The 66395-nt window shown below is 46.5% G+C and overlaps 1 protein-coding gene across 3 annotated transcripts; it reads right to left on the minus strand.

Annotated features, from left to right (window-relative positions):
* Positions 1-24016: 24016 nt before the first annotated feature.
* RFT1 (RFT1 glycolipid translocator homolog) lies at positions 24017-60181 on the minus strand. 3 transcript variants are annotated; one of them, XM_012771585.3, is made up of 13 exons: positions 60083-60181; positions 56324-56409; positions 53743-53859; positions 52235-52424; positions 51248-51349; positions 49108-49245; positions 42183-42261; positions 38207-38257; positions 37193-37323; positions 36030-36174; positions 31424-31529; positions 25585-25834; positions 24017-25265 (listed from the first exon to the last, which is right to left on the minus strand). In XM_012771585.3, exons 1-13 carry the CDS (start codon positions 60143-60145, stop codon positions 25098-25100), a joined length of 1626 nt encoding a protein of 541 aa, XP_012627039.2. In that variant the 5' UTR covers positions 60146-60181; the 3' UTR covers positions 24017-25097. The 3 variants fall into 3 exon arrangements, with proteins under 3 accessions (XP_012627039.2, XP_012627038.2, XP_075864641.1); XM_012771584.3 differs by having other exon boundaries at positions 36030-36252; XM_076008526.1 differs by lacking the exon at positions 53743-53859 and having other exon boundaries at positions 36030-36252.
* Between the last annotated feature and the right edge of the window lie 6214 nt (positions 60182-66395).

Genomic DNA, 66395 nt, shown 5'->3' on the forward strand with positions numbered 1-66395 from the left:
ATTCCCTTCTTGGTAAGCACTTGAGTTGTTTCCAGTTGGAGGCTGTGGACATTCATGTGCAAGTCTTTCTATGGACATATGTTTCCATTCCTCTTGGTTAGCAGCATATATAGTATATATTACATTATTTATTAAATATAATATATGGATGATATTAGTTATTAGTATATAATATGATTATTATATAATGATATATTTTATATGAATATATGTTAAATGCCTCATCAAAAGTCATACACATTAAAAAGTATGTATGTACACATATAAACACACATGCAGACATACCTTTTACTGTGTATGCTTTTTTGTGTGTATGTGTGTATGAGACAGGGTCTGGCTCTATTGCCCAAGGTAGAGTCCAGTGGCGTCATCATAGCTCACTGCAACCTCAAATTCCCGGGCTCAAAGTGATACTCACGCCTCAGCCTGCCAAGTAGCTGGGAGTACAGACTCAAACCACCACAGCCAGCTACTTTTTCTATTTTTGTAGTGACAGTGTCTTGCTCTTGCTCAGGCTGATCTTGAACTTTTTTTTTTTTTTTTAATTTTTTTTTCTTTTTTCTTTTTCTTTTTTTTCCATGCAAGCTTGGAAGTGGAAGATCTTGAACTTTTGACTTCAAGCAATCTTCCTTCCTTGACCTTATGTATGCATTTTGACGGGCATTTAGTTCCCATTCCTTATGGTCCTCTACCTGCTTGCTCCAGACACCTTGTTGAAAATAAGCAGGCATGCAGTTTTCACCCCAGCAAGGCCAATTCCAAGACCTGGGGAGTGGGATGAAGCCCAGGGGACCAGGACACCAAGGCCCTGGTCAAAGCTTCCTCCCTCTGCCTGCCTGCAGCCCGGCAGCCAGGAGGGAGTAGGGAGCAGAGCCAGCTCAGGCAAGAGCATTCTCCAAGCCCATCATGGCCCCTTTGGAGAGGCCACTATGGGAGGTTTGTGAAGAAGGCTGGCCATCAGGCCCTCAGAAGGGACTTGGCAGGGCAGGCCTATGCAGGTGTGGAGAGGAAAATGGGAGATACACCCTGGACCCTGCCACTTTTTCTCTACAGCTACCTGCTGGGCTTAGGCAAGCCTGCTTGGATCCCTCTGTTGCCCAGGGTCTTCTCTTCACATCCTGCCTGTTGCCATCAGTGGACACCACAGTCCCTGCCTGTCCCGGCCCTCTTCCCCACTTTGCCATTCTTTCTTTTATATTAGGGTATAGCTCACATATGATAACTGTTAGGATATTGGTGTGAAGCTATAAAATGTTAACAAAGACATTTAATAAGTTTGTTTGACCCCTGTTATAGCAATAGGTCAGTTTAATCTCCCTAACTACCAAGAGCCTTATGGCTACCTGGCTGGACTTACTAGCCAAATTCATGGCGTCACCTCTAGGGCTCCAACTTGGTCCCCACATGTCAGCACTGGGTGGATTTGGGAGGAAAGAAATTTCTGCATAGTACAGACAAGATCAGGGAAAATGCCAACAGACCTTGCTTTACCCAGTAGATTTGTACAAAGTGAAGTGTGGTCAACTGAATCCTAATTTTCTCATTACTTATTTGATAATTCCTTGGATATGTGATCTTCTTTCCTGATATATCTTGCTCCTAAGGCCTCCAGTTTTCATCTTCCACTGTCTTTATCTAGTCATTCTGCCAGGTCTAGAGTGAAAAACCTGAGCAGTCACTTCACTTCCTGACACTAATTATTTTATCCCTAAAATGGAGTTAGTAACATGTGGTCTGTTGAAAGTGGAGCACTGTACTCACCGATGTCTGGAGGTTCTTTCGGCCGTAGATTTTGGCTTGAGCTGTGAACAAACTTGTGAATATTTCAGAGGAGTTTTCGAGCATTATTGCAAACAGCAGAGCCAGGCTAAATCACTCGTCCATCCTTCCTGTCACTGGTGCCTGCTGTGTGCCTGCACCGCGGGGCTGCTGCTAAAGACAGGACTGTGGCCATCCCCCCACGCCCCAGCGGTGCTCCCAGCTGAGTGAAGCCCTCCCTAGGGTGGGTTTCATGAGAAAGGAGCTTAGAAAGGCCTCTCTTCTAGAGAGGAGGCATGGTTTTCTCTCCTGAGCTGGGAGCAGAAAAGGTGAGGCATTACCCAGCTCAGTTTATAACCACGGGGGCAAAGTGCCTTCTCTCCTTGGGCCTTGCTCTGTGTAGTGGGGTTGGGGGGATGGACAGAGGCTCCACAGACCTTCTCAGTGCCCTTGTGCTGGGTCATGTGATTAATATGGTGGTCAAAGAGGGGCTACTAGGGACAGGCAGTCTTGGGAGGTGGAGGCAGAGCTCTCTATGAGCAGCAAATGTTGTGTCTACCATTCCTGGAAGAACCTCAGCATCCAGAGGATTAAAAAAGAGCCTTTAGCATGTTGCCTGACTTGTAATTGGTGCACACCAAGTGTGAGTTCCCTTCTCCCCTATTGGCTACCTGAAGATACAACTTGCACTTGTCCACATCAGTCAGACCCCTCCCTACAGCCAGCCTCTGGGGTCCTGGAGGATGCCCCAGCCCTAGCAGCCAGGCCCACTTCCAGATGGGGTGATGGGTGGGCTCTTTGAGGCAACTGAGGATCTGGGACAGAGGAATCTCCAAGGATGAGGAGCAACTGGAATTCTCACACATTGCTGTTAACAGTTTCTTTTAAAAGCACACACAAGGCTGGGTGTAGTGGCAGGTGCCTATAGTCCCAGCTACTCTGGAGGCTGAGGCAGGAGGATTGCTAGAGCGCAGAAGTTTGAGGTTGCAGTGAGCTATGATTGAGCCACTGCACTCTAGCCTAGGCATGAGAGTGAGACCCTGTCTCAACAAAAACATCATACACACACTTACTTTGTGATGTAGCTACTTCACTCTGAAATATTTACCCAAAAGAAATAAAAACATGTTCACATACAAACTTACACAAGAATATTCATAGCAGCTTTATTCATAATAGCCCAAAACTGGAAACAACCCAAATAGCCATCAATAGGAGAATAAATAAACAAGTGTGTGGCTGGGCACAGTGGTTTATGCCTGTAATCCTGGCACTTTGGGAGGGGGAGGTTGGAGGATTGCTTGAGACCAGGACTTGGAGACCAGCCTGAACAACATAGTGAGACCCCATCTCTACAAAAAGTAAAAAAATTTGGTGGGTGTACTATTGTGTGCCTGTAGTCCCAGCTACTTGGGAGGCTGAGGCAGGAGGATCACTTGAGCCCAGGAGTTGGAGACTGCAGTGAGTTATGATTGTGCCACTGCACTCCAGCCTGGGCAACAGAGTAAGACCCTGTGTCAGACAAACAAACAAACAATGAGTGTGGTCTATCCATCCATACAATGGATAAAACTATTTGATGTGATAAAAAGGAATGAAGAACTGTTACAGAGGGTAGTATGGATGAATCTAAAAACCATTATATTGATCAAAGGAGGCCAGACACAAAAGAGAACATACATGTGACTACATTTAGATGAAATTCTAGGACAGCAAAACTGATCCCTGATGATAGAGCTCAGAGTAGAGGTTAGTTCTGGGGTAGAGACATTGACTGGGAAGAGGCACAAGGGAATTTCCTAGAGTGATGAACCTTGCTCAGGGTCATGGTTAAATGGGTGTCCATCTATATAAAAGCCATCAAGTTGCACGTTCATGATTAGTATACTTTAGTGAATGTAAGTTATTCCTCAATAAGAAAATAAGCCTCCAGGCTGTGCTCTGAAGTGAGGAGCCTCTTGGAAAGGGGCAGCTGCAGGGAGAAGCGGGCAGTGGCCCTGGGCCTGCACACCAGTGCTCCCTTCATTCAATCCACCCTGCAGGACCCTGGCTGGGAATGGAGCCTCTTGGTTCTGGAATCAGTGACAACCAAATATCCAACCCACTGGCTGGTGAACGAGGTCATAAACATGTAAATAGCGGTTTACAGCAGGGTGATTTTGGAGGCTTTTATTGCCAGTATGCCAATGCCTTTTATGGCAACTCATAAATACACCTCCTATTAGAGTTTCAGCAGATTACAGCCAGACGGGCCAAGTCACACCCTCAAGTGATCTGGACCACATGTCACTGCTGTATCTGGGCTTTCTGAGGCCCCAGGACTGCCTGGCAGGGGTGGGACATGTGGATCAGCTGCAGTCAAACTTGCTCAGGGGAGCTCAGCTCGACACTTTTCTGCAGCAGGGCACCCTAGTTCAGGAAATGATAGGGCTTGGCCTTAGTAGACCTTAACAACTGCACCCAATAGCAACTAATCAGGCCCATTTTTCCCTGCCCTATCTTCTTCCCAAGCTCAGCCCATCCACTTTCTCCCTCCCTCCAAGCACCAGCCCTACCTCAGACTGACCCCTCCGCTACTTTCTGCACACTGGCTCTGCGGGAGAAACTGCCCCAAGGGACCTCTACGCACGCCTGTGCCAAGAAACACACACACACACCCCTCCAGGAGGACCCCCTGCAGCAGGCATAGACTTACAGATATACACAAGTGCCCACAGAGACAGGCAAACAAAACAAAACAAAACAGTCACTATGATAACACTCACAATTATTGGGCATCTACTAAACGATGCGTGTTTTTCAATCAACAAATGCTTATCATCCACTTCATATGTGTGTGGCATTGCCTTAGATGGTCTGTCCATGTACGGATTCATTTAATCCTCACTACAACCCTATGTAGGATGCACATGCTTCCCACTTTACAGATGATAGAACAGAGGCTCACAGAAAAGTCACTTGTCCATGATCTGTCCACTAAGCCAGCATTAGACATTCTCCAACATAACCCCCAAGAGCTGCAGCCAGGCAGAAAGCCTGGTCCCTGCACCTGTCCCCTGCACTCCCTCTATGGCCACCCTGGCCACGTGGGGCCGCTCTTTGGTCAAAGGAAAGTGAGTTACTGCACATGTAACAAAGTATTAAAATTCAGAATATACAGATGTTCCCCAACGTATAATTGTTTGACTTAAAATTTTCAACTTTACAATGGTGTAAAAGCCATACACATTTGGTAGAAACTGTACTTTAAGTACCCAAACAACTATTCTGTTTTCCACTTTAAGTACAGTTCAACACTTAACTGTAAAATAGGCTTTGTGTTAGATGATTTTGCCCACCTGTCAGTGTCCCAAGCACATTTAAGGTAGGCTTGGCTAAGCTATGATGTTTGGTAGGTTAGATGTATTAAATGCTTTTTCAACTTAACAATATTTTCAACTTACAATGGGTTTATCTGAATGTAACCCCATTGTAAGTTGAGGAGCATCTGTATAAAGATCTACAAATCAATAAGGAAAAGACAAAAAAAAAAAAACAGTGGGAAATGAGCAAAGGATATAAATAGATTCTTCATAAAGAAGGAAATAAAAATGATCACTAAATAAGAAAAGACAGGCAAACTCATCGGTTGTGAGGGCCATTTCCATTGAGGGGAGATGTTCTGACAAAGCATTAGTGCAACAAGTCCCCTCTCCTGGGGTGAGCACAGGCCTTTGGAGGGTGATTTAGCACCTGCCCCTCAGCTCAGCAATCCCACTTCCCAGCATCTGCTGCAGAGAGCCGGGACACCTGCGCTGTGGTGGCCACCGTGGCACAGGCTGCGACAGCACCCCACTGGAAACAGCTGGGTGTCCCGGGGTAGGGGTCGTGTGGCAATTACAAGGACTGAGCAGGAGGGAAGAGGAAATGGTTGACTTGGGGGCGCTGTGTGTCTATAGAAACTACTCCCCACCGTCCCCCACAGGAGAGCGGGGTCTGCCAGAGCACCCTAGACGTACAGTCTGGAAGACGGGGCTGGCTAGATGCCCCTGCCCTGCTGGCTGCCCAGCTCCCCCCGCCCCAGCCCAGCCCAAATCTAACTGCAGGGGCGGAGGAGAAAGGAGAAAATAGGCTCTGGAAACGGTCTGATATTTAAGTCTTTAAAGGAGCAGGATTGAGTCTTGAATGGCAAAATGAGAAGACAAAGGCAGGAAGTCGGGGCGTGGGGCCTCGGTGTCATCGCAGGACGGGCTGCCTAGAGGGACACGGCATTCGGCACAGCCACGCACATCACCGTAGACAAGCGGCTCTTCCATGTCCGTACGGTGTCAGATAAAACAGTTATGTGTGTTAAACGCACATACCACTGATGCTTTCTCTTTTTTTAATATAATAAACCTGTTGTCTGAATAGTGCAAGTATTGTCATTCTGGCTTTATAGGGAAATACCAAACTGCTAATCTTTGTGAATCCTGAGCTTGTGGGGGAATAGGCCAAGGGGGTCTTTTGATTTAATTTTATTGTATTACATTCTTAAAGTGAGAATGTATTAATGAATGTCTTATGTAATTAAAAACTAAACATTAATAATGAATTTTTAATGTTTTAAAAGATGTTTAAATTTTAAAAAATTGTGAAAGCTGAGAAAACAAGGAAGGAAAAGAAAAAACTGAAGCCAAGGAGGCTAGTGAAGAAGGTGTTGGCAGAGGGGCAGTGAGGCCTGAGCCTCGGTGTCCCCATCTGTAAAATGGGTACACTGATCCCTGTGGTCACTGGGGCTGTTGGGAGGATGCCTGAACTAATGGAGTACACTCCATAGTCTGAGGGCTTGGCTCCCCAGGGACTTGGCTGGAGGGCAGGACCCTGCCACACCCCTCACTTGGGCCACTCCATCCCAGGCATGTCTCATGCTCACAGACCTCAGCACACCAGGGGCCAGTCCGGGCAGAGAGAAAGACTGGCCATGGGGCTGCCATCCCTACCAGACCATAGCCTTTGACAGGCCCCCCACTCCAAGCTGGGGTCTCTGTGCAAATCTGTCTTAGGAACCAGCTCAGCTTAGACTCAGGTCCAGGAACAGGTCCCTAAGACACCCTAATTCTCCAGTGGTCCCTAGCAGTATTGAGACAGCTGAGATCAGCCTCAAACTGCACAGGCCCTCACCAGGGATATGACACCCAGCAGCTCCAGGGACTGATGGGGCTGCCTGGGCTGGGAACTACCCATCCCTGGTAGTGGGCAGACAGGCCCCCGCCTGGTTGAAGGAGAAAGGCCAAGCCAAGGTCTTGGCTCCGGTGGCTACAGCCACAGCCTGACAAGGAGGCCTGGCAAGCTGCCACTGATCCCCTTAATTGGCATCCACTTCCTGGGCTTAGTGCCACTGTGGCCCCAAATAGTCCTCAGTGAGGATTGTCACCTGCTGGACCGTGGGCCCCTCGCACAGCTCCTCCTGCCCAGGGAGCATGTGTCCCAGAGGCGGCCGCTCAGGTCCAGATGAGGGAGAGGCCTCTGCCCGGGAGAGCCAGGAGGCAGAGGCAGCCTCTTCCTCCCCCTGCCGCAGGCAGGTCCCCGGGGAGACACTCACATGCTCTGTCAGTGGCCACAGGAGGCGCCTCTGCGTGAGTGATGGCGCTGTGTGGGGCCACACACAGGCATGGCTGTCATCCTGCCTAGGCTAGGGTCCCGGTCCACCCTTGCTGTGGGACTCAGCCAAATGACAGCCTGAGTCTCAGTTCTCTCATTTGCAAAAGGAAGGTGATCCCAGCAGCACTGCACCCATGGTGGTGCTGTGGGTACCCGGCTCGTGATCAGCTCTCAGGAAATGTCTGCCCGGCTCACCTCACAGGTACAGTCAGGTGAGTTCCTCCCTGCCTCAGTTTCCTTACTGCACCCAGAGGCGGCTGGACGACTTACTCTCCTGCTTGCTCCTCTATCCCTGATGTCTGAGGAGGGAAGAATGCAGGAGCCAGGCTCAGGGTTGGGCTCCCAGACGTGACAGCCTGAAGGCTGGGGGAGGGTTTGGTGCCGAGGGTCCAGGTGGACTTAGGCTAGCACCCAGCCTCCGTGGGGCCCTGCTTGCAGCCTTGCGGGGCCTGGACCCAGGGACTCACCACTCCGTTGTCCTCTGTCTGCCCAGCTCCTCGGCTCACCACACCTTTGGAGGAAACACGCGGGAGGGTCCTGCCCTCTAGCGGCCGGCGGCAGCCAGGCCCCTCCTGTCGACTCCCACTGCCCCTTCTGCCTGCTGCAGTGCCTGCTGCACAGCAATGGGCCCATTTCACAGGGGCTAGAGCTGAGGCAGGTCCCAGGAGCTGGCTCCCAGGGATCTAACTCTCTGAGTGCCTTTGAGTCCTGAGGGCCTGCCTCCAGATGTGAGCCCCCAGCCTGAGGCTCTGGGTGGTCCTGGGCTGGGTCACAGGGTCTCAGTCTACTAAGAAAGAGGCCTGATAGTGCCCAGGATGAGGCACCCACGGGCGATGATCCATGCAAGCAGTAGAGAGCGAGCCAGGGTGGGGAGGGGGCCGCTGCCCAGGCTGAGGTGGGGCCCGCCCTGTTCCAGCCTCTGTCGTCAGACATGACTGGTCCGTGGGTGGGGAGAGTGCCACAGGGTCGAGGACTTAGCCAGCTTGACATAGAGGTGCTTTGCCTCTGGACACACCCATCTCTGCCCAGAGAGGAAAGAGGCAGGGGACTTGGGGAGGAGGGGAAACTAAGGGGAAGCCCCACTTGCCTAGGCAGAGCCTCTGGTCCCCTTGTCCCCCACGGGAAGCACAGTGTGTACCCAGTGAGACAAAGCAAGCCTTTTCTTGCCTCCATTGAGCCGTGGGCTGAGGCTGGGACCGAGGGCCAGTGCAGGGCTCAGGAGGCCCCTCTGTGCCTCTCTCACCCTGAGCTCCTCCTCCCTTCATTCCTCGAGTGAAGCTGTGAAGAGCTGCAGGTCTGTGCCAGGTGAGGAGGATTCACTGTGAAAAAGGTGGGGTTGGCCTGCCCTGGGGGCAACTGGCACTGGGGAAGGAGGTGGCAGTGACAGCCTGAGCCCTATGGAGAGCAGAGGCCCAACTGTGCATGGACCCAGCACACTCGACATTCAGGGGTGCCCTTGAGCAACCCATCCAGCCCTTCTGGGACCCCACAGTTCTGGGCAAGGGCCTGTCCCAGGAAGCTTGGGGCCTCGAAGTTCCAACAAGGACATCAGGGCACCAGGCCTACCCCACACATGCACACGCTTCCTGCTTCCAATTAGCACTAATTGGACAGGTGGGAGAGCAAAAGCAGTCAGATCTGCAGGGCCCCAGTGAGGGGGCCCCATCAGGGCCAGGTGAGCCAGGAGGATGGGCCCTGGGGTCCCTGTCTCTCTGAGGGGAGATCAGGCGATAGGGCCACATCTGGCAAATGGCCCCTCTGGAAGATGGGAGTTGTCCCAGAGCCAGGCAGAAGCTGGGAGGGGGTGAAGCCTGGCTTTTAAGGCCCTGTAAACCTGACCCTATAGTCCCGTGCAACCTGGCTTCTTTCATTTCTTCTGCTCCCAGTCCACATGGCCCAAGTTACTCATTCATTCATTCATTATTTCACTCATTCATTCATGTTTTAGGTATCTGTGGAACCCCACCTGTGGTCAGGACTTGGAACCACAGAGATGGACATGCCAGGGTTGGCTGATCAGGAGGGCCTTGAAGGAGGAGCCAGGACATTTTCCAGGGGGCTCAAGAGCATTGGATGCTCAGAGGAAGAACAGGAATAAGGCAAGGAAGGTTCCTGATGCCTACCTCCTTACCCATTGGGGAGCCCTCCTGCCTACCACCCCCCCCCCAGGGCTGGACCCAGGTTGGCACAGACTATGTGGGCAACCCCTCCAGCTGGCTCCATTTCATTCTTGGTAGGGAGGACGAGGAGAAGCTGGCATACTGTGTGCTTATGAATGGAAGCATCAGCTTTGGTTGGCATTCTCTGGGTGAGACTGTGTGTCTCTTGATCCTTTAGACTGGACCCAGGGAACATGCCAGGCTGTGCCTTCATTCATGGCCAGCTGAAGGCAGCAGCTCTGGCAAGAATGCCTGGGGTGTGAGGGCAGGAGGCGAAGCAGGCTTCAACCTGAGCTGCTCTGGAGTGGGGCCAGCCTTTCGGGAGAAGGGGGAACTGGCCCTCAGCAAGGGCCTGGCTCTGAAGCTTGCATGCTTCAGCAATCTGGGCCCCAGAGCAAGGGCCCTGAGCCAACCAGCCCTTTATATGACACCACATAACTCAGGCCCTCAGCCCTAAGCAGAGGTAGTGGGAAGAACACCCCCCACCCCACACAGGTGTGTCCAGCCTGCCTCCCATTTTCCAGAACATCCCTACCAGGGATATAGAGGCTCCGCTCTACTCCTTTCCCTCCCCCGCCTTAGAGACCAACCTGGTCCTGGGCAATTTAGTGTTGCCATGACAACCACATACTTTCTTCTTCCCTACTTAGCCGATTGAATCTGAGTTGCAGATGAAATCCTGGTGAGTTGTCCATTTAGAAAGCATGCTGCCTTTTGGAGAGATCTATGCATCTTCCGTCTCCCAAGTGCCTCTGACTCCCATCCCTTGTCTCTTGCTGGCTGAGGCAGGGAATATGTGCCCTGCACCCTCTCCCTGTGCCTCTGGGGTAGTCCTGGCCCTGTGGCAGAGCCCCCTTGAGGCATGGCCTCCCGCTTGTAGGAACACATGGAAGATACTCTCGCGTGCGGCCTCTGAGATGAGTGGGCCCTGGGAGCCAGGTGGTATTCGTCAGAGACTCAGTGCACAGACCTCTCTAGCGTGAGGCATAGGGCGTCTGGGCAAGAGCTCTTGACTCAGGAGCCTCCCTCTGTCCCCTTCCGGAATGTGCTGCCCTTAAGGACTTGGGCCCCCAAGACTGGGAGTTGCCTCCAGCATCGTCTTAACCTTCCAGCACTCCCCAGTGCTGACCTGAGCCTCCTCTGACCAGCACCGTAAAAGAGTCAGCTGTGGTGCAGAGCTCACTGGGAGCAGCCGGGCTCGCTGCGGGGGGGCGAGACAGGAACGCAACGTGAGGCAGTGGTAACGAGCAGCCCCTCCGTGACGGCGGGATGCCGGTGGGCAGGGCTGCTTTGGCACGTTTAAGGAGAGGTAGGCTCGGGGCAGCCAAAGAAAAGTGTGGACCTGGCTGTCCAACCAGACTTGTGGCCAGCCTGTTTTCAGCTCTGCCTGGGATGGGGACAGAAATGGGCACGGGGGGATCTTACCAGGAAGGCTCACTCAGGATGGAGTGAGTGGTCCCGTCTATGTGGCTGCTAGCCCACAGGGCTGCAGCACCCTTGCGCAGGGCTTGGCCCGTGACCATACTGCGCCTCCTGATCCAGGCCTACATTTCCGCCAGAAGCTTACTACCTCTCTGAGCCTCAGTTTCTTCACCCTGGGGAAGGAAGGGAGGGGGCCACAGACAGGCCAGTGAGAGTGGAGCAGGGGTTGAGGGTCCCCAGAGCAATAGCTCCAGGAAAACACAGGATCCATGATGTCTGCTGGGCTTAGTCAGGTTTAGAAGAGCTTTATGGTGTTTGCTTGGAGTTTTATGATTTGTAGGGGAGAGCATAAAGTGCTAATTAAAAAAGCAAATAAAAATGAGATAATTATTTATAGCTTGAGGAAAAACAAAGGATTTTAGCAGAAAGGAAGTAGAATACTACTTGGTTCAGTAGAAAACTATGGTTATATAGTTTTAAACATGTAGATAGTAAACTTCCATTTACCCAAAATCATGCTATTAGAAGGATGGCGAGGGAGTGTGTGGAGAGGTGGCTCTCGGAGCTCATTAGAAATATGGAGGGAAATAGAAGAAACAGCCAAAAGAACTGAAAACAATGGGTCAAGAAGAGGGGAACTGTTGTTTCTGTGTTACCAGCCTTGCAATATTGTTGGACTTTCTAAACTATGTACTGTACATGTATTATTTTGATCAAAAGAAAAATTAAAAGCAAGTAGGATTTAGATGGAGAGCATTCCAAGGCTTGAGTAAATTGCCCAAGTCACAGGAGACAGTGGGGCTGGAACCCACACTCTGTCTGTGCCAGAGCTCACAGCAGGAGCCAGTTGGAGTGACCTTGTTAAGACCTTGGACTCTACCCATGAGTTCAAAAAGCCTCCTCGAGCACCCACAAAGACTATAAAATGGCCGTGCGCGGTGGCTCACGCCTGTAATCCTAGCACCCTGGGAGGCCGTGGCGGGAGGATCACTCAAGGTCAGGAGTTTGAAACCAGCCTGAGCAAGAGTGAGACCCTGTCTCTACTATAAATAGAAAGAAATTAATTGGCCAACTAATATATATAGAAAAAATTAGCCAGGCATGGTGGCGCATGCCTGTAGTCCCAGCTACTTGGGAGGCTGAGGCAGTAGGATCGCTTGAGCCCAGGAGATTAAGGTTGCTGTGAGCTAGGCTGACGCCACGGCACTCACACTAGCCTGGGCAACAAAGCGAGACTCTGTCTCAAAAAAAAAAAAAACAGACTATAAAATGCGACTTCAGCCTAAGGGGCTGCACCCCATGCCCATAGGCAGGGAAACAAGAACCTTCAGAAAGCACCTTCCAAAGCCACTTGCAAGCAGAGGCCATGTCACCCTAAGTAAGGAGCAAGGGCAGCCAGCATAGACCCACTTCTGTTTATTCAGTGGCTTTTGTTCCCTAGTTCCCATCCAGCCTGGCTGTTTAATCAGATTCCGTGAGGGGAAGGCTGGGGCATCAGTGACTTTACTGACACCCAGAGGAATTCCTTCTTGGGAAGTAATTATTTGTGATAGCCACACACTCTCAGTGGCTGAGCCTGGTGCACCCATCTGTCAGGGGCTGAGGAGGCCGTGGAGCCTGGAGGGCCAGGTCCTCGTTACTGCCTTTGCTTAGCAGGGACACTAAGGTCCACTGCTCCTCCAGGGTTTTCCTGTCCTCTGCACTGGGAAACACTATCAGTTGAATGAACAAGCGAGACGCTGCCATGATGTCACAGTTAATACTGATTGTTGGCTGGGTGCCTGGCATTGGGCAAAGCCTTTTTCAGACATGGAACCCAAGCTACAGGAGTGGTCTGGCCCACTGGCTCTAGACTGGCTGGCCATTAGCTCAGTGTGGCCTAGGTAGGTTCCCTTCCTCCCTGGGCTCCCCTGGGGATAAGGTCGGGGCTGAGGCATTGAAGGTCCCTCCCAGCAGTCATCAGCAGGCAAAATGCAGAAGTAGTCCAGGCTCCCGGAGGTATGTGTGTCAGGAGACTCGCTACAACACAGTTCACAGTACAGCAAATACCGGGAACAACCTTGCATGGCACACCATGTGGTGAAGAAGGGTGCCGTGCAGGGCAGTGTGAGCAAGGCAGAGGCATGCACTGCGTGTGTAGTGGAGGAGTGGCCATGGGGCACGGGGCCCTGTGTTTCTGTGACTATCTGCAGGGCACTGGCTACCCTCGGGATAATTGGTAATTTAATAGCAAGAAATATGAAAATATATAATATCAGCAGATAAGATCACTTGTTATCAGGAAAAAACAAGACATGGATTGCAGTATTTTAAACTTCATGGTGACTTCTGTGCTAGTCTAGCCCCCTTGCCTGAATGTGGGGTCAGGGCCCAGGCTCCAGCCTTGGCATGCCCAGGGTCACCGGCACCCCAACCCTCCATCCACCCAGAGAACTGCTGACACTGACTTTGCCTTGCCCCCCCCCCAGGCCCTGGAGCAACAGTGGGCAGGGATAAGAACGTGTTGTAGGTGGAGAAAGGGGGAAGCCACCCCTAGGATCTCACGAAGAGAAAAAGGCAGGGTTGGGATTGGAAATCGAGTCCCAGCTTTCCAGCTCTGTCGTTTGTCTGGATCACCAGCAGGTCCCCAGACCCAGCAGATAGCAGGACTGCGGTAAGATGTAGTTCCCCACTGCAAAGGGACCAGGGCCCCTGCAGAGTTGAGGAGAGTGTCCTGCAGAGGCTGACAAGTGAGGGAGGTGTGTGGGCGCAGACTGTTGGATCAGAACCAGGTACGCCCAGGCCATGGCTCTTTGAGGAGGAGCAGAAGGAGGAAGAGGATGGCCTGATGGCCCCACTACAGACAGGACCACACACCATGTCAATGGCCTTATACCTTCCCCAAGGATCAGTGCTGGGCTGAGACACATCCGAGGTCTCTCTGCCGTCCCTGAGTCCTAACTGTGGGCAGAACACAATTTCCTTCCCAGGAAAATGCCACCTTAGTGGTAGCACTCGAGACAGCACCTTCTTGGCACCCTGAGTTCTTCTTCCCAGGGCTTCTGGGAGGAGAAAGCCATTGGACCTGGACCTGGCATCCTTAATCCCAGTGCTGCGAAGGAAGAATGATGATCAAACACGACACTTGCCTGCTCAAGTTAAGCCTGAGAGGCTGACTAGGGGACAATGTGGTTTTTGTTGTCTTTTTTTTTTTTTTAACAGTGAGAAGGAAAATTTCAGCAAGTTTCTGGATCAGCCTGTGATGAGTGGGTTCAGGGTAAGGACATGGGCAATTGGTGAGCGAGGCCATGTGGGGTGCAGGAGTGTCCTCGTGGGCCACCGTGGCAGGCCTGGGAAGGCCGAGGCCAGGAGAGCGGGTGCCTGTGGCCACCCACACACATGGTCGGGCCCACTCAGGCCTTTCCATTTTCTTCAGAAGCCACCCTCGGCAGCTGGCCCTCCCTGGACAAAGCCACATTCTCTCCTGTCACCTTTTTTCTTTCTGCTGTAATCTTAGGCTGGAGGGAAATCTAAACAACCAGCTGAGGCAATTTCTGAAATTTCTGAAAATCATTTAACAAGCTTCTGAAGCATCCCTCTCGTCCTGGGGAGAATCTCAAAATGTGCCTGGAAGGGGACATTTGCTGGCAGCCGTGGCTTGCTTCTCTGGGCCTGGTCCCTGGGGTTCCCGGATTACGGAGGCCTTGGACCCACCTCCAGATGCCTGGTTCTGTGCATGTCATCCTTCAGAGCTCCTCCTGGGCCATCGCGGCTAAAAAGACTTTTCATTTCTTCTTTGCCTGCAGCTTTGTTTTCAAGGAAAGGGGAAAGAAACGTTTCCGCTGCAAGAAGAAAGGCTCTCAACCACATGCACCCAGCTTCTGTGCACTGGGGCTGGTGGGGAGGAGGAAGCAGAGGGGCGAAACCAGCATCTCTGTGTTGCGCGGATTTCTAATCCCACTCCCAGACTCCACCAGGCTGGAGCTAGGTGGCCCTGCTCAGTGTGTCACTAACCCTCTCACTCCTTGCCACACCCTGTGAGGCAAGTGCCATTGTCCCGGTTTTCAGATGACTGAGCCGAGGCTTGGGGGGATTAGCACTTTGCTCAAAGATTCACAGCCTCAAGAGAGGGCTCCACATGTACTTGCCATCAAATTGGTACTGACTGATTAAAACTATGGTGCTTGAATGGTGGTGGTGTTCACCAGGGATTGGGGGGGGAGACCCACATCTTAGGGTTGTGGCAAACATTATGGGGGGGAAGGGACCACCTCTAATCCTTCTTAGGGAGAGGCAAAGATATACAATGTAACCCAAAGGTCAAAAAAGGAAAAAAAACAAAAAACAAAAAGCTTTTATTGGGTGGTGGGCAGGTGGGAGGGGGAGGAGGGGAAGGGTGTATACTTACATAATGCGTGCGGTGCGCACCACCTGGGGGTTGGACACGCTTGATGCTCTGGCACGGTGGGGGGGAGGGGTGGCAGGGGCAACATATGCAACCCTAACAATATTTGTACCCCCATAATATGATAAAATAAAAGGAAAATCTGGCTCCCAGATCTGCCTCAATCCCCTCTCTGTACCCTCCACCCACACCTGCCTTCTTAATTCTCAAAGAAAATGGGGCCAATGGAAGAAAGGAGGAGGAGCATGGTGAGGACAGAGCAGCCCGGGCTGGGCAGTGGCTGGCTCCAAGGCTCAGGGAAAGGGCTGGGCCCTGGTTTGCCAACGCGACGTGCTCTGCCTTAGGTGCCATCTGTGGGTAATGGAGCTAAAGGAAGAGCTGTTCAGTCGTATTTGCAAAGCCCTCGCTTCCCCTCCTTTGCTAACTCAGCCATAGTGGGCCTTCGAATTGGATTGATGGGGGTGGGGCGGGGTGCAGGAGAGCAGAGCCTGGGACGTGCGCGGAGGTGAGGTGAGGTGCGGAGTGCCAGAGAGAACTGCCCGGGCAGGGGGCCCAGAAGAGGAAAGAAGGGCAGATGCACAGGGAGCTGGCAAAGAGGATAGTAGGGAGCCTTGCTACGGCTTGTGGTTCCCTCGGCTTTTGGAGTGGAATCTGCTTTTTCCACCTTTTGCCCTTTTGCCCTCCCTGGACCATGCAAAGCCCGTTAGTGACAGATGAGGAAACTGAGGAACAGAGAGGCAACATCTCCCGCCCATGGTTCCAAAATGAGGAAGAAGCCCAGAGAGGCCTAAAGTGAGATGCCTCCCCACTCCTTGGTGGCATTGCCCAGGGTCAAGGACACCAACAGCCAGGGTCCTGGGGCACAAAGAACTTTCTTTGCAATGCAACATTTTTTAGCCGGATTTATTTCTCCCAAATATTTCTTATTTATGATAATGCAAAACATGTAAAACAGTTAAACCTTAAATTCTTTAGGATGAGATGAAGAGTGAGACAGGGGAGGAACTGTGTAGAAAAATGACCCAGGAAAGGTGAGGGATGGATTTAAAACAGTGAAATCCTGTGGGTTCTAAACTTTTTCTTTTTAAAATAATAATAACAAGCTGGGCATGGTGGCTCACTCCTATAATCCCAATGACTTGGAAGGCTGAGGCAAGAGGATCACTTGAGGCCAGGGTTCGAAACCCCGCTGGACAACATAGTGAGGCCCCTGTCTCTACAAAAAATAAATAAGAACAAACCCTTCTTTCAAGCAAACTCTTAAACTAACCCCTAAATCTCAAAACTGATAAAAACGGTGCTGCTCTAGTTGCAGCAGGAGGATAGTCCTTCAGTCCCCTCAGGATCAGTGTTAACACCACGGATCAGGCCAGCCCCCTTGCTTAATAGAGGGAGGAACTGAGCCCAGGGCTAAAGAGTATCTGGAATCAGACAGTCCTGGGTCAACCCCAGGTCTGCCATTTTCCTCCTAGCTGTGTGGCCCAGAGAAAATCAAGCCACTTCTCTGTGCCTCGGTTTCCTCGTCTGTAACACGTAGACGATAGATGAGGTCTATTGTGAGTATTTCACAGCGAACGTGTAAAGCAGGTCCTCACACACACTTGGCACATAGTCAGTGCTTCGTAACTGGTGGAGTGAGGGAGATTTGTTCAAGGTCACCAGTGAGTTAGAGAAGGGCAGCGAGGTGGGGTATAACTGAAGGCATGTATGCAACGTGATGTGCCATTTAGAGAACTAAAAACACAGGAAACGAATCCCTGCTTGTGTATTTCAAAAGACAGACATTCACCCTGTGTTGAGAAGGAAGAAATAAAAAAAAAAAGGACGGACATGGGCAGGAGTGGATTTCTGATGGTGCAAACAGAAGAAACAAAGGCAGGACACTTCTGGGGCCCTTCCACACAGAGCCTGGCCCCCAGCCCTGTGTTTGCAGGTTGACTGCAGGCAGAGCAGGGAGGAGGTGAAGACCAGTTGCCAGCGTGCTTGGCCATCACCCCCATCAGCCCTGCTGGGCAGCCAGAGCGCTACATGATTTCACTCGGCGCTACAAAAGAAATAAATGCAAGTGGCTCTGTCCCTTCTATTGCCCCCTGCAGCCTGACATCTGCACACCTGCAAGAACATTCTCTTGTCATTAGAGAGACACCACTTAGGGATCTCAGAAGCCATGCAGGGAAGAGGAGGATCTTCAGCTCTAGTTCAGGGACCTAAAAATGTACTATGCTAACCTGGCACATTCATAAAATTGTGTGCTAAGGCCCTAGGGGAGACAGAAAGGAAAGCTATTTTGGCAACATTCTCTAATTTGGTTGGGATGACATGTGGAGGAAAACATCTGTTTTTCTTCTGGCTACGACGTCTTGATGTGCTGGGTCTGCCGAGGCTGGGGAGGCCAGAGTTTCCACTGCTCCTCTGGACGGGACCAGGGCTCCCATGTCACCAGCCCCCCTCTGAGTTGCCTCACCACTCTCCTGGGAACAGTGGTGGAAAACAAAAGCCTTCTGAAAGGGTTCCTCTGGCGCCCCTCAGCCACCCTCTGATGTCACCTTTCATGATTTTCAAGAGAAGGGCAATGAAGTGAGGAGTAGATGAGCGGGGAACAAAATCCATGCCGCCCACGGGGAGTCCTGCTCTCAGTTCAGACTCTCCCTTCTCTCCCCCGACACGGCGCGTGGAAGCCGCACGCTATTAGTTCCACATAATTGGAAAGTGTGTCAGGATCTCCCCGACACGAACCAGGAACATGCTGCTCAGTTGTCACCTCCAACGTGACCAATGCAGTTGTGTCTTAATTAGTCACTGCTCACTGACTGCGCTGACAGCGCCCAGCCCCTTCCAAGCCCCGACCTGGGACGGTGGTGCAGACGGCACTAAAGTGAGAGGCTGGGGGGAGGGCAGAACGGGGAGGTGCCGATTTTTCAGGGCCCTTTCCCACTGGGCACTGCGAGCTCAGGTGGCCTCTGCCAAATCCATTTGTCAGGCAAGGGCAACTTTGTGACAGTAGAGTCAACAGGGTTATAAGTCGGGGACACATTTATTAATGGGAGGCGTAAATGTGACAAAGAAGTGGTGTCTGCAAGACACCCTCACAAGGCAGCAGTTAGGGCAGGGCCCTCAGGCAGCTCCCCGCGGCTGCAGGGGCAGCGCCGGACAAATCGGCCAGTCAGGCTGAGGGGCCCGCCTGAGCCCAGGGCAGCACAGGTACCCGCTAACTTACGACCTGCGGCCCACAGTAGCTGCCTTGTGACGATGAGCTGGGCCAGGTCCATTGCTCCGTCAGGGCCTCTGCCCTCAGAAGCACAGGGGCGGGCGGAGGTGAAAGGTGAGAGACGGCCTCAGCAATGGAAGAACCTAGACCTCTACCTGAGAGCAGCACCTGGTTCTGGGCCCTCCTTCTCTCACTGCCCAGCATCCTGACCACTGCCCCACTGTCTGGGCCCTGGAGAGATGAGAGTCACCCCGCACGAAGCCAGGAGGAGCGGAGGGGGCCAGTGCGCAGCCCTGCCAGCCTCACAGTGAGGCCGCCTCACCGGCCCCCCTTCCCTGTCCCCTACGTGCCCAGGGCCCTTTGTTTATTTGGCCTCACAGGTACAGCATCCAGGGCCCTTCAACTCTTCACGCCTCTAAGAGATGACTGAGACGGAAACAAAATTTACTGGCTCCAAGTACAAACATAGCTTTAAATCGTTTTTTAAGTGTCTACAAAACATACCGTCAAGTCAGCCAGTCACAACTCCTGTATCCTCCCATGACGCTAGCTATGTTCAAGGTGGGACATGTACACTGCAATCGGTTTGACAAGCTGGGGGTGGGGTCTTCAAAAGTGAGCACACCGGAGCCTGCAGAGGTTGGCAGAGTTCTGGGAGCACTTACTCAGCTGAGGACCTATGTACATGAAAAGAAAGACTTGATTCCCTATGCCTCACCTCTAGCACTTTCTACTGAAGCCATACTTCCCAAGAAGGATGAAAAAGTCAACTGGCAAAGAATCGACTGCATTTCGGGACAAGGGCAAACAGCAATTCCTGCTAATTCATCTGAAGGATAATTGAGAAGTGTTTCTAAGTCTTCCATCATTGGGCCCATAAAGGAGGCTAAACCACATTAGAGCCCATTTTCCCAGTTGTGCTCTGATATACCCAGATAGTACTGGTCAAAAGTGAATAACATGAAGTTCTTGGTGAGGTCTAAAAAAAAGAGAAGAAAAGTAAAATATTTATTTAATTAAAAAAAATGAATAACACTAAATATTCTCATTGTGCCAAGGTAATTGAGGACTGACTGATAATGCAAATCAATGAGTCTTCCCTCTCCTCAAATTCTTCAAATAAAGCACCTTTCCTGCTACCTTGAAAGTTAATTAGCAAATGAAATATTTACAACATTAAGGGCTAATTCACTCAGGTACAGCAGATAATAGTAAAACAAGTCATTTTTCATCTGTATCTGATTGGCTCAGAGGTCACATTTCCAAATGAAATACACAAGTCTCAGTTAATTCCTGGACACTCATGGAATATCCAGCAAATAAGAGCCATGTTTTAGAGTAGCGTCCTTGTTCAGTCTCTTTCCAGTTCCTTGTGTTTCATTGTCTTAGAGAAATTCCTAGAGGTCCCCTGATACTTGGGCCTTAGCTCATTATCTTTCCAAATCTGGTCCTTTCTGACAGGCTCCACAGGCCTCCTGGCTTCCAGTCTGCCTTCCAGAATTCTCCCTTAGGGCCACTGAGGACCTTGTACAAGCAGCTTCCTGAGCCCATGGGTCAGCTCCCAAGAGTTCTCAAGACCATGTTGCTGGGGGATTTCTCCTCACTAGCAAGCACCCTGCACACTTGTCTCGCTCTGCCATCAATACCAGAGGTTCACCCCCTTTGCCTCTGGCCTGGCCTCCCTGGAGAGCAGGAGTTTGTGAGTATGTGAAGGGTTTCCCCTGCTTGGATGCTTTCTCTTTTCTAGTCCCCACCCCAGGTACACACAGTTTCAGGCCTGGCTCTTCCAAGCCTGACTTCCCCCACTGGAACCGAACTCCAAATACCCCAGAGGCCACACAGCAGCACTCAGGGCACCAACCTCTGGGCCTGCCCAGCCTCTCTCTCAACTGAGTCCTCTTCCTTCAGGTTCTGGATGCTTCCAGCTCCTATCCCTCCCTCAACATCAAAAGCTGCTCAGGAAAGAATCCTTTTTTTTTTTTTTTTTTTTTGAGATAGAATCTCACTTTGTTGCCCAGGCTAGAGTGAGTGCCGTGGCATCAGCCTAGCTCACAGCAACCTCAAACTCCTGGGCTCAAGCAATCCTTCTGCCTCAGCCTCCCAAGTAGCTGGGACTACAGGCATGCGCCACCATGCCTGGCTAATATTTTGTATATATATTTTTAGTTGGTCAATTAATTTCTTTCTATTTTTAGTAGAGACAGGGTCTCGCTCAGGCTGGTTTCGAACTCCTGACCTCGACAATCCACCCGCCTCGGCCTCCCGGAGTGCTAGGATCACAGGCGTGAGCCACCGCTCTGGCCCAGGAAAGAATCCTTGAAGGGGTTATTTTTTTTTTTTTTTTTTTTTTTGAGACAGAGTCTCACTTTGTTGCCCAGGCTAGAGTGAGTGCCGTGGCATCAGCCTGGCTCACAGCAACCTCAATCTCCGGGGCTCAGCGATCCTCCTGCCTCAGCCTCCCGAGTAGCTGGGACTACAGGCATGCGCCACCATGCCCGGCTAATTTTTTGTATATATATATTTTTAGTTGGTCAATTAATTTATTTCTATTTATAGTAGAGACGGGGTCTCGCTCAGGCTGGTTTCGAACTCCTGACCTTGAGCAATCCGCCCGCTTCGGCCTCCCAAAGTGCTAGGATTACAGGCGTGGGCCACCGCGCCCGGCCTTGAAGGGGTTATTTTACATCTTAGTGTGAACAAGTCACTGAGGGATCTGAATTCCAGAATTCTGGAATAACAGCCTTTACATCAAGTGAAAAGAAATTCTACGACCTATTGAGGAAGATATAAGGATGAAGAGGCTGTCCTAGACCCCCTAAAATCACCCGCCCTACTCTTACCGAAACAAGTCCTGGAATGGCTAGTCAAGGAATGGTTATTTAATTTAGAAAATGAGGCCAGAGGTGCGGGCTCACGCCCGTAATCCCAGGACTTTGGAGGCTGAGGCAGGAAGATGGCTTGAGCCCAGGAGTCTGAAAACACAGTGAACTATGATATTGCACCACTACACTCGAGCCTGGGCAACAGAGTGAGACCCGTCTCTTAAAAAAGCAGAAACGAACACAACGAGGACCAGGCCAGACTGAGAAGGTAAGAGAGAGAAAAGTCCAACAGACGACGGGAAACACTGCTTGGGCGGGAAGGGAGGAGGAGACGCCAGGCCTCTCAGTGGCGGGCACCGGAGGCTGTGGCACAGGCAGGACGCGCCCTCCTTCCAGAGTCGGGGGTCCCGGTCCCAGTCACGAGGCGACGCAGGGAGAGATGCTCCAACCAGGAACACAAGTTCACATACTCAAGCTATTTGTCCACCTTCCTTATGAAATTTAAGATTTCTTTTCCTTTCTGGACGAGGGGTACAAAACAAGAAAAATCTTTATAAAAATGTGAAGAAAGGCCGGGTGTGGTGGCTCACGCCTGTAATCCTAGCAAACTAAACTCTGGGAGGCTGAGGCAGGAAGATTGTTTGAGCTCAGGAGTTCGAGACCAGCCTGAGCAAAGCGAGATCCTGTCTCTACTAAAAATAGAAAAAATTAGCCGGGCATGGTGGCGCATGCCTGTAGTCCCAGCTACTCGGGAGGCTGAGGCAGGAGAATCGCCTGAGCCCAGGAGTTTGAGGTTGCTGTGAGCTAGGCTGACGCCACAGCACTCTAGCCTGGGCAACAGAGTGAGACTCTGTCTCAAAAAAAAAGTGAAGAAAATAATTTAGTCTTTTTTAAACAAGGGGACTAATGTGAAACTAGCAACAGGAATACATGATTAAAGAAAAAAGACGGAAGGAAAAGCCCTACTTGAATTGGGCTGTGAGGTAGCTGGGAACAGGGCAGAGCAGACAGCACCTCCCGAGCCAGGAGTTGCCACAGCACAGCAGTATCGCCTTGCTGAGGGAACCCAGGCCAAGTCTGAAGTGACCAACACTTACGTAGCCAGAGGAACACAGAAAGTCAGTAATTGTCATTTTCACCACCAGAGGCTCTTTCTTTCATAAAAGGATGTGCCTTACAGACCTGTTTCCATGGAGAAGTAGCCTCATGATATTTTAAGGGGTACATAAAGCCACAAGTGTGATTTCCCCACAAAATCCTTCTTGGGTACAGTGAGGCAGCCTGGCCCGCGTGTATACAAGCGCCCTGAGCTAACAGGGGTAGCTCTAGGGCACCAGCAGGGGAAAGTACCAGAGGCCTGTTTAGGGGCAACTGAACTTCAGGGAGGCAGCCAAGGGCAGAGAGCAGCAGAGGGCCTGTCGCCAAAGTGTTGACAGCCCAGGAGGCAGGAACTAGTAATGGGAAAACATGTGGCTATGGGCACTATTCTTCCTATAATCAGGGAAATAGGACATGAGAAGGAGCCCCAGGCTGCTGTCCCAGCTGGTCATCTTTCAAGAGGATCTGCCCTGACAGCAGCCCTCCAGTGGACAGCAGGGAAGAGATGAGAAAGTGAGCACTGCCATAAGACATGAGACCCTTGAGGTCCTGCTCCCAAAGCCTTGGAAGTCACAAGGCTGCTCGTGCAACAGCAGCTCTATTCCTGGAGCGGAGAACAGGTGCTGGGGGCCACACACATGATGGGTCCTGGGCCTGCTGCTCAGGAGGACGAAGGGGCATACCAGCCTTGGGGCACCACAGTCACGTGGGCTTGCCTGCCTTCTGTGTGTGCTGCCCACCTGACCCCAGGGGACATTCCATTTTTCTGAGTTAGCCTGATCCTGCCCTACAAAAGCATGACAGAGGCCACACTATTGGAGGGTCTGTGATTGTTCGGGCCACCTTGCATTTAGCTACTTTCCCCCCAGCTAGTGCAGAGCATTCCCCCTCTGAGTAGATAAAAACATGCCAAGGTGACTGGGCCCCAGTCTTGGGGTGCTGGTAGGTCTTGATCCTTGGCCCCTTGGCAAGTAGATTTAAATGTATACATTTTAATGCACGATATGAGTTGCCCTTACTGGCATGTGCCTTTACATGGGTGCCCTTACACCCATGTCTGAGTGTAGACATGGAAGGTTTGGGGACATTGCCCAGAGGATTATTAACTATTAATATTAATGTTCAAGATATAGGCCGGGCGTGGTGGCTCATACCTGTAATCCTAGCTCTCTGGGAGGCCGAGGCGAGAGGATTGCTCAAGGTCAGGAGTTCGAAACCAGCCTCAGCAAGAGTGAGACCCCACCTCTACTAAAAATAGAAAGAAATTAATTGGCCAACTAAAAATATAGAAAAAAAATTAGCCGGGCATGGTGGCGCATGCCCATAGTCCCAGCTACTTGGGAGGCTGAGGCGAAAGGATCGCTTGAGCCCAGGAGTTGGAGGTTGCTGTGAGCTAGACTGATGCCACGGCACTCTAGCCAGGCAATAGAGTGAGACTCTGTCTCAGAAAAAAAAAAAAAAAAAAGATATAGTTTGTGTATATAGTTCTAAAGGGCAATCATATCCAAAAGGAATTAATACATTGATGAAAAAAGGAAAACACTTTACCACACTGGAACAATGCTCGATGATCTCACCTGCAGGTTACAGGGTGCAAGGTGCAGAGAGCCTGGGCTCACACTGCAGCTTGGAGGACCACCCCCCAGCCTGTCACTCTTGTCTTGGGGCTGGAATTCCGTTGTACTGACCAGTGTTGGGTCAGTGGAAGGGGCCTGACTCAGCAATACTTGCCATATAAAATTTACCCTGTCTTATTCTGAGGACAAAGAGATACATCGGTTCGACCTTAGTTGTTGTCTGTGCAATTTCCACGTGAGAAGTCACAGAAGCTGCAAAGCAGTGCTCCCTTCAAGGGACAAAGCAGCTCCCACTGGATCAGTGTCCTTCAGAGTCCCCTCTGTCAGGTGGCCAGACCAGGAGTCTCCACCCAGCTTTCACCCACCCTTCAACCAACAAATCCCGAGGGCCTGCTCTGGGTAAGGCTGGCCTGGGGGACACAGTGGGACCATGACAGGTGACACTCTCCCTAACTTGCTCTGGGAAATACGATGGGACAGCTTCATGATCTCAATTCTTGGATATGTCGCTGAGTAACATTTTTCCTTCTCCAAAGACTCAGACCACGGTGTGGGCGTGGGGAAAGCCACAACTCCAGGGCCGCACTTCGTTCTTGTCTGGTGAATAACCTGTCTCCTTCCTTCTTTCACAGAAGAAATGAAATATTCCTGATGGCTACATCTCTTCTTCTTGGCCAGATGATTGTTAACTATTAACATCTAAGATACAGTTTGTTGGAGCACGTAGCTCCAAAGGTCAATCACATCCAAAAGGAATTAATACATTTTTAATAAAAAAAGACAATGCTGATTAAAAATGATGAAAGAAGTCTTATCTATTTTTAAAGGGCTTTTTGGTCTTCACTTCAAAATGAGTCTCATCCTTCACGTTTGGGACGTCAAATGGATGGCAAGTGTTTCATCAGCGGTTCTCTCTGACATCTCACCTCCTGGGTCGCCCTCATTCCACCTCAGAGCCCCCAGAGCGCTTTTACGCAGAACATGTGTTCCGCCCACAGAATCGCCCACGGCTGGTCCTGGTGCCACAGGCGTCAAACACCTGAGAAGTCATGTCGTTTTGTCAGTGAGTCTGGACATTCCTAACTGAGTCCTGAGAAAATGCACCAGCTTGGTCTCCGTGAGGCATGCTATTCCGAGAGTCATTCCCAAACAGAAGGCCCCCACGGCAACGTGGGCCAGCCGGGCTGGCCAGCCTTGCTCACAGCAGAGGAGGACCTGGGGAGAGAAGCCATCGTTAGTGCCCACTCCTCAGTCTCCACCTCCTTCCTCCGGGACAAGCCAGGGAAGGCAGCTATAGTTCCAGACTCCAGCTCAGATAAAAGGCATGGCAACTACATACTGTGGGTCTACACTCTCCCCATCAGAAACATTCTTCTGTCACATCTACCATAAGATGCTGACCTGAAGGCCTGAGGAAGCGATAAGAGGAGGGAAACATGTGTCCAGCTGGTTTAGGCAGGGCAAGAAGGCCTAGGGGAAGGACAGTGGGACGGCTCCCAGAAGCATGTGGTATGAAAACTGCCGGAAGTCTCACCTCCGAAACACCAGTAATCCCACCACTGAGGGCAAACACCCCAAGGAGGACCGGTGACAGGTACAGGCCGGCCAGGGGCCTATAGGGGCTCTCTCGGTAGTAGCGGTGGATGAAGAAAAGGCTCTGTGTGATCCGAATGCCCATGTTAAAGCAGTTGGCCAGGATGAAGCCCACGCTGCCACACCAATGGGTCAGGATACAGGACAACACCAGGAATGAGGATGACAGGGCCAGCATCGTGACATTGTACCTGGGGAGACGGAGATAAACCAGATAGTGGGTACCCTGCCCCAAGACAAGATTGCTGCAAAGAAAGTGGCCATGAACATCAACTCACAGAAAGAAACGGAGTTCCTATAACTCCAGCTGAATTCCCATAATCCAGGCTTTCATAACCTGGGATGCTACATGGATTAACATGGAAACTCTCTGTCCCTTTGACCTCTGCACAGAAGAGTAAGAAAATAAACTCAAGATATTTATGTTTTTTAAAAATAATAATTGGTGAAGTGATATTTTGTGATCAAAATACATAAAAATCCTGTTCAGCTCATCTCCAATGTGAGGCACAAGAATGTGACCTGGGTAATAATTATATATTGGATGCTAACTCTGTGACAAGCCCTGTGAGTAGTGTTGGGGACACACTGGTGAATGAACACACATGCCCCTTACCCTGTGGAGCTTGGATCTGTGCCACAGACGTGGGACCAACACAGAGAGGCTGAGTAATTTGTGTAAGGAGCAAGGCAACACTCCAGCCCAACTCCTGGCCCCTAGGCTTCAGCACCTCATGCTGCTTCCCTGGGAAATGCAGCACCAGTGACCTTAGGCACTGGACTTCACTCAAGCAAGTAAGTGGCCTCCAAAACGAAATGTGAACTGGGACCAAAGCCTGGATCGCCTTTGGTGTTTTCCATACATACTCTTACACATCTTCCCTCCTGCTCCCCGTATCTCTAGAGCTCTTCGGGTCCTGGAGCCAAGTGGAAGCAGCATATCACTTAGTTATTTTCAGTTCTCCGCAATGGAAACTGAGTCTCAGTAAACATAAAATAGCTGCCATGGTCCTCCAAAAGGCTTATGGTATAGCCATGAACAAAATTCCCCACACTGGTTTCTGCCTAGCACACAGCAGGCACTCTAAGTATAGAGTTGTAAGCTGGGCATGGTGGCCCGCACCTGTAGTCCCAGCTACTCGTGAGGCTGAGGCAAGAGGATCACTTGAGCCAGCCTGGTTTAAGACCAGCCTGGGCAACATAGCAAGACCCCATCTCTTAAAATTTTTTTTTTAAGTATATAGTTGTTGAGGGAACCAAACTCTTCCCAAGCTGTGTCTGCTAGGTTAGGTAACCTCAGAGGCCACCACCCAGGTTCTGCACATGAGGGATGGTGAGAAAGCCACTGTTTCCGCTAAAGGCCCAGGTATAGGTCCTTAGGCTGATGAATCCCAAGGTTCTATGCAGATATACTTTATCAAAGTGGGTGGTAAGAATAATACCACACACAAACACACATAATATTATACTTCAACAGGGGAGGTGTGCTTTCATCCAGGATTCCAGAGAGGGAGTTTATTTACTTCTTAGTCCAGAGATAGTTTCCTTTCATAAGCAATAGAAACACAATAGTCCACATCCACATAGGGGCAGTGTTTTCACTGTTAATCAGTAATCAGAATGGCCAACTTCATAACAAGCCACTGAAGTAGGATCCATCATAGACCAGTACTTTGACCTCTTTTTCAAAAAGAGGCAGATATTTAATCTGTTATTTTTTCAGAAACTATTTCAGAAAGGTCTACTACACTAATTCTTGGAGTTTAAGCCACAGATTCACAAATTTTCAAAGTCATTCTCACCCAACTTCAAGTAAAATGACAATAATGAATGAAACTAATAGCTAATTATTTTTGCAAGCATGAAATGAAGTTTATTGAGGAAGGACAAGATAGGTTTACAGAGCAAGAGCAAAATATAGGTTTGCAGAGTAAGAGCAAAGATATGTTTGCCACAGAACGGCAAACAGGCCTCTTGTCAGGCCACCAATAGCTAATTCGTGCTAATTCAAGCAGAGATGCATTCAACAGTGCAGCCTCTTTGGTATGGCCATTTGGGAGAAGCTGATAATGACAGGTCCACTGTCTGTCACTAGAAGAGGGCTCTGCAGCTGTTGAATTTTCCAAAATTCACAAATCTATAGCTATAAGGGCATAATCTACTTCAGGAAAAAAATGAGAATTTTAAAGATGCAATTAAAATACTACTTTTAAATCAAAGCAAAATGATTAATAAGTGATAATATGACTATTTTATAAGGCTTTGTTAACATAAACAGTAAATTATTTATGAATGCTTATTTTTCCACAGTCCAAAGATGACTTGGGACTTAAAATCAGACTTATTAAAAGATGAATGGTCAAGGATCCCAACTGTAGCACCAACTGAAGCATCCCCCAGTGGGTGCCAGGTGAATGCATCAAGGCATGGCCATACAATATTGCCTTTGCAGCCATGAAAAAGATGGCACTGATCTCTTAAGTGCCAAAGTGAAAGATTATCCTTTGTTGACTATGAAGGCAGTGATGGCATTCAAGAGCCAACAAATCAGACAAAGGAGCTGTCAACTTGGGCCTTTGCACTACTCACCCCTCTGCCTGGAAGGCTCTGCCCTATCTTTTTTTTTTGATACAGGATCTTGCTCAATTATCCAGGCTAGAGTGCAGTGGCTTCATCACAGCTTACTGCAATCTTGAACTCTTGGGTTCAAGCAAATTGAACTCCTGGGCTCCTCCTACCTAAGCCTCCTGAGTAGCTGGGACTACAGGCATGTACCACCACACCTGGCTAATTTTTCTTATTTTTTGTAGAGATGGGGTCTGGAACTCCTGGCCTTAAGTGATCCTCCTGCCTTGGCCCCCCAAAGTGCTGGGATTACAGGTGTGAACCACCACGCCTGGCCTGCCCCCATCTTTGACCATCTTCTTGGTCATCTAGGCCTCAGCTTAAATGCCACTGTGATATAGGAGCCTGCCCAGCTTACACAATCTAAAGGATACCTACTGCTCACTATCTAACTCTGTTTTATTTATCAGCACATTTCCTTATATATTTTTTTGTGTGTCTTATGGTCTTGTCTGAAACATTTTCTTATTAATTTACTTGTTTGCTATCTGCCTCCTCCACTGCCAATGCCAGAAGAGCAGGGATCACATCTGTCTTGTTCATTGCTGTATTTCTAGAGCTTAAAACAATGCCTGTTAGAGAACAGATGTTCAAAATTATGTGTCAAATGAGCAAAAGAAAAGGAGACAGCCTTAAGAAAATAGAAAATTCAATAGGGCATAATGAAAAATCCATCAATCAGATTCCATATATGAGATTATTTTTTTAAGAAAAGAGCAACTTGCAATTCAAAGGATGTTCTAATATTTCATATCCAACCAAATGCTCTATTTTTATTTAAAAAAACATTGGTTAACATGAAGATGGTTAAGTAAAAACCCATGTTGTTATCAATACTTTTTTTTCCATTCAGAACCTGAAATGTCCAATGTAAAGTCATTATAATCGATTGTAACATTTAACTAAACTATTTATTCTACTATAAAAATCCTTGTTAGAGTTTTATGTCTGGTTAAACACACAGGGCTGGAAAAAATGCCGGGCTCCGTGATAAGCCCAGGCGTTTCATGTGCTCAGACCAACACTGGGGGCCCAGATAGAACTGGAGCTATTGTGTTTTATACATGTCTGAAGATTGAGCTCAAAGTCACATCATGCTTTAAGAGGAAGTGAGTTACCTCAGATGAGAACTGTATTAGAAAGTACTGTAGCTCTGTTTTTTTCTATGTTGACTAATACCATAAAAATAATTTTCTAGATCAGGGATCCTCAAACTTTTTTTTTTTTTTTCTTTCTTTTTTTTTTATTTTTTATTTTTTATTTTTTATTTTTACTTTTAAGACAACTGTAGAAGATGAATATCCTCAAACTTTTTAAACAGGGGGCCAGTTCACTGTCCCTCAGACCATTGGAGGGCCGGACTATAGTTTAAAAAAAACTATGAACAAATTCCTATGCACACTGCACATATCTTATTTTGAAGTAAAAAAACAAACGGGCAAAAACACCTGCATGTGGCCCGTGGGCCATAGTTTGAGGATGCCTGTTATAGATGTCTATATAGCATCAAAATTCCAGCACAAATGACTGAAAAAGTTGTTTCCTTTGGTTCAAGGCAATAGTAGAAGAAAGCAAGCAACCAGCCACTGTCTATATTACCTCATAATTTGGTTGCAAGTTTCTTTTTTTTAACATTTTAAATGGGTTTAGTGTTGACTCACCCCCTCAACATTTTTTTTTTTTTGAGACAGAGTCTCACTTTGTTGCCCAGGCTAGAACGAGTGCCATGGCATCAGCCTAGCTCACAGCAACCTCAAACTCCTGGGCTCAAGCAATCCTGCTGCCTCAGCCTCCCGAGTAGCTGGGACTACAGGCATGCACCACCATGCCCAGCTAGTTTTTTCTATATATATTAGTTGGCCAATTAATTTCTTTCTATTTATAGTAGAAACAGGGTCTTGCTCTTGCTCAGGCTGGTTTCGAACTCCTGAGCTTGAGCAATCCGCCTGTCTTGGCCTCCCAGAGTGCTAGGATTACAGGCGTGAGCCACCGCGCCCGGCCTATCCCCTCAACATTAATGCTAAAGTTACTGTACCAAGAGTCCCTTCGAAGAGATATACTCCTAGTCCAGGCTCTTTCTGCTATGCTACCATGCCTCACATAGCATGTTTTATTTATTTATTGTTTAAATTAATTAATTTATTTTTTTTGACACAGAGTCTCACTCTGTTGCCTGGGATAGAGTGCTATGGCATCAGCCTAGCTCACAGCAACGTCACATTCCTGGGCTTAAGCAATCCTTCTACCTCAGCCTCCCGAGTAGCTGGGACTACAGGCATGCACCACCATGCGTGGCTATTTTTTTTTTCTATATGAATTTAATTATCCAATTAATATCTTTCTATTATTAGTAGAGATGGGGTCTCACTCTTGCTCAGGTTGGTTTCGAACTCCTGACCTTGAGCGATCCTCCCACCTTGGCTCCCCAGAGTGCTAGGATTACAGGCGTGAGCCACCGCGCCCGGTCACGTTTTAAATTATATTTTTAAATTATTCAATGTTAGAAGCAGTTTTCAAATAAAAATGCTATATTTTCAAAGCTAAACTTAAATAGACCTTTTCATCCATGGGGGAGCATAAAAGGATAGTCTCAAAGCAGTTCCACAGCTATACGTTTAACTATCGGAGGTGAAAACCAGGTCTAGACCACTATTTTAAAACAGTGAGTTGTGACCTACTAGAAGGCTGGGAAATCAATTTAGTAGGTTATGACATGGCATTTTTGAAAAATAAAATAGACGGCATCGGTGTGTCCTGTGCAGAATCAGGGTACTTCCTGCTCTGTGAACGCTTGTTTCAGGTACATGCCCTAAGTGCGCACCGCGTCACAGTGCTCAGCAGAGTCGTTACTGGGAAAGCTGCTCTGGAACAGCAGTTTCCACAGCCCTAGAATCAGAACTGCCTGGAGCTGTGTAATAAAATAGATGCCCTGGCTCAAGCCTCCTGAAATTCTTTTTTTTTATTATTTTATTTATTTTTTTATCCTATCTTTTCCTCAAGTTTATTATAGTGGCACATGAAATTCTGATTCAGGTGGGCTAGGAGGGGACAGGGGGTCTAGGAGAATCTCATCAGTCTGAGCTAGGACCTGTTGGTCTAGATTCTAGTTCTCAACCACTGTGTAGCAAACAAAGTGTACCTTCTAGGTCACCTACCTGTCGACCTCCTCTTTGCTCATGGCAGCAAACGTGAAGCACTCAGTCACTCCATTGATGGCAAGCAGGAGAACGTAGAGACAGTAGGAACGCAGCAAAACAGGACCTACAAGGAAACAACACACTAAGGCTCCAGAGCCCAAATGAGAGCCCTTAGCTCAGCTGAGTGCTCAGTGAGCATAAGAACTGGGCCACGAGACCTGCTAGTATCATCAGTGGGCAGACTGCATGCTAGAGCCTACAGTCTTAATTATCTGGAAGGACTCCCAGAATTCCACAGCATTGACTAAATAATCAGCTAAAAACTAAAGGGCAATTATGACTAAATATACAGATCTCTTGCTGAATAACTAGAAGCTTATCTGGCCAGCAAGCAAATCTGTTCACTTTTTCAATTAGCACAAAGAGGCTGACTAGTTTGAACTCAAAGACACTAGGGACCCGACATGTTAAGGGAATCTCGGTTGAGCAGGTCCTGAAGAAAAGACTTTCAGGAAAAGCTCAGGGTCCAGGACCAGCAGGAAACTACTGACACAGAACATTCACAAATCTGCAGTGAGAACCAGAGCCATAATGGTATTTTCTTCTAAAACAAAGTAATGCAGTGCTATACCTAACAAGCTTTGGAAAACTCTGCTAACCAGAAAACAGGAGCCTTACAAATGGGATTGATCCCCCTCTTTCAAAAGAGCTATTATCAAACACCTAACAAAATAAACATACACCCAACGTAAAGCCCAGCAATTGCACCCCTTAGGTATACATCCAACAGAAATGAACGCACATGCTCACAAAACACTTGTACAAAAACGTGTAGTAGTTTTCTTCATAATAGCCAAAATTGATCATAACAGAAGAAAAGATAAACTGTAGACCATCCATACAAAGGAATAGTTCTCCGTAAGAGAAAAAAACTGATCCATGCAAAAACCATGGATGAACCTCAAAAACTGTATTGAAAGAAATATGCCAAATACAAAAGCACGCATGCTATATGATTTCATTGTTCTCTAACTCTTTTTAAAAGCAATACTAATCTATGGTGATAACAATCAGAAGAGTGGTTGTCTCTGAGGTGGTGGGGGCCACTGACCAGAAAGGGTCCTGGGAAAATTTCTGGGGTAATGGAAATGTTCTAACTGTCAAAACTCATCAAACTATGCTCTTAAGAGAACAGCATTTTATTTTACGTAAATTATACCTCAACAAAGAAAAAACTTCGCCACTAAAAGAAAAGGAGGGGGGACTGAATTTCCAGAGTCTCAGAATCTGGAACTCATTCGGGGTTTGTGAAACTGTTTAATATAAAAGATCCCCATGCTGTGGGGACCCTAAACAGTTTTATGGCAGTCACAAAATTATAACAGGGCAGCCCTGTTGCCTAATAAAAAACTATTTTCCATGGCCCTCTTGGATTCCACATTTTATCATGTCACATTGCATTTCATTTGTCAGGTTGCTGCAGAAAGTAGCTTGGCCCTGGCCCCAACTAAGGGTGGCTCTGGGAGAGGAGGCAGGGACCAGGCTCTGCCTCTAAGTGGCTCAGGGCTATGCCCAGTGTGCATCTTGCTTTGCCCCATCCTCCTCTCCCTGGCAGCAGCAGACAGGATGGGACCCCTCTTACTTGGCACCTGAATGCTAACAGCATGTGTGGGCGTGTCTGAAGTGGACAGTGAGCTGCTTTGAGCCCCAGAGAACACAAACTCTGGCACAAAGCAGTGACTCAGTACAAGGTCTGTGAGTCAATTTGGGGAATTCAAGGACAGAACCTTTCAGTGTGCATTGAATTGAGGGGTGTTATGGGCTTGAACTGTGTCTCTCCCAAAAAGATATGTTGAAATCCTGACCACCAGTAACTCAGAATATGACCTCATTTGGAAACAGAATCTTTTTTTTTTTTTTTTTTTGAGACAGAGTCTCGCTTTGTTGCCCAGGCTAGAGTGAGTGCCGTGGCGTCAGCCTAGCTCACAGCAACCTCAATCTCCTGGGCTCAAGCAATCCTCCTGCCTCAGCCTCCCAAGTAGCTGGGACTACAGGCATGCGCCACCATGTCCGGCTAATTTTTTGTATATATATTAGTTGGCCAATTAATTTCTTTCTATTTATAGTAGAGACGGGGTCTCCCTCTTGCTCAGGCTGGTTTCGAACTCCTGACCTCGAGCAATCCGCCCATCTCGGCCTCCCAGAGTGCTAGGATTACAGGCGTGAGCCACCGCGCCCGGCCGGAAACAGAATCTTTACAGAGACAAATCAAGTTAAAATGAAGTTATTAGGGTAGGCCCTAATCCAATTTGACTTGTCCTTATAAAAAGGAGACATGTGGACCCAGAGACAGACCCACAGAGAGAACACAGCCATGTGACTGGAGTGAAGTGGCTGCAAGCCAAGGAACACCAGAAGCTACAAGAGGCAAGGAAGGACCCTCCCCTGGAACCATCAGAGAGCACAGCCCTTGCAGACACCATGATCTCGGACTTCTAGCCTCCAGAACAATACATTTCTGTTGTTTAAAGCCATCCAGTCTGTAGTATCTTGTCATGGCAGCACTAGAAAACTAATGTAAGGGGACAGAGAAGAAAAAACCTTTGAAAAGGAAAGGAAAGGAGCAAGAGAGAAGTACCTAAGAGATAAATGTGAGAAATCCTAGGGAAATTCAGTGAATATGTTTTTCTTAAGGATGGAAGACCTGGGTGTGAGAAGGATTTCTGAGAAAAGCCAGCAGAGCACTTACAAAACCCCTAATTATATGCAGTGCTAATCCCAAACAATGAAAGCAGAACCACACGCTATACAGAGGGCTGTCTGTGCCATGTCCAAGTCCAACATTTGGAGATGGTCAGTACAGGTCACAGTACGTCTGCTTCAAGGGTAAAGACAAAAACAAATACACAACTGGGGACAACTGGGGACAGCAGTGTTGCAAGTTTCACTTTAAAAACTAAGCTGATGGGGCTAAGCTATGGAAAGTTGCCATTCTTTTCTGTTAATCCAGAAAGACTTTCTGGACAAAGTCGAGTTTTGTGAAGTATTTAAATGATCAAAAAAGATGGTGTGTGTGCTGAGTATGGTAGTGTGCCTGTATTCCCAGCTACTCGGGAGGCTGAGGCAGGACTGTGTGAGACCAGGAGTTTGAGGTTGCTGTGAGCTATGATTGAGCCACTGCACTCCAGCCTGGGCAACAGAGCGAGACCCTGTCTGGAGAAAAAAAAGACCAAGAAACCAGAACCATTCTCCAGACTCTGTTCTCTCTGAAGATGAGACTGGGAGAGCATATTTTTGAGTCTAAAATTATTAATGACTCAAACATATTACCTTAGAACCCAATTAACACTGACCTTTTAAACTAACAAATCTATTATCAGTGCTCAAAACGGGCACTAGCACCTCAATTGAGTAAATAGATTACACAATTGCAGTACTTTATCTCTTCTTTATAAAAATTAGTTAATTTTTTAGAGACATTTTGGTTATCATATTTATCTCTTTTGTGATTAAATACTCTGCCAGGTGAACATAGTAATAACAGGACAGCCCTCTCCTCATGGCAAAGTCTTGTGATTATATTACATTAAAGGCTGTTCCTTGGTGATTGCTTTCTAAAGGGGCAGAACTGCTATGAGATAGCTGAGTTCCCCACCTCTGCACACAAACCTACTAATGCCTTCCTAATGAGGCCTCCCTGCAGTTGCCTGATGGAAATGTACTTCTCACAGCACAAGCTGCAGGGAGCTGCAAACCACTTCATTGGCTTCACAGCAGGTGTTTCTCCAAACTTAATGACCTTTGCTCTAGTGTAGAAACTTGGCCCTTCTTCCCCTAATACCAAGTTTGGGCCCCATTGTAGCGGAGACTATGACATGCCAGTGAACCTGTAAAATGGCGTTGACAAAGCCCTTTATATTGAGATGGGGTGGCAGAAAGAATCTTCAGAGTTCTTGTCTAGTGACCTGAGAAATTAAAAACATCTTTGGTAAACCCAAGATGAAACACTACAAATAGACTGCCAGTTTACAGCCACCACATTTTTAAATTGGTGAAGTCCCTAAGGCCTAACAAGTGCTGTGAGATTCTCAGTGTCCTGGTGTTTCAAAATTAGACACATTCAATACTTTTCTTCTTTAAAAACCAAGAGTCACTGGATTAAACATACCATTTTATTTGCTGAGATCAATTTTATTCTCTGCAAATGGCTCTGGGTTATCCTTCAGAGGCTTTTATGCATCTGGCCGTGAGATTTATGTGGCATTTACTACCTTCAGATGTGTTTAGTAGCAAGGGGAGACTCATTAGAGCCTGCCCTCTGCTTTCCTCCCTCACCCCAGAGAGAGCACAGGGAAGCGCTTGGCAAAACACATTCTAGGCCTGAGAGGAAAGCCAACGGCGGGGAGGAGTCATAACTTCTCCAAGTGAGGTTGGGGAACTGATCCCCCTGGTGCCAAAGCCCTTGACTGGACCTTGAGCACCTGAACTTGAGGGGAACAGTCCCCCAGACAGTTTTCCCTACACTGACACAGAGAGCAACTGTGTGTGCACAGGTCCTTGAATTCATGACTCTTCTATTTCAGTTTGGCAATTAGAACAAGTCTGGCAAAACTCTTGCACGTACCTGATCCTGAGCTAAGCATGGCCCCTCCGTAGATATCCAGAGCCAGCTGAGAATAGGCAAAGCCAAAAACGGTGATGGTCAGGCCAGCCAGCAGGGCCAGCTTGAGCAGGGACTCCAAGACCATGGCAGCCACAGCAATGTCCTCCTGGGGCCAGGGTGAGAGGTAAGAAGTCCGATGAATCACGAGCTGAAGAAACCTTCTGGTCTGGCCTTCTCCCTCTTTCTATTGGGTGAGAAGTATACTGTTTTTCTGGGGCCTATGTTTGGTTTTGTGTCAATTAGCAAATGAAGGGGAAAAGACAGTGTGTATCTCCTTAGGTGGTATGGGGGAGGTTTAGTTTTCAACTCATTTAGGATAAATTGTTTCAAGTGCCTTCACTTTGCCCTCTGATATTTATTAAGTGGGCAGCAAGTTTTCAAATATGCTAGCCAGCTCTGTGTTTCTCCTGACTACTCAAAACTCTGATGTTACTGTCAATGTATACTCAGGAAAATATTTCTAAATCAGACTGAGAACAAGATTAGCTCGTTTTGAGATATCATGCATAAACTATATTTTGCAAAATATCTAATAAGGCATGTAAGAGACCAAATTAACTTACTTTTAGTTCTAAGTCAGACATTTTCAATGGTTTTAGAAAAAGTGAAGTTCCTAAAAACAAAATCTCTTCTGTATTTACCAACCAGAGAATGTAGATTCTCCTGGTCAGTATGCAGCTCAAGGCAAGTCACAGTCTTAAGAAGCTTAAACAATTGGTGTGATGAGTAAAACCCAGTGACCACACTCTTTCCTCCCATCCCCTAGGTTAGCCTTGCTCCAACTTCTGCATCCTTCGGTTATTGAGAATCAGATGATAGGGGAGGCAACCTCATTCTTATGCCCAAGACTGGCCCATGGGAGGGCATCTGCACTGCACTGGGACAGCTGTAGAGGGCTGTGAGAGGGCTGGGTCAAGAGGAAGGTCATGGAGAAGGACAAGGGGAAGGAGGTTAGGAAAGCTGAGAGAGAAGGGAGAAGGCCATAAAAGAAGAGTGAACTCTGCATCCTGCCATCACTCAGAATGAGAGAGAATGAAACCTATCAGCTCCTCCACATTCCTATCCATTTGTCTTGCAATTAGAGGGAGAATTCACCTGCGAGACGACATAGGAACCAACACTACCTGTTTCTGAAGTGTGGCATGCTTTTCCCTCTCCAGCACCTTAGCAAAAAATATATAAAAACTCTCCTCTATTGGCTGGAAAATTAACCTGGCCACAAGGGAGCCGAGATTATTCACTATATCATACACACCTACAAAACAAACAGGAAGAAACAACAATCATACTGATTTCTCTATTTTAATTTTCACAGCACTATTAAAATTGTTTATCTCATTTAATATACATATATTTTCTTTTGTGGTGATCCTGTATATATATATATATATATATATATATATATATATATATATATATATATATTTATTTATTTATATATATATATTTATTTATTTCAGGGTATTATGAGGGTACAAAGATTTTGGTTACATTTCATTTAATATTTTTAATTAAACTTTATCTTGAGATAATTGTAGATACACAGAGAAATATAATAAATAATAGAGAGATCCCATATACCCTTTACCCAGTTTCCCCAAATGGTAACATCCTGCAAAACTACAGTGTTAATACAATATTACAATCAGGATATTCACATTAATACAGTCAAGATACAGAATGTTTCCATCACCAGCACTTTCTTATAAAAGTCATTAACGCAAAGTTGATTTTTTTCTATTTTTATATCCATTACTTTGGGATTATATTTTTAAAAATATGAAAATGCTGAAAAAGACCAGCCAGCCACAGAAACATGGGGTAGATTCTTGTGGTTGTGATGGTGAGCTCCCTTTTCCCCTCTCCTGGCACCCCTCCTACCCCAGAAAATCAGCACAGAAAGCAGGGTAGAGGGCAGGATTCTCAAAAGAAAACCTGCTACCCAAGTCACATCAGAGGGTATAGTTAGCACGTAGCATTCATTTACAAAGACCTATAATTTAAAATCTTCAGGATTCATTATTTTTACAATCTTCAGGGTTATATTTCATTAAATATATCAAACTAAAGAAAAAATATTAGAAGTATCTATTAACAGTATTCACCTTTAATTAAAACACTACAGAATTTTACCTTACCCTGATCGCCAAAATTTAAAATATTCAAAAATGTCATCATGTATCGTTCACCTATAAGTGAAAAAGCAAAATAATTAGCATTCCAAATGTACATTCATTTCTAGTTTCCTTTCTCTTGTCATCTATTAACTTTTCCAGTTGAGGAATATTCTCACAGGAGAAAATCAGATAATCAGTTAAAGGAATGTTCCTTGTCCTAATGCTGATTTCAAATAATCTCCAGTAACACTTTGGAAAGTGTTGAGGGCTTCACTGACAACAAATCTTCAAGCCAGTTACATTAAAAGCAACAAAATACTGGAGCAGCCTTAGTTCAAAACAAACAAACAAACAAACAAAAAAAGTTTTTTAAGTCTAAAAATAAGTTCTAAAAAAAGTATGTGAGGCCGGGCGTGGTGGCTCACGCCTGTAATCCTAGCACTCTGGGAGGCCGAGGCGGGCGGATTGCTCGAGGTCAGGAGTTCGAAACCAGCCTGAGCAAGAGCAAGACCCCGTCTCTACTATAAATAGAAAGAAATTAATTGGCCAACTAATATATATATATATAAAATTAGCCGGGGATGGTGGCGCATGCCTGTAGTCCCAGCTACTCGGGAGGCTGAGGCAGAAGAATTGCTTGAGCCCAGGAGTTTGAGGTTGCTGTGAGCTAGGCTGACGCCACGGCACTCACTCTAGCCTGTGCAACAAAGTGAGACTCTGTCTCAAAAAAAAAAAAAAAAAAAAAAAGTATGTGGAGATTACTAAAACGTTAATAATGAAAATAACTGTCCCAAGTTTTAAGGGAGGTCAGATAATCTGAGTACAAATTATCTGTGAAATGAAATGCCCACCATTATGTATATAGGCTCATCAAAAGGTTCCTCGCAGGGTGGAGAGAGCTCTCTGGAGGCTGGCAGCTCTGGAGCCTGAGTTCATGATTGAAATCTAAGACAGTCTAATGCCTTCAAGGTGAAGATGCCAGCCTGGAGCCCCACCCCCTTGGCTTCCATGAATTTTCTTATTCAAGAGTTAAAAGCACTGACCACTAAGGGGATGGAGCACTAAATAGTGCCTACCACCCTAACGGGGAAATTTTTGCCTTCTGGCAACTTGCTGAAAAAGGAAAACATTAAGAGGATAGAAGCAGTAATGATCTTCTCCTAAGCCTCTCCTCTGGCCTTGCCTTCCTAACAAGTTCCCTGCCACTGTATGTGTGGCAGGGATCTCTGCAGGTCCTCCCAGGCCTGTATCTCTGTGCTGCTCTGATCCACTCTCACTACTAACAGTCGTGGCTTTTGCAGATATAGCTTTTAGGTCAATCCCTGCTACCACACCTTTAAATGGCTCTTTAGTGTTTGCAAAAAGTCCAGGCTCCTTAATTTTGCATTTGAGACCTTTATACACTGACCTCAAGCTACCTTTTGGCCTCCCTTCACCAACCTCACCCCCGTCACATTGTCATCCTCTGCTACATCCTACCTACCGGAGAGTTTGAGCCCTCCGCTGCTCTGAGTCAGGCTGGGCACAGCGGGCTCTGGGCTTCAGCTCTTGGTATTCCCACCACCTAGAATGACTTTTCTGCAGGACCCTCTCTCTCTCTCTCTCTCTCTCTCTTTTTAATTTACAGCCTTCAAGGCCCTCCACTTCTCTGCAGCACCCTCTCTTTGACAGAATAGGCCTGTCCTTCCCATATTCGGTAAGCTCCCTGAGGGCAGGAACCACATCTCAGTCATCTCTATGACACTGGTTTCCTAGCATAGCTCCAGGAAATGAATGACAGGGTGCTCAAGGGACTTGTGAATGAGTTCCTGTCTCCAAGTACTACAGCCCTCACAGCCCGGGAAGAGTGAGCCACGCAAAGGTCTGCATCTTGGTGAGAGCATGAGCTCCTTGAGGCCACCACCTGTTATTCATACATCTCCGCATTCTCAGCACGTGGCACACAGTGTTCGAGAAATGTGGGGGCAGAAGGTAACAGTACATACATTTTTGCTTTGACAAAAAGTGGTTTCAACATTTTTAGAGCTGTAGATTTTTTCTTTCTTTCTTTGAGACACAGTCTTACTCTGTCAGCCCAGCTAGAGTGCCATGGCATCAGCCTAGCTCACTGCAACCTCCAACTCCTGGGCTCAAGCGATCCTCCTGCCTCAGCCTCCCGAGTAGCTGGGACTACAGACATGCGCCACCATGCATGGCTAATTTTTCTATTGTTAGTAGAGACAGGATCTCGCTCTTGCTCAGGTTGGTCTCAAACTTCTGAGCTTAAGTGATCCTCCTGCCTCAGCCTCCCAGAGTGCTAGGATTACAAGTGTGAGCCACCACACCTAGCCTGGAGCAGTAGTTTTTAAAGACATAAAGAATCTGGTGGTCCTGGTCAAGCCACTTGCTTATTATTTCACAGCGATGGAGACGGAGGCCTTAAGAAGTTCCTAATGGCCTTCTGCCATCTAGGGTGGCTCAGGCCAGGGTGGCCCAGCGGTGGAGCAGGCACCTGGCATTGCATTAAGGTCAAGCTTAGAGGCTTTAGTGTGTGGCTAACTTAAACCTGCTGCTGCAAATATATGTCTAGAGACTGCAATTCAGACAAACAATTTAGGGCCATTACTTGGACTGGATCCATTCCCTTAAACTATTTAAACTTCTCTTAAAACCTTAGGAGGAAAAAGAGTACATATTAGCAATTGTCCTTTCCAAAACTCCATTGATTATCTTGTTCTGAGAACAATGTGAACTATCATAATACACACTTTCACTACAGCTACCTTCTGTTGTTGCTTTTCTTACTCCATTAACAACACACATCGAATAGCTGCCATGTGCCAGGCCCAGTGGCAAGACAGAGGAGACCAACACAGTCCCTGCTCTGCTCTCAAGGAGCGTATAGCTCAGGCAGTTCACTCAGCTTTCCCAAGGCTTCTGACCCTCCCTTTCCCCCAGAAGTCCTTGGAACAGTTTCACTTTGGTAATGTCAGAGTTACAAGCTCAGGCTAGAAACACGTGCTCTCAAAGCTCAGAGAGCCCTCAGACACTTCCCAGGTCTTATTCCTCTGCTCACACACAGGGAAAGCAAGGCATGACGGGAGTTGCCTTCCTCTGGAGAAACAATCAACAAAAAATAAAAATGGGGGAGAAAGAAAATTACAAGATAATAACAATAGTTATTTTAGAATGCTAAGATTATAGGTAACTTTTTTCTGTTTTCCAATTTTTTTGGTAACAGGACTATAATACTTTTATAATTAAAAGATAACTTTTAAAAAGATTAAGAAATAAGTTCAGTAATAGATATATAGATGTATAGACATGAAATTTATATGTAGAGAGAAACTACTACCTTCGGCAGCCTATAGCCACCTTAAAATCTCATTCTTGGAAATAAAGCTGGATGCAAATAAACCAACCCACAAACATACAAAACCTAGACAGACGGGCTTTCAGCGACCTGCTTGCCCCCTGCACTGAGGCCTCTGTCACTGTTAAACAGGAAGAACAGAAGCCAGAAGGCAGACCAAACTATCACTTGCTTAAGAAGATAAAATGATGAAAATCTGTTACTTAAAATAATTTAAAAAAGAAGAAAATGGATAAAAAGTTAAGATAATATAATGAGATTATGGATAGTTTTCTCTATTTTCCAAGTGTTTTCTGTAACTGATGTAATATTTTTATAATAGATTTGTTAAAATGATACAATAGGGTTTTGGAGTTAGACTTGGATCCCAATTAAGCTATTTCTTGTTACTATTAAACCCTGAAGAAGTTCTATAACTGCATAGACCCTCAGTTTCCTCACTCATAATAAAGGGGGACAATATCTTTCTTACAAGGCTGTGGACAGATTTAAATTAGACAAATTAAGTGAAGTACAAAACTACATAAATGTCGGTTTCTCTCTCCCTATTTAAGAAAACAGGTGGCCTGGATGCAGGTAATCAGCATTCCTGTGAAACTGCCTTCTGCTATGTTCTCCCAACTGCTCGGAGGGACTTTTACTTACCTTCTGTCAAAATCTGTTTCAAGAAAGACTGTTTGAAAAAACTCCAAGTCAATTTAGCCTCTTTCCAGTTTACAAAATTCTAGAAGGAGAAAACAAAATAAAACAAAGCAAAAATCCCCAAGCATTTCAAGACTAAGAATACAATGCTACATGAGAGGCAAACTCATTCTGGTCCCTAAGTCCCAATTTGGATAGTCCCACTGAATCCTCGTTTAATATCAAGCACACAGAACACATCACACACATACTGGAAAGCACGTTCACGACTAAACATGAAAACGAAGTCTGTCAGGGACCTGCCCAGGATTCATGCACTGAGACCTCTAAAGAATCGCTGCTGTCCCTTTGGAGGCTCACACAACACACTGACCACGCCTAACACAGCTCGCAGTCAGTTCTTCCCTTAAAAACTGTCTGACGCATGCCAAGCTGCAGAACAAATTCCACTCCATATACCCCACATTGTAACACTGTGTTCAGCCATCAGGGCTCTTTTACATAATGCACAGGAACTGTGCTTGTGTATTTCAAAAGAAATTTAGCCTTCCAAGGTTAGGTAAACCACTCAGAATTGGTACAACAGAGGAAAGGAAAAAATAATACTTCTGATATGACTCTTCTAAAACTCCCAGGGGCACAAAACTGCCCATTTCCTAAGGACAAGCACACACTGAGATAGGGAAGAAGTCAACCTATGCGACGGGTGGCCTCACAGCCATAGAGCTGACCACAAAATGCAGGAGTGAGGCAGCCAAGGGGATTCGGTGTCCTCCACCTCCTATTTTCCTACCTCAAAGTTCTCTCTAGAGCCCTCTCCTCTATCTTGTAGGCATCCAGGATCCCAGAATGTCCAGTCTAGGGGTGAGGCTCTTAATCCTAGGGTACTTGCATTTTGAAAAGCGGTGATTATCCAAAGTCATGACTTTTGAGAGGTGGGATTTCAAGGGGCTCTTTGGGAGGGAGGGGTGAATCACCAAGGCCAAGCCCTCTCCACCTCTCCAAAAGGCTGGCCTCAGCTGTGGAAGTTGGCTGAAGGGTAGGTCTGGACCCAGCCTTGATCACATGGGCCCCTACTCTTGGCTAAGTCCATCTGTGTAGAGCAATGCTATCCAATAGAAATGTAATAATAAAATTTCTAGCAGCCACAGAGAACAGGAAAAATAAATAGATGAAATTAATTTTAATATATTTCATTAAACCAAAATATTAGCATTTTAACATGTAATCAACATAAAAAAAAGTATTTTTTTCATATTAAGTCTTTGAAATTCAGTGTGTATTTTGCATGTACAGCTCATCTCAATTCAGACTAGCCACATTCCAAAATGCTCTATAGCTACATATGGCTGGTGGCTACCATGTAAGCTAGGGCAAGTCTAGAGTACCTCTGAAAACAAGGATCATTTCTAGTCCTCATTCTCCTCACTCCTTGGTTTCTGAATCTTTTTTCCAGATACTGGGAGGACAGGCCTGAACCTTTTCAAACTGTGCTGCCTTCAGGGTTTACTGAGCCTGCAACAGATGCTAGGGTGGCTCTAGCTCAGATGTAAATCTTCCCCAATAAAAAGGAAATTGGGCCACAAGATGTTTAAAACAGACCATCTCATGTCCCTAGAACAAAGAGCACCATTTAACTTCGCACCACTAGGGGGCACTGTGGACCACATCATCAGCCAGCGTGGCTTCCGTGGGGATGTGGGCACAGCACCTTCTCTCTCCCATACTCTCCCCGTCCCCATGCTACCATGGTCCTCTGAGGGGTCCATGAAGCAGTACATGTGCTCTGTTCAAAGGAAACGAAAAGTTATAGCTTGCCCACGAAGCTCTTGTGAGGAATACCTGTCAGTAGGTTGTAAATGGATTTGCAAAAATGATTGAGCTCTTTGAAGAAAAAGTTCTCTAGAAGAGTGAAATCATGACAGTGTATCTAATCTGAAAGCTCCTACCTGTGCATTCCTTTCTCCTAATGCCTTCAGTTTAAATGGGCCTGTGGTTCAGAAGGAGTGGGCCACACTGCTTTCTCAAGTGCTCTTTAGGACACAGAGGCAGGAAGTCCAATCTGAGACTGAGGTTCCCCTGAGAGGCACCTGCTAAGTGGTAGAAAGGAGGAAGCATATTCTGTGGACTTTTACCATTCTATTCAGAATGGAAGTTCACATTGGATTTGTCACTCAGGATGTTCAAAAGAGCCAGGTTGGTACTGCTGAGCTGGTTTAAATGGCTGTGAATTCTCCAGAACTCCCTAACAAGCCTTTCGACTGCCTTACTGTATTGATGGAGACACTGAGGTTTGGATGGTGAGAGGTGATGGGCAGTAACTCTGCAGAAGGTCTGGAATCAGAACTCAGAGGCTCATCATGCTTTCACCTGAGTCACTCGTCCACTTCCCAAACTCTTCTGACTCAAGATGATCCAGGCAGCCACATCCTTACCGCAGTGACAAGAGTCACCAGGGAGTGTGAGGCCACAGTCCTGTCCCCTGCCCTCCATCACCTCCACCACCTCACACAGCACTCTTCCTCTCCCTGCCACTGTCAGTTGCTCCAGGGCGAGCGACTGCCCAGCTTTGCCTGTCCTCCCACATCCCCCCCTCCCCCTGCCCTCATCACTTCTCACCTACACAACTGCCACAGCCTTCTACTGTGTTTTTTTGCCTCCAACTTTTTCTCTTTAGCTGATGCCGCTCATTGTAGGTTTGAGCTTTAGAGTCAAGTTTGGAGACAGGGACTCAAACTACACTTATCTGTGCAAAGGCCATTGTCAATTAACTTTGCTAAGCCTTGGTTTTCTCATCTGAAAAATGGGATAAGAAGTCCTATCTCATGGAGATGGGGTGAGGATTTTTTTTTTTTTTTGAGACAGAGCTTTGCTCTGTCACCCAAGCTGGAGTACAGTGGTGTCATCATAGTTCACTACAACCTCAAATTCCTCAGCTCAAGCGATCCTTCTGCCTCAGCCTTCCAAGTAGTTGGGACTACAGGCATGCACCACCATGTTCAGCTAAGTCTTTCTATTTTTAGTAGAGAAGGAGTCTCACTCTTGCTCAGGCTGGTCTCAAACTCCCGAGCTCAAGCAATCCTGCCGCTTTAGCCTGCCAAAGTGCTAGGATTATAGGTGTGAGCCACCATGATGCCTGGCCTGGTGTGAGGATTAAATGAAAGAAAATGAGATACTAAAAATCTGTTAACAGATGGTAAGCACAACACAGGCATTTAAATCATGGCACTGTTCAAAAACCTTTCACTAGGTTCTAGTGCCCCTGAATTAAGCCCAAACTCCACAGCACTGGAGCCACTGCCACCTGGCCCTAGCCCAGCAGGCCAGGTTTACTTCCCTTCATCACCTCCTTCTACCTTTTGCTTTCTCTCTGCTCCCCAACTGTCCAGCCAACCTAAGGACCCCAGCTATCTCTACATTCCCAATTGCAACATACTGATGGGCATATATTAATAATAGGCCCTAAGCAAATTTTCCTCCTTCCTGCCATCACGAATGCCCATTTCCACCACACATACACATTTCACCTCTGCCCACCCATGTGTGAAGGTCCAGCTCAAAAGCAGCTTCCTCCATGAAGCTTTCTTTGATGTTTAAAAAGACTGCCTTGCAGTACAGTCAGTTGAGTGCACATGCTATCTCCCCACTACCATGCAATTCCTGAGAGCAGGGACCCCACTCAGGGTACCTACTATAGTGCTTAACACATAACAATGCTTAACACATGCTGGCTGTGTCAAACCCCTCAGCTTTACTTAAATATTAGCATCTGTCTCCTATTAAAGCCCTCAGAAATGTCAATGAATAAAAAAGGCAACCAATATTTGAGGTATCACTAATTCATTATAAGGCTAAATTATTGGCCGGGCGAGGTGGCTCATGCCTGTAATCCTAGCACTCTGGGAGGCCGAGGCGGGTGGACTGCTCGAGGTCAGGAGTTCGAAACCAGCCTGAGCAAGAGTGAGACCCTGTCTCTAAATAGAAAGAAATTAACTGGCCAACTAATATATAGAAAAAATTAGCCGGGCATGGCGGACGCATGCCTGTAGTCTCAGCAACTTGGGAGGCTGAGGCAGCAGGATCACTTGAGCCCAGGAGTTTGAGGTTGCTGTGAGCTAGGCTGACGCCACGGCACTCACTCTAGCCTGGGCAACAAAGTGAGACTCTGTCTCAAAAAAAAAAAAAAAAAAAAAAAAAAGGCTAAATTATTATCTTTAAAGAAGTTGGAATTCTACAATAACAGAAAGGGAAATCTTGCAATTAGGTCAGATTGATTTTGAATATAATTCTTCGGCCAGTTTTGAATAAGGGATCCCTCAGTGCAGAAAGCTGCTCCAGGGAGTTAAGTTAGGCGTGTTGCCATGGTAAAGTCATATACACTGCATTCAGATTCATTTATTTTCTTGTCTCTTTTTAAAATAACAAGGCTGAATAATGAATTGTTCTACCTGGAACTTCCCAATCTTTAAGTAAATAGATAACTACTATGGGCAATAAGCCAATTTCTACTGGAAGTCTGTATAGCATAGAAGTGAATCACATAGACTAGTTAGTCCACAGACAGAAGTTAGAAGTGGGTCTAAAACCAGCTGTGTTGTTTTGGGCCAGTTACTTAACTCCTCTGAACCTCAGTTTTCTCATCTGTAAAATGGAGACAATAGTATTTATCTCATATGATTACTATGAGGATTAAACACAAAAATCCATGCAAAGTGCTTGGTGTAGTACACGGAACACAGCACACAGTCAATGGCAGTTATTGTAAATGGCTCTTTGTCAAAGTGCAGACACTTTCATGGAACTCCTAAAGTCTTCAGGGGGGCCTCACAGATCATGTAGGCCAACAATCTCACTTTAAAAATGAAGACCCTGAGGTTTGGAGAGAGTCCTGTAGGCTTCAGATCTATATCTGGTGTTTTGCAAACCCAGAGGAAGTTCCCTGAGGCCTGGGAATAACCTCTTCTACATGCCTGTACTGCAGACAGCACCCAGCATGGGGCCATGGTCCTCCTGTTTGTCAGCAGGAACAGTGCCTCTGTGTATGACGGGTACATACAACCTTCCCATGATTAGGCCTTCTGTCCTGGCAGTAGGGGCATGGGCACTTTCAGGGTAGATTGCCAAATTAAACCGCTGAGCTCTCAGACCAATGCCATCAGTGTTGCCTTGCTAGGGTGCTCCCAAGGAGCAGCTTTGCTCTCAGAGTAGCAGTGTGATGGCAGTGATGATATCAACTCTCATTTAGGGATACCTACTTGTGCCAGGCAACAATGTTAAGCACCTTACATGCCCCATCTCAAAATGATCTTAAGAGGGAGGTACTGTGATTATCCCCATTTGACAAGCAAAAGAAGCTCAGAGTTCTGAGCCCATCACAGGGTTTAATAAACACTTGACAGACTTTTTTCATTATCTTCTCTCTTTGCTTATATTAATGATTCAAATGCTCCTTTCCAAAATACTGCTGTAGCATAGGGACTGGCCCAGTCTGAAAAGCTGCCAGGCTTGGTATAGTTGGGCACCAGAGAATACTCACAGAAGGGACTTTTCTGTGCTGAGACTTGCCCTATGGGCAGGTAGCAGGAGCTCTGGGCAAGAGAAGCAATCCCTAGTCCTAACCATCTGAGCCTGCAGTTGGGGCACAGTGGTATCTAAAATTGTCGCATTAATTTAGGTTAAAGGTAAGATCTAGCTGATCAGAATGGAGAACTCTTATCTAACAAATGAAAACATATCTGGCTTTAATACATAATATCTACTTTTTCTTCAAAAAGTTATATAACACGATTCCATAAATCTGAGACTGAAGTCCACATATTTTACTATTTTTTTCAACTAATCACAAAAGAGGAATAAGGAGAAGTCGGTGGATGCCTTACCACAACTAAGTGTACCACATCCAGCAAGCAAACACACACGGGAAGAAGGGGAAGTGCCCAGAATGGAGCAGCTCACGACACATCCGAGGAGACGCAACGTGGTATGTCATCACGTGCACAAGCCAGTGCCGTGTACAGCAGCGCTGACCCCGCAAGAGCCGGGAAGACACAATCCAGTGGACTGAGAGGGAAGGAGTTGTGTAGAAAAGATTATGCTTCATTCCACACATTAGCATCTAGAATCCTCGATGGTCTAGATGGGAAAGTGGACTACCTGAAAGATTAGCTTGACACCTAGATAAAGAGACCAGGTAGGGGTCATCCCTGCTGTCCTAGAACTCCGGACTGTCTGTGTCAGAGGTCAACCCAGGGAAAACCTGACATAGCAGAATAGAGAGAGTGGAGCACAATGGTTAGAACCTGTGCTCTGCTGGCATCTGAGCCCTCCAGGCTCCCGTCCTGGCTCCAAGCCTCACCTTGGGCAGGTATCATTCACTAAGCCTTAGCTCCTCAACCCTAAAATAGAAATAATGACAGTCACCCCCTTAGAGTTGTAAACATTAACTAAGGGATGTAAGGCATTCAGCATAGGGCCTAGCACAGTGGTTCTCAACTGGGGGCAATTTTTGTCTCCCAGAGGACATGTGGCAGTGTCTGGAAACATTTCTAGGTATTAAACTGGGGATAGTTGCTACTGGCATCAGTAGGTAGAGATTAGGGATGCTTCTAAACATCCTACAATGTACAGGACCATCCCTACAATAAAGAACTGTGTAGCCTAAAATGTCAAGAGTGCTAAGATTTAGAAACCCTGGCCTAGCATATAGCAAGTGTTAATAAATATGAGCTATAAAATTACCTTTACTATTAAAACCATAAACCAGTTCTAGTTTCTTTCTCTTAAGGATAACCAGAATCTGTGATTAAAATGATAAGAGACAAAGGCTATTGAATCTTTTGCTGCTGATGAAAATAAAATATAAATAAGAAAAAATTATAATTTTTTTAAAATAAAAAAAAAATGATAAGAGACAAAATGTATTACTTACTCTACTTCTTGTAATACTGGGTAACAGATCTGTTATTCTGGAGACAGGAAGAGTTTGTTGCTTGGTTGATTCTGGGGAACTCAGTAACTTTGTGAAATAAATGACATAGCAGAGAACCAGAATTGTGGTATAGAAAAGCTGAAAAAAGAAATACTGTTTTAATAAAGGCATAATGAAGATATGCCTATAAATTTGACCTCAAAGGCCAATCGAGAAATAGAACTGTCTTGGTTAACTGCACTTTCTATCGAGCAATGCTTCACCCTCTGGAAAATAACATTATTCACTCAGACCCAGCTCTACTGCAGCGTCTCCATGTAAAAGTGTTCTCGATACTTCCCTCACCTGGGAGAACATAAGTTCTTCTGGGCAGGCAGAACATAATTTTCATGACAGACATCCACTAGCTCAACTGCCACAGCAATATCAGATAAGTTCTCAAAGGATTTGTATTTGGCCAAAGGAATAGCTCCCCTACCTAAACAGCACACTGTGGAGATCCACGTGTCCTGACTGTGCTACCATCCAGGGACTTAAGGTCATTTAGGACTGTGGATTTTCCATAAACCCCGGAAACCTGTGACATTTATGATTACAAAGCAGAATTGAGCTGCTGGCTCTCTCCTCTCTGCGCAGAGCATAGGCAGGGCAAGAGCTACTACAGGATGGGGAGGAAAGGGTGGGGTAAGAAGAAGGGCCACCCCCCTATACCCATCAAGGACAAAAGAATGGCTTCTGGCCAGGACCAGCAGCTGGGTTTTGTTTGCAGGTTGAGGAGGAATATCCAAAAAAGCCCCTTTCACAAGCTCCTCTAACCCTCTCTCTCTCCCGAGAACAGCAGCACACACTGGCTCAAGGAGAACTGGGGCCTCCAGGCCCCGTCCTCAACTGGGCAATACCAAGGCTTTCCTGTAGTAAAGGCAATGGCAGGAGAAAGAGGAGTCTCAGTTTAGCAGGTTTAGGCTTCTGTGCTCTCTGGTCCCAACCATGCCTAAGGACTGAGTCCACCATCCACTCTCCTTCTTCTTTCATGCCTTAGGTTTTTACAACACAAGCAGCACGGCTATGAGCCACACCACCTGATGCCAACATCCTCTGTGACGAGTTCCCTTTCACATAAATCATTACTAAAAGTCTTAATTTGCCTTCCCATACATTAATGAAAACTACAAAGTGCTTTGCATGGTAAGATGTTCTGATAACTATCTCATCTTAAATTTCATTTTTTAAAATAGCACTTATATTTTATTATAGTGTTATTAGAACTAAAAATATGAACTAGAACTAGAATACAATGAGATGGAAATGAAATCAACATTGCTAAAACTGAAAATATACCTGATCTGACTTGATTCATGCCCACTAAATTATGTGAGATTTCAATCTAAGTTTGAAACAGGCTCAGCAGAGTTTCTTCCTATTCTGCAAACAATGGATTGAAATCCAGGGAAAATAATACACACGCAATCTTGTTCTCGCCCCACTCCCTTACTGCTTTTCTTCTGCTCTCCTGAACTGGCAGATAATCAAAGATCAGTTTGATATGGGCTTGTCCACTGAAAGTCCAGATGTGTTTTTTTTTTTTTTGAGACAGAGTCTCCCTTTGTTGCCCAGACTAGAGTGAGTGCCATGGCGTCAGCCTAGCTCACAGCAACCTCAGATTCCTGGGCTCAAGTAATCCTCCTGCCTCAGCCTCCCAAGTAGCTGGGACTACAGGCATGTGCCACCATGCCCGGCTAATTTTTTGTATATATATTAGTTGGCCAATTAATTTCTTACTATTTATAGTAGAGACGGGGTCTCGCTCTTGCTCAGGCTGGTTTCGAACTCCTGAGCTCGAGCTATCCGACCGCCTCAGCCTCCCAGAGTGCTAGGATTACAGGCGTGAGCCACTGCACCCGGCTGATTTTTGATGTTTGACAATGAGGCTGAGTGTGTGGCCCTCACTGGGTCCCTGGGACTGCGTGAAACAGGATGGACCTGGTAGCCAGAAGAGAATCAGTGTCATGACCAGTCTTCTAGCACTTTTAGCCTTTGCTACATGCATGAGTACTAGAATGTAACCACATAGTAGTGGGAACAAGAAAAACTAAATGGAGAAACATAGATTATATAAAAAGTTGAAAGCCATGACTCTTACCTGGGCCAAAGAAAAAATGTACAGTCCCCAGTGAGGCACCCACAAGACAAGAAAAGCTGTCAAGACACTCTTAAGGATTACCGACAGGCTCTCAGTGATCACCTACAAATACAGGGTAAAGGTACACTTTACAAACATTATCAAAAAGCAAGATGCAAAGCAACGCCGAACAGAAAATCTAGGGTAGTGGTTACCCAGTGGTAGGGGCTGGGCACATGGGTAGACATGGTATCAGTAATATTTTACTTCTTGGGTGGGCTGGTACATTCATGGATCCTCAGTATATTATGCTTTAAGATTTACACGTTATATATGTTCTTTTGTATGTATCAATAATATATTTTAAAGGATGAAGAGAAAAATATTAGTATACAACTAAAAATCACTAGAAAAATATGAAAAATCTTTACAGTATTCCTAAATTCTGATTTGAACTAATAACTTCCTTATTAGCAAACCTGTTTTTCATTTACACTATAGCAGAGGTAAACTTTAGCCCAGCCCATCTGACAAATTTCAAGTGAATAAACTTAACAGATCATGTTACCTTTTTCCAATTATTTTTTCTAGAGACATTGTTTTTTTAGAGATATTCCAACCTGTTGCCCAGCCTAGAATGCAGTAGCCCAATCATGGCTTACTGTAGCCTCCAACTCCTGGGTGTAAGTGATCCTCTTGCCTCAGCCTCCCAAGTAGCTAGTACTACAGACATGTGCCATCACATCTGGCTGATTTTAAAATTAAAAATTTTTCTTTAGAGACAGGACCTTACTACGTTGCTCAGGCTGGTCTCCAACTCCTGGCCTCAATCTGCCCACCTTGGCTTCCCAAAGTGTTGGGATTACAGGTGTGAGCCACTGAGCCCAGCCCCAAATACTTTTTTAGATGCAGTCTGGAAAACTCATTCTTACCTATAAAAGCATTTTTTAAAAATCACATTTTCCCCTATTCTTCACATTTCCCATTCACAGCAGAAGGCACACTGACCTTAAGCTTGATGAACATATGTGCTTGTGCCAAGACCCAGAAGGGCTCTCCTAGAAGCTCCACCACTGCCGAGAGACCAAACAGCACCACTCCAGTTCTGTAGTGGGGGATAACATCAGGATCGGGCACTTCGAGCAACTGCAACCAGACCCAGCCCAAGAACAAAGACCAAAATACACCAAGAGGGACTCTGGAAGAAAGGAAAAAATGTTTCATTAAATTTGAAAATAAATATTAAACATTAAAATACTAACACTGAACAGAAAAAAACGCAGTCATAATGAAAATAGCTACTGCTTATTAAGGCACTAACTACATGCCAGGCACTCCAATTCACACCCTTTATTTCACTGACACCTTGCAATGATCCTCTGTCATCCCCATTTAAAAGATGAGGAAACTGAGGCTGTCAGGCGCTGGGCAATTTGGCCAAGGGCAGGAACAGCTAATCAAGGGCAATAGCAGGATCCAATCCTGCTGTAGCTCCAACGCCTACACTTTTGTCCACTGGGTTATACATACTGACTTGACAAGCAAAATTCCCAGAAAGAAAACACCTGTTGTCTGTGCTTAGAATGACTGACAGTATGTGGCTGGTTCTTGCAATCCAAACAACCAACAGACCAGTGCTCAGATCCTTTCACAAGCAAAACCAAATGTGTACCATAGAGCACTTAAATACGACTGGGTGGTTAACAGCCATTCCTCTAATAAAATAAACATCTAGCAGCCCTATCACAGTCATTTCTGTGAGGCAATAAGGAGTTATGCAAGGGTAGCATCAGAAAACAACCTCAACCACCAGCCCTCCCCACAGGATCTAGCTGGAGAAAAGCCATTACAATTTTTGGCTGATGTACTTGGCCTTCAAGACTATTCTAAAAGATCCAGAACTGAAATCACACAAAATTGAAGAGAGATATAAGAAAACCTCTAAAAGGCTTTCAAAAAAATACAAGTGATTGTTAAAAGCTCAAAAGACACTATAGGGCAAAAAGATTAGGAATAAAAAAGATGGCACAGGCCAAATGGGCACCAGTGACGATCAGCAGAAATGACCTCCAAAGGGGAGCTAGAAACCTGGCCCAGAAACCCCAATCCACAGCATCCTCCTGGTTCCTGGACATCCAGAGAGAAAACGAAATGAGAAGCTCCTTCAGGCTGGGCATGGTGGCTCACGCCTGTAATCCTAGCACTCTAGGAGGCCGAGGCAGGAGGATCGCTTGAGCCTAGGAGTTTGAGGTTGCTGTGAGCAAGGCTGACGCCACAGCACTCTAGCCTGGGCAACAGAGCAAGACTCTGTCTCCCCAAAACAAACAAACAAACAAACAAACAAACAAAAAGCTCCTTCAACACAGACACTCTGTCCTTCCTGTTGCACGCCTAGCCCCTAGAAACCCACTGCAAAGCCAAATCTGGACACACGTCAGCTTTAGGCAGGTGTTGCTGTTTCATTTATAGCACTCATTACACTCACTAGACTTGTTTCTTGCCAAAGCACAACTCACGTGAGCCACACAAGGTTGAGGGTCTGGCTCCAGTCTTGCTGGGCGCCCCCACTTAAACATGCTCTACGGAAGGCCTCTCTAGCCAGGAAGATGGTGGTCGAGTAAAGTAGTGTTAGCCTGTAAAGGAAAAGCAGAAATCAATAAAGCCTTTAGTTTTTTCATAGAGAGAACTGAGATTTTTTTCCAGCAACAGGGAGGAGATAGTCAGAGTCTTAGTCAGAAACCACTGGTGGTGATGTGGAGGGCAGTGGGCTCTTACAGGAACCCCCGCCAGTCCGATTCATGAGAACAAAATTAGGATCCTAACAAGGGATACCTGAGTGTGCATGTCTACAGTTACTTTGGGGATAGAAACTACTGCAGTGGCCCCCCAAAGCCTGCAGCCTTCATGGATATAGGCAGAGGTGTGGCTTGACCATGAGGAGGAGAAAAGGACAAGACTATGACCCCACACAGCAAATGGATCTTTTGGTCACACTGAAACTAGTGACTTTTTTTTTTTAATAGTCCAGTGGCTTTTATTAGGTTTGTCTCCTATACCATGAATTCATAGGGAATGGGTTCTGGCAGCTTAAGGTCCTTTCTTTGCTTCTCACAGGTGTGCTATGCCTATTACACTATGAATTCATAGGGAACAGGTCCCAGCACCTCAGGCTCCTTTCTGTCGCTCATCACAAAGTGTGAGACACCTATTATGCCATTAATTCATAGGGAATAGGTTGCAGCAGCTCAGGCTCCTTTCCACTGATCCTCACAAAGTGTGCTTCTCTGGGTAGAGCAGGCTGTCACTTCAGTTGAATGCAGGTACCTTTCTCTTTGGCTTCCTTCTTTTTCTGATCATTTTCCTTCACATGTTTCAGGAAGCTAACTCGGCTCTTACAGTGCTTAATGTGCTCAATATGCACATTAATCCTCTTGGCAAGAATCTTGCCCTTAACTTGTTTATTTACAACAATTCCAACAGCATGCTGGGTAACGTTGTAGACTCTTCCAGTTTTGCCGTGGTAACATTTGTGGGGCATGCCTTTTTGAACAGTACCCATTCCCTTGATGTCTATAATATCACCTTTCTTGTAGATTTGCATGTATGTGGCCAAAGGAACAACTCCATGTTTTCTAAAAGGTCTAGAGAACATGTATCGGGTGCCTCTCCTCTTTCTCTTTGTGTTTGTCATTATGGCAATTACTGGAAGATGGCGGCTCCAGCCGAAAGGGTGAAACTAGTGACTTGACAGCCCTGTGAGAAAAGCTGAGGCTCTACTAAATAGAAGTTCTGGCCAAAAGACTCACAAGACAGACAAAAGGCTGGAAACCATTACAGAGGCTGCTGCAACCCGGATCAGCAAGGCTTGTCCGGGTAGCTCCTCGGTGGGCAGCACCTGGGTGAACCTTCCTGCACCTTAGCGAGGAGCAGCTGAGGTTCCCCTTCATCAACAGGCAGTGGCCCGGATGAAACCAGAGTGGGGATGGTCCAGGGTTCAGGTCTCTGAGGTTGTCCAAGGATCATCTAGCTTCCTAGTGCCTCTGTGGAACACTGCAAATGAGGAGACAGAGCCACACCTTAAGCAAGGGGGCAGGCCAGACAAGGGCTGTCAAACAGGGACCTGCCAATCTCTGGAAAGCTGCACGGAGAGAAAAATTTGAGCCCCTAAGAGGATTTGGCCCTCTTCCTTCCTGCTTTTAAAGCAGTATTTCTCAAAGTATGATTCCTGCTTCAAAATTATCTGAGGAGCTTGTAAAAATGCAGATTCTTGGGCCCATCTTCAGCCTTACCTCATGCAAAGTTCATCAGATGACTCCTTTGCCCCTCAAAGTTTGAGAACTGCCACTAAGCTCTGAGAACAGAGCCAAGAGCATATGAGTGGTAAGTATTAGACACGAAATGCTGTCTAGAACATACTGTCTTGTTTATCAGGGCATGAAGACACACCTGAGAAGCTGAGCTATTCTGAGCACTCACATCATTTCATATACTTTGTGTCACTTGCAAATACAAAATATGTGTGGGTGTCCTTGAACAGAAAGGAGGAGAGCAGAAGAAATAAGCTGAGTCTAAAAGACAAGCAAGTCAGCTTTCCAAGAGCCTCCAAGGAACTAATGACAAGGACTCAAGCTCTCATCCCAGTTACCGTATCCCAATTATAAAATCACTGAAAAGGGAAGGAAGGGGGCTGCTCCAGCCCTGCAATTATGAAGCACATCCTCACAGACTGCAGAATTTCTGCTTCCTTTGCTGTCAGCAGCACAAGAACATGGAGTTATATTATACTTGAGATGGGGTTTGCAATGAATTACTCCCACTCTTCTCCTGGGTTCTAAGAGTAGGAACACCAGAACAGCAGGGAGAGAAATGTGCATTTGGGGGCTGCTAATGGAAAACACTCCATGAGTCCATTAAAAACAACATCACCGGCTCATCCCACACCCCTGCACACTCCTCCTCAGCACACTGCTAGAACACTCTGCTTCTGATAGAAGTCCATGCTTCTAAAATCTGAGAGTGACACACAGGTAGAGAGTGTGAAGAAAACCTGACTAGGGACATGAGCTGTGAGCAGCGCCAGGGAGCATCCCCTCTCACCTTACATTCACTACACCAACAATTTCCTTGGACAGGAAACGAAGGATAAATGCATTCAAGACAAAGGTGATCAATCGAAATAACACCTATAGAAAAAGGAGAAAAATACATAGGAATAAATAATGTTAGGAATATTTACTTTGCTGAAATGAAAACAATGTGGCTGCTCTTCCTAATGTGATGTAATGATATACAGCAGTTTTTCCATGGAGACTCTTTTAAGATGCTCAATTTGTTGGCATTTCTCCTGAAATTTCATTCCTTGGGGTCTCTCAGCACTCTTGTGCAGTGGTCAAACAACCCAAGAAGGCCCTTGGAAGTTTCCCCAATTTACTGATAAGAAGAGGGAGGTCCTGATAGATTCAGAGTTTCTTCAGGTTCAAAGTCAAGTACTCCAGGAGGCAGAAAGAGAATTCTAATTAGTGGTTCATATTGCCCAGCCTCCTAAGTGAAACCCTCCAGACTGTTTAGAAATAGCACACACTTAGCAAGTGGGAGCCTTCAGGGTATAGCAGACTCACTAGGGATCATGGGGTCTAAATTCTCTTACGTGTCTGCCTGAAAATTTCTAGGAATTCCAAGAATGACATTTAATCTCTTTGAACTTCAGTTTTCTCAACTGGAAAACAGAAAATGTTGTACTTCTTTATTATATAATTTCTTCTTTCCAGAGAGGAGTTGAAATACCTTTTAAATGACAACTACAATAAGATAATATCAAATGGGGGGAAAGGGAGACAGAGTCCAGCTATTGCCATTTGAAAGGCATGGAGACTTTCAAACTTGTCAGTTAAAGAAAACCACCTAGGCCAGGGGCACAGTGGCTCATGCCTGTACTCCTAGCACTCTGGGAGCCCGAGGCAGAAGGATCATTTGAGCTCAGGAGTTCAAGACCAGCCTGAGCAAGAGCAAGACCCCGTCTCTACTAAAATAGAAAAATTAGCCAAGCATGGTGGCACATGCCTATAATCCCAGCTACCCAGGAGGCTGAGGCAGAAGAATTGCTTGAGCCCAGTTTGAGGTTACTGTGAGCTAGACTAACTCCACAACACTCTAGCCCAGGTGACAGAGCGAAACTCTCTCAGAAAAAGAAAAAGAAAACCACCTATGCAAAGAATTCTTCCCATGAGACATAGAGAACAACAAAGTTGCAATTAAATGGGGTTGGTAAATGGGGATGTTGAGTAGGGTGCTAAGCCTCACTCACTAAGTGACTCCCTCCTGCATTTCAGCAGCAAATGACAAATTACTTGTGTTAAGCACCCTCAGGGTTAACTGTGAACAGCTGCAATTTGGAAGATTCAATCAAAGTATGCCAATGGACTACGATGGCTTAAAATTATCTGGGGAGAGATATAATTAAAAAGAGTGCAGTAACACTGTCCCTAAAGTGTCACAGAGCAGCAAAGTGTCCAAAGTTAAGAGATCACCATCTTAACCTTTATGGAGTCAAAGGTGATCTTTTGAGGGTCTAATAAAAGCTCTGTAGCCTTTATAAAAACGCAGGAATACAAACCTAATTCTGTACTTAATTTTAGAGATTTGAAGCCAATTCATGGAACCCTTATGGAAGAAAGCTCTCAGCTGAGAGTCTCAACTCACCATTTAGCTCTTAAATCCACAATTTTCTAATTTTTATAAGCTTCAATTTCCTGTGTCAAATGAGGCTACCTATCTCATAGAGTTGAGTACAAGGATCAAATGAGATTGTAGAGGTGAGAGCATTTTTGAAAAATGCATACAAATAAAAGGTATTAATACTTTCACCATGGCTGGCTCAGAATTAAGACTCTCAAATCCTTACAGAATAAAATGTAATTGCAAAGTTACCTGAGGCATCTGCATCACAATTTGAGAAAGCATTCAAGGCTAAGTTAAAACACTAAAGAAACCTAAAGATAATGGCTATTAAAAAAAACTATATACATACATTTATGTTAACTTTAAAGCTATCATTGTCTAAGAAACTTAATGTCTCAGCCATATCCGTATTTCCTAATTGCTTTGAATAAAGGTTTGAGCTAATGAAGCTCTGAGGTTGCTCATGCTACCCACTATTTGCCTCACACAATGGCCCTTGTTATTAGCAACACAGTCTTCATTTACTTTTATAATGGACTTTACAGTTTAAAAAAGCTCTTTCACATCTGTTAATTATTTTGACCCTTAAAAGCAACCAAGTAAATACACAGGAGGCAAGTAAGACTCATAGTGAAGTGATCTGCCCAATGTCACACAGCAAACAAATGTCCCAGCTTGACCCTACAGGTGGGCTGCCTGATTCCCATGTATTTTCTGCTACAACTTGTTTTCTTTTCAGGAAGCCAATCTGCTGAGTAGTAAGTTATCAAAGGTTGAAAAATCAACATTGCAGATAAAGCACTGAACTTATACAGTTATGTGGATTGTGAAATAGCAAAAAACAAAACCCTAGGTAAGCCTAGGGTTAGGTGGAGAACTGCTAACGTTTACTAAGTACATATCACATGTAAGGCACTCTTCTACATGCTTTACATAGACTATCTCATTTCATTGCTACACTATTTAAAACATCCTTATTACCCTAATAAAAGAAGCTAACATTTATTAAGTACTTGTAATGTGCCAGGCACTTAACAGGCAAGATTTCATCTAATCTTCCTAATGACCATATGAGGCTGCATTATTGTTCTCACTGAAGATGAAACTCATGCTCAGAGAAGTCAAACAATTTTACCAAGGGCAGGCATCTAGCAAGTGACAAAACCCAAGTTCGAGCCCAAATCTGCTTGGCTCTTTCTCCTAACTTCCACGTGCCTCTCCAAGGTAAAGGGGAAGGTGTATTCAGGACTTGTGTGAAGTTGGGTTGATTGGCTCAACAGCGAGAGAGAAATTGAACGATTTGAGGCAGAATGACCAACTCCCAGGGTTTAAAGAATCTTTAGATACCATTTGGACCAACTGGCATGTATCATATCTGACAGATAGCAAAAAATTGGGGCCAAGAAGGGGAAGTGACTTGTCCAAAGTCATATAAAAAGAAGAAAGATGCAGATAACATTTATTAAGTACATACTAAGAGCCAAATACTGTGTTAAGGGCCTTTATTCGAATGATCCCAATCAATCCTTGCAATAACCTTACGAGCTAGGTACTACCTATTATTATCCCATTTTATCAATGAGGAACTGAGATTCCGCAAGTGAAGTCGCTGGGCCTGGGTCATGCAGCAAGTACATGGTTCCACTCCAGGCTTGCCTGAGCCCAGATCCCTGTTCTTAGCTATGCCATATGGCCTTCCTGAACTCAGCAGGGGTCAGAGAGTTTGAGGGTCAGGAGTGGGATATGAAGGAAATGAACCCCTTGCCTTAAAAATATCAGATTCTCTTGTCGTGTAATGATTCTACTGATATGTAATTTAAAAAAAGAAAAGAAAAAAGTAAAAAAAAAAAATCAGATTCTCGAGCACAAAATAAGAAACCTCCCACCCCACCCTGCCACCTTATCTAACCCTCTCCAATTGCCATAAGGGAAATATAATAGAAAGAAAGTGGCTTGTTTGCAGTCACCAAGCCAAAACTCTAAATGCAGGCTTCTGACTCCGGGCCCAGACACCCCCTCAGTGACCGTGGCCACGGTCTCCTATCTACCTAACTCTCTAGATCGGGGTCCACGTTGGAACTGGGTCTGCCCCGGGGAGGGCCGTCAAGGGTCCCAGGGCTGCCTCCCCGCGAATCCCGGCTGCGGTACGAGCTGAGACCTGCCGGGCAGAGAAAGTACCTGCATGAGGAGACCGGAGGAGGCCAGCCGGGCCGCCTGGCCCAGCACCTCCTGGCTGCCCATAGCCTCGGCGCCCCGGCTCTGTCACTGGGAAACGCCGCAGACAGCCGGCTTTGTCGCGAGAAGATAGCGTCACGCAGGGGCTCGCTTGCTGATTGGTCACCTTGAGACAGCGGGGGCGGGACCCGAGAAGTTCCGGCCCTTTAACTGGGCTGGGCTCTGGCTGTCTGTGCTGGGGCGCTGGAGTGTCTTCTACTTTATGTTTCTCGATAATGAGATTCCTGTGTATCCCCTTCTGTCCCAAATAAGCTAAATACTGTGGCCATTGCTAAGAGACACTGTTAAAGTAGCGAAAGCCCTGAAGCTCTGAAGCTTTCAGCCACCAACCAAGAAACACCAACTTTCCTGGCCTCAGCTGCCAAAGGGGGAATGAACTCTCTGGCCTGCTTAATAAGTTTCTTGCAGGCATCCTTGCGTACAGAATTGCAGCCACCCCTCTCTGAATTAGATTGGGTAGGAATTGTCCCATTTTACAGAGAAAATACTGAGGACTAGAAGTTAAATAGAGCATTATCACGTACATGATTTTGTGAAATCCTTCCTGAAGCTGGGAGAACACGCCCTGTTGTCAGAGATAAGCAAAGTGAGCCTTGGAGATGGGAAGTGACTTGTTCAAATCTACACAACTGTCCTGGATAGTGTGGATCCCAGTGGATCCCTTCTGATTCTAAACTTGCTGCTCTAGCCTGCATGCTAGGAATTGTGAGGGTAGAGTGGAAGAATGGACCAGAAGTGCTTTGTGAGATGTAAAGCCCAACATACACAATCAGCTGTTGTTCTGTGGGTGTTCTTATTATCAACTGTGTAGGCCACAGGAAGCCCAATATTTTATTTTATTTTATTTTATTTATTTATTTATTTATTTTTTTGAGACAGAGTCTCGCTTTGCTGCCCAGGCTAGAGTGAGTGCCGTGGTGTCAGCCTCGCTCACAGCAACCTCAAACTCCTGGCTCAAGCAATCCTCCTGCCTCAGCCTCCCAAGTAGCTGGGACTACAGGCATTCACCACCATGCCCGGCTAATTTTTTCTATATATATTAGTTGGCCAATTAATTTCTTTCTATTTATAGTAGAGACGGGGTCTCGCTCTTGCTCAGGCTGGTTTCGAACTCCTGACCTCGAGCAATCCACCCGCCTCGGCCTCCCAGAGAGCTAGGATTACAGGCGTGAGCCACCGCGCCCGGCCTATTTTATTTTTTTGAGACAAGGTCTCACTCTGTCGCCCTGGATAGAGTGCAGTGGCCTCATCGTAGCTCACTGTAACCTCAAACTCCTGGGCTTGAGCCATCCTCCTGCCTCAGCCCTCCAAATACATGGACTACAGGCATGTGCCACCATGCCTGGCTAATTTTGTTTTTTGTAGAGATGAGGTCTTGCTCTTGCTGGAGCTGGTCTCGAACTTCTGATCTCAAGTGATTCTCCCACCTCAGCCTCCCAGAGTGCCTCCCAGTGTACAGGAGTGAGCCACCACATATGGCCATGGAAGTCCAATCTTTTTCAATCTCTTTTAGGCCTTCCATGATTTGGCCTCAACCTGCCTTCTCACTACCTTTCACACCATCACTATCCTTTCCTAACACACTCTAAGCCCTAGCCATTTGGAGTCCTTACTGGTCCTATCTGTCCTCAAACTGGCCCTATCTCATTGGTCTTTGCTTCTGCTACCCTCTCTGTTCAAAGTGCCTTCCCTGACAACACCTCTTACCCTCCCAGGCCCCACTGTCCTGACTTTCCTGACTACCCACAGTTAGCACCTGCTATGGACCTAAATGTTTGTGTTCCCTTCAAAATATATATGTTAAAGCCTAATACCCACTGTGATGGTTTTAGGAAGTGGGGCCTTTGGGAGGTAATTAGGTCAAGAAGGTAGTGCCCTCATAATGGGATTAGTGCCCTTATAAAAAGAGATATGAGAAAGATGATCTTTCTGTCCACTCTGTGAGGATACACCAAGAAAGTAGCTATCTGCAAACCAGGAAGAGGTCACTCACTAGGAACCAAACTGGCTGGTGCCTTGATCTGGAACTTCCAGCCTCCAGCACTGTGAGAAATAATATTTCTGTTGTTTAAGCCACCCAGTCTATGATATTTTATTACAGCAGCCCAAGCAGGTTAAGACAGTGCACCTAAAGCACTTTGTACCCCTTTATAGCTCTTAGTACAGTCTGCATTATAGTAAAGAGACTAGAATATGTATCTCCATCTAATCAGCCCATGAGCTCCAAGGAGTGCAGCCTGCCTTGTTTTGCCTCCTGCAATAGTGGTAGGGAACATTCCCAGGACTCCCATAAATGCCTCCTGACACATTACTGCTGCTACTGCTGCTGGAAGCAAACTGTGGGACTAAAAGCCTATATACCCCATCTTTCTGGGTGAAATGAACTCTGTCTTAGTATGGAGGCTTAGAATGGCCTGGGATCCTCATTCTGCCACTCATTAACTGGGTGATTTATTTTCAACTTTTTGAAAATAGTTTTTTCAACTATTTTCTCAGTATTTTCAACTATTAAATAGGGACATTATCTGTCCTGTAAGGTTAGTTATAAGGATTGTATCATACATGTCTAGCCCTCAAGGAGCTCAAATTCTAGTGGAAGGAGAGAGAAAAACCCTAATAAACAAATAATAAAATTTTACATAGGAATAAGTGCTATGAAAGAATGAGACCGTATAAGTTAATAAAGGCTCATGGAGGAGAAAGAGGGGTGCTGTTCTGGGAGTCAGAGAAAACCAGGCACCCAGCTAGGGGAGGAGTAAACTTGGAGAATAAATAAAGAACTGCAGAGTCAAGGTATTTGGCATAATGGCTGAGATGCTCCAGGCCTTGACCCAGGCAGCCTGCCCACCCCTATGGACCATGGGCTGGCAGATGAGGTGGGCTCTCACTTCCTTTATCCCCAGCCAAGCAGCCTGCCTCCTCCTCCATAGCTCATCCCTGGAGCATAACTAGCCAAGAACTCTCCATGTGAACATACTCATAAGCCTAGGCATCCATGTGGGCTGGTTTGGAAGAGACAAGTGGATCATTTTGCCAGGGGGAAAGAATCCAAAGGGGAAATGCTCCAAGCTAAGTCCAAAGGGCAAAGCCTCCCAGGAGCTCAGGGTATGTATGGACTCTTCGGGGGTCCTAGGTCAGGAGCCAGAGGGCTTTTTCTCTTATTCTGGAAGTTCAGACTTGGCAAGGAGAGACTGAGCATGCACTGTGTGTCCAGAGCCATGCTGGGTTCTGGGGTGGGGTGGGGAGAAGGAACTGTGAGGACAGTCCACAAGCACTGACCAAGTGCCTCCACTTAGGCACCTGTCTGGGCACTGCACATGCATGTGTAGACTCCTTCATGCTCTCAATAACCTATGAGGGTCTGGGCGCAGTGGCTCATGCCTGTAATCCTAGCACTCTGGGAGGCCAAGGTGGGTGGATTGCTCAAGGTCAGGAGTTCAAAACCAGCCTGAGCAAGAGCGAGACCCCATCTCTACTATAAATAGAAAGAAATTAGCCAAACAACTAAATATATATATATATATATATATATATATATATATATATATATATATAAAATTAGCCAGGCATGGTGATGCATACCTGTAGTCCCAGCTACTTGGGAGGCTGAGGCAGAAGGATCGCTTGAGCCCAGGAGTTTGAGGTTGCTGAGAGTTAAGCTGATGCCATGGCATTCTAGCCCGGGCAACAAAAGTGAGACTCTGTCTCAAATAAATAAATAAATAACCTATGAAGGAGGTACTGCATATGAGGAAACTGAGGCACAGGGACATTAAGTAACTCACCTAAGACCATTCAGCTAAGGGGTGGTCAAGCTGGTATTTGAACCCAGGTCCTTTCTGACTCCAAATGCTTAAATAGTAATGTTCTTGCCATCAAAAAAGCTTCTGATTCTATAGGAAACCTAAGAGTTCCCATATCTAAACCACAGAGAACACATGTGGCATTGGGAGGGAAGAGTCTAGGAGGGCTGCAGTTGTTAAGCTGCAGGGGGCTTGGAGGCCTCCCCTCCTCCCCGCTAAGCCTTGCCAAAGGCCTTGAATCTAGAGTTATTGGCACAGACAGGACAAGACAGGACATGGCATTCTCCATGGTCTTGCCTGTGGAGCACTCAGCTCAGGGCTGGCAAGCTATGGCTCGCTGACTGTTGCCTGTTTTATTGGCCTACAAGCTGAGAATAGTTTTTATATTTTTAAATGGTTGGCAAAAAGGGATGGGCACTGTGGCTCACACCTGTAATCCTGGCACTCTGGGAGGCCAAAGAGGAGGCTCACTAAAGGTCAGGAGTTCAAAACTAGCCTGAGCAAGATCGAGACCCTGTTTCTACTAAAAATAGAAAGATATTAATTGGCCAACTAAAAATATATAGAGGCCGGGCATGGTGGCTCACACCTGTAATCCTAGCACTTTGGGAGGCCGAGGCAGGCGGATTGCTCAAGGTCAGGAGTTCGAAACCAGCCTGAGCGAGACCCCGTCTCTACCAAAAATAGAAATAAATTAATTGACCAGCTAAAAACATATATACAAAAAATTAGCCGGGCATGGTGGCGCATGCCTGTAGTCCCAGCTATTCGGGAGGCTGAGGCAGTAGGATCGCTGAGCCTGGGAGATTGAGATTACTGTGAGCCAGGCTGACGCCACGGCACTCACTCTAGCCTGGGCAACAAAGTGAGACTCTGTCTCAAAAAAATAAATAAATAAAATAAAATAAAAATATATAGAAAAAATTAGCCGGGCATGGTGATGCATGCCTGTAGTCCCAGCTACTCAGGAGGCTGAGGCAGGAGGATTGCTTGAGCCCAGGAGATTGAGGTTGCTGTGAACTAGGCTGATGCCACGGCACTCTGGCCTGGGCAATTGAGTGAGACTCTGTCTCAAAATAAATACGTAAATAAATAAATAAATAAATAAAATGGTTGGAAAAAGTTAAAAGAATATTTCATGACATGTGAAAATTATATGAAATTGCAATTTCAGTGTCCACACAGAAAGTTTTGTCGGAACGCAGCCACATCTACCCATTTGTTTACATAGCTTTCTTTTATATTTTAGAAATTTTTTTCTTTCTTTCCAAAAATCACTATGCACAACAACTACTTTCTTGCTACAGTGGCAGAATAGGTTGATCTGCAAACCTGAAAATATTTACTAGCTGGCCCTTTATAGGACAAGTTTGCCAATTCCTGGTAATCACCACTGAGCCTGGGCACTTGGCATGTAGTAAACATTTCAATAACGAATGAATGCATGCATTATGAATGCATTGGAATTCATTCACTGGGATGAATGAATGAATGATGAGGGACTAGGAAAGGAAGAAAGACAAGTAAATAGGGCTCTTTGTTGGAGATCACCTAGTTTGGGAAGCAGGAGCTTCTGATTCTAAGGAAACCTAAGAGTCCCCTTGAGAATACCAGGCTGTAATTAGTGGTCACTGAAGGAGCTGTTTTCCCCCGGCTTCCTCCCTGCCTCCTGCCTCTATGCCAGGTGGCCTTCCTGCCAGGGAAAGCTGACCTGAGCCATCTATTTTCTTACAAATCTGGAGGGAAGTGCCAGGGCTGGTGCCAAGCCAGTTAGGCTCCCAGAGCAGAGGAGCAGGGAGGGAGGCCACTGGTGGGCAGGGAGGCAAGGCGGAAGCATGGCAAGCTGAGCCATGGACCTCAGCTGGGTGGAGGCAGGAGACCGGGGTGTGGTCCCACACATGTGCCACGAGGTGGCAGAGTGTCCTAGGTGAGGACCCTGCCAAGGCTTTCTGCTGCCCAGAGGATCTCCATCATGGCCTCTGCCCAAGTAGGACCTCAAGGGTCTGCCTGTCACTCGTCACAGAGTGTGAGAGCACGATACTAATAGTCCTCGTTTGTCCACATGGGCTCTGTGCTAGGCACTTCACTTTCATAATCTCATTTAACTCCCATAGCAGCCCCACAAGGTAGGCAATATTTTTTCACCACTTTACAGACCAGGAAACTGAGGCTCAGTGAGGTTAAAGGACTTGCCTAAGGACTACTGAATGGCAGTGCCAAAATTTGGATTAGGCAATGTGGCTTTCGGTCCCTTAACCAGAACTAAACCAGAGTATTTATTGTTGATGCTGACTCCTGGGCTTCACCTCAGCAGTCCCAGGGTGGGATCAGGAACCTGCATTGACTCTGAAACAGCGGACCAGGCTCTGAGAAGCTCCGCCTGCTTCCGTGGGCTGGAAGCGTCTGTCTGCCTCAAGCAGTCAAAACAATTCCTGAAATCTGCCCCCAGGCCT

The sequence above is a fragment of the Microcebus murinus genome, chromosome 1 (assembly GCF_040939455.1).
Source record: "Microcebus murinus isolate Inina chromosome 1, M.murinus_Inina_mat1.0, whole genome shotgun sequence".
Classification (NCBI taxonomy): Eukaryota; Metazoa; Chordata; class Mammalia; order Primates; family Cheirogaleidae; genus Microcebus; species Microcebus murinus.

Coding starts and splice junctions, on each gene's coding strand:
- RFT1 (XM_012771584.3), bottom strand. CDS start 60,145: ATGGGCAGCCAGGAGGTGCTGGGCCAGGCGGCCCGGCTGGCCTCCTCC. Junction 53,860..56,323: donor GTTGGTGTAGTGAATGTAAG/GTGAGAGGGGAT, acceptor TTTCCTTTACAG/GCTAACACTACTTTACTCGA. Junction 25,835..31,423: donor AGCAAAGAGGAGGTCGACAG/GTAGGTGACCTA, acceptor CCGTCTCCCCAG/GTACAATGTCACGATGCTGG.